Here is a 53,730-nt window from a genome sequence, read left to right as displayed (position 1 = left end):
ATTGCAGATTATAAAAACCGGTTCTAAACACTTGATAAAAAAAAAACATTTCAAATCTAAAGTATTTTTATGAATAATAATTTTTATTTCTAGATTCTTTGCATGAAGACTGGTTTTAATTGCCCTCTATTGCCAAGCAAGGTTTCATAGCCTTAACGCAGAGGTTTCCAAACTTTTGGATTGGCGGCGCACCTAGAATAATTTACCTATTTTGCATTGCACTACATTATATTTTTGATTTCTCTCATAGTTAATTGTCATTAGATTCTCACATAACATGTTAAATCACACTCGCAAATATAAGAGCTTAAATAGGAATTGAGACTTAATTTTCACATTCAAAAAGGTCGTTTACCCACTGCTGCGATTTGATTTCATCTTCTGGCAGGTAGTCTTCAGAATAACCCTGTAATACAGACACTGCTCAGTCAACATTTTTCTCAGTTCCATTTCAGGATTAAATTGTTTTCTTGTAGGAATTGGTTCAAAAATGAAAAGATCGAATAATCTCTAGTCTTCAAACTTTTTCCCAAAGCATGAATTTCTTTTTAAATGCTTCAATTTTACCAGTCATGAAAAATATCTGTATTGTTCCCCTGCAAAGATTTGTTAAGAATGTTCAAACGTTCCAAAATATCTGTATCTGTCGCCAATATCTGTATCGAGCACAAATGCAATTGATTACAACGACAAAAACGTATAATTGCAAAACTTTTAGTAGGCCTTTTTGGTAGACAACGGCAACGCCCCTGGCACAGTTTGGGAACTGCTGCCTTAACGTTTATTTTACTTTTTAAGCCAGTCCACTATACGGCAATAATATTTTTAAGCTTGGATTGAGCCTTTCCGTTGGATTTTTTTATTTTATATTATTCTCTATAAGTTCCCACGAGTTTGCAGATGATTATTTGGTGCAATTATTTGTTTGTTTATTCTTCGTAACAACTAAATTCGAACTTCAATAATTTAAAAAAAATCTTACATAGTATTGAATCCTGCTACTGTATGTTGAAAAGTTAACTTTATATTTCAAGCATGTAGTTTAAAAATAGAAAATCACGCGACTGATAGTACATTGAGACTAAGGTGATGATGAAAGATGCATTAAATGAAGGTAAACTGCAATTTCTGTTATTGACCCATACATATATATCATATAAATATACCATTAAGATAAAAATATCTGCTACATGTTTCCATTTTGATATAAATATTCAATTTATAGTCAAAATAATGAATTACTGCTCTTTATCAAGCAGGGTCAGATAATAGGAGATATTCAAATAATAAAATTAATTACAATTCTTAATTTACAATTTATTTATGAATGAAATTTTACATATACGATGGATATAAGGTAATCGAAGGTATTTATTTGATAAAAATTCCAATTTTTCCACTGTCTTATAATATAATTGTGAAATACTAATTCTGTTGTATCTGATGCGTATTATAAATAGTATTTATAAATATTTGTGAAATGTTTTTATTTCAACAATTAATACTAATTTTATTGATAATATTTATTCATTTGGAGATATAAAAAACCAATGACTCTTACAATAATTCTAATGAATTCTGACGGAATTTCTAATCTAGATTCTTGCAAAATATACATTATAAAATGAAAAGTTTCAATATTTGATTTGCGAACTGAATTCCAAAATTTCGGGAACATATAGAAACAGTGTAAATTATGTTTGGAGATCAAAAATGTGTGAAACCAGCCTTCCGTTCGGAGTTATGGGCATCTAGGAAGAACTTATGTTTAGCATATTATTTTCTGAAGTATATATAAGCTTAGTACAGTTTTTTAGGTATAATTAGCACTGCAGATCGAGAAGGTCCATGGATTTTTTTTATTTCGTCCTTAGCCGTCCTCATCCGAGACTATGATTATAATTATATTAATTATCCATCTTGATCTGTGTTTTTTTTTGTGGTGTTTTTGGTCCAAGTTTCACTTACAAATAATGCTTTAGGTCTCATAATTTGTATCTTTCTACCTCAGCACTTCTAGATAATAATTTCGTATCTGAAACATTATCCAGCTTAAACATACATTCATTTCCCTCCATTTCAAACACTTTGGCTTTTTCGATATGTCCTTATCAATAAGCGTATGATAAGTCCTTGCTTTAAAGTTTACATCGCCTTTTTATCTCATAGAATTTGTCAGCCATAGAGGAAGCAAACAGATATCTGTTTGGATTTTTTTGTCTTAAATAATGTGATTGCCGAGCTTCAAATGACTGGATATGGGTATTTATCAAATCGTTACAGGCTCCAGTATTTTCTCTTTTATCGTGTGGTGATTCACCTGTACACATTTTTTCCTCTTTTTCTGTCAATTTGTAACATTATTTTCATCACAAATATCGGTAGCACTCGTCATGCTTATTAATCAAGCAGACCGGGACAATGGTGCTTTTTGCAGGAATTCGGTTAGACTACGGCTGTTTTTGTAGAACTACTTCATCTTTTGTAAATTCGTACTATGGTTCTTTTTGTAGAATCTAATTTTACCGGTTAAGCAGGTGGCCCCTGATTTATAAGTGTCCGAGAAATCTGAATTTTAGGACTATGGTCGTTTTTGTAAGAAACGCCTCAATTGTTAACCGAGTCCAATTTATCCTCATAAAAGGAGCAGTTTGCATCAACACGAAGGTATATTGATTACAATATGAATTTAAATAAAAAACGTAGATTTAATTAACAAATGAGTTATCTATCAAGCGACACGGAGTAGTGCAGTGATTTATTACTATTTTATCACAATTTATCACCGCGAAAAAAAATTCATTAGTCTAGCCCCCAAACCTGCCTCGCTTAAACGTTGAGTTAGCGGGGTACGGATTCATCTTGCTCTATAAGCTCAAAACTGCCAACATCGTTCCCATTATCAAAGCTAATTAACAGCCATGCTATGTGGATAGTTACAGACTTATATCCCTGCTAAATAATATTGCAAAGGTGATAGATAAAGTAATTTTTAAATGATTAAAAAACTTTATAGAAAAACAAAAAATTATACCCCTCGAGCAATAAATATTTAGAGGTGGACATAGTACGACGGCTCAAATGATGAAAGTTTTCAATTTTATTAGAGAGAGCTTCCAAAATAGAAACAAGTCCATCATGGTCGCTATCGACATCCATTTAAACATACCAAATTATTTTATTAAAATTTTGCATTCCTATTTAACCAACAAGAAAATTCACGTTAAAAATAATGAAAGCATGGCGGGACCAAACCCATAAATGCTGGAGTTCCGCAAGGGTCCGTTTTATCACCTTTGTTGTATTTGACATATGACCTAACAACTTTCCACAAATCCTAGCAGTCATGTACGCTGACGACACTTGTTTTGTAGCATCCCGATCATCGCTAAACAAGTACAAAAAGCTAAGATTGCAATGGGCAGACTTTACCCTCTCATTTGTGAACACAGTAAACTCACCACACAAAAAAAAACTTTTATTATGTGAATCAATCATAAGACTCATTTTAACAAACGCAGCCCCAGTCTACTACATAGGTTCCAAACAAAATTTCCGCACTTTTCAGGTGGTACAAAACAAGTGCCTCCGTATGGATATCAAATACTCATGTTACCCAAAACTTCCTAAACACTCGTGGTTACATGACATAGCAGACATACCCAATGTCAAGATTTCTCATCAAAAATTACAATTACTGTAATTTGAGAAAAACTCAAAGCCGCAAATCGCACGGGAGACATCCACGACAGTGGGTGTAGGCTTCTGCATGGTTCACTAATCACATAGTTAGGTCGAAAAATTCTTTCAAATTTAATTAACCTAACCAAAATTATCGTAAATTAAAACTTAACCACAATTTAATACGAATTATAATATTTATAATTATAATATAACGTCAGCCATGTTGCCTTCTCGAAAACTAAAACCCCGATCGATATTTGAAACCCTATTTTTCCGCTGCTTTTCAGGTATATTTCAACTGTAAGATTCTGGGAGTCACAACTATATACCAGGGACATAGTAATTGTACCTACATCAAACTTGCGGATAACGCACCATTGCAAGGAATCACAACATTGCATTCTGACATACAGTGACATCTACGGATCGGCCAACATATAAACTCGTGGCCATAAATAACGCACCACCCTTCCAATATCAAAACCTAAAATGTAGGGTTCCCTTTTTTTCTTTAATAAAAAGTGTAGCAAAATTTCTTATCAGCAAATAACTGTTTTTGTGGTTTTTAAAAATTTCAATTTTATGAATATTTGAATGTTTCTTCCATTCTATTGTTGTACCAACTTGTGTTGTGTTGTGACGGCAGTATTTAAGTCAATCAAAGTTTGTTAAAGTCGAAACTAGTTAGACAAAAAATGAATAGAGTTGGACAGTTAAGTGAACGCGAAGCTGAAAGAATAGCGGATTTAATTGGGCAGGGACAAAGTAATCGTGAAGTGGCGTAATCTGTTTGGCGTACACCAAACAACCATTGGCAGATTGATGCAAATATTTGATGTATAAAATTTTTTTTTATGTTACAGCATTATTTTCACATCATCTACACAATCTCGATTTTTTTATCAAGACCTGGAACATCCTGTATTCTAAAGGGGATAGAAAAGCACAACCACAACAGCAGACCTCTGGTAATAGAGGAAAACTATCATTCAATGCTTTCCAAAGAACCAAGATATGTCAATTGCTTACTAAACTTTGAATGAAAAATATTGATTTATCTTGGAATATTTCTGTATCTCGGTAAGGAGGAATATTAATTTCTTACATTAAATCTTCGTATTTTGTTTTCCCTGTTACTATGTTGATAATCATTATTTTTTTATTCAAAATTGGATCCTAGACTGTTTTAACAGAAATCGTGGGCGTGATAGTCTCAAAATAAAACTCTACTCTTTAAATAAAAAACATCTGTAATTTGAAATTAATAGAAAATAAGAAAGAAATACAAGAAGCTTCAAAACAATTTTTCAATGGGAATAAAAAATTATTTTCGCTACTTTTTACTTTTCCATTCTGTTTTCTATTAATACTGTTAAAATTATCGAACGAAAATACATTACTACTAAAGGTCAACATATTGATAATGGTTTATTGAATTACATTGTTGAATGGTTCAAATAATTATCATTATTTTTAATTTCTTCATATATGCATATTTCATAATAAAACTCTTAGATATGGTATTACAAAAATTGGTATTTTATGACACCAAAACACAACGGCTCCTGGAGATTGTAGAGAGAGAGAGATCAATCAGAGTAACATGAACCTCTACTCCTCAATAGAAATATTTGTCTATCATGTCTATCATCTTCAAACTACAAAAGAGAGCTGTCAGATATTTACTCGGACTAAACAGCACCACTCACTGCCCGGACTTCTTTAAAAGATTGAAAATTCCGACCCTTCCTCTTTCATTTTTCAATCCGTTTTGAAGCACGCTTATTCAATTACAGAAAGATCGTTGCACGGCTGTCCACCTAGGAACGCGGAGCACGACCTTTACCTACCTACTCCATGTTCAGAATTACTTAAGGGCTCAATATTTTACAATAAAAAAAATGCATAATCACTTGCCAATTGAAATCAAATTGATATCATCTTCTTTTTTGCTATGGACTAATCTAGTATTACTATTACCTATAATTTTGTAACTCATTGTGGTTTTCTTCCGTATATTCAAATTTCATTTTATCCGTATCTTTATTTAGCTATTTTTATGTTTGTCTCTAGTTTTTAAAAGCTATTGTTTCTTTCTCTCTCTCTTATTCGAGCACATTACATTCATTAAAGCAGTGGAAGGCCGAGTGAACTGATAATTTTTTATATTGGTCTGAGATATCATCTTGTTTTCGTCTTAAGTCATTTTGAAGCGACAACAATATTTTGGGCTTATTTATCAATGTTTATTATTCTATATCATTACATAAAATAACAATCTCGCAAATATAAACTAATAATCTAAGTAATTACGTGAATTAAACAAACTAACAAATGAAATTTCAACAACCGCGATGTTATGAAATTATACTTATCAACGGAAAACACAAAAAATATTCTGAAAACATCGAGAATAAGGGTATCGCCGTTCGAATACCAAAAACCAGACTAATATTTTTTACCAACAGTTAAAGATAGCTGTTGGTGTAATGGTAATCATTTCTCCGTCACAAATATTTAATAACTGTGGATTCTAGTTTTAATAACTACTTATATAGTTCTTCCGATATCAATTGCAGAAGACAGTTATGCGAGGAACAATCAATATTTCATAAATACGTACGGCACTCATACCAAATTAAGAAATGGAAAATGTTTAGTCCCCGTATAAAATTCGGTAAACATCTAACAAACCGTCAGTCCACGTGGACTCATCATCTCCTTTGTTTACCAATGGAAACATCGAATCGTAAACATAAATGCATTTCTATTGGCCAAAACTGTCGGAAAGCGTATGTACACAATTTCTTTGAAATATTCCTGCTAGACAGTCTGCGATAAGCATCTACTTCGTTGACTACCCAAAGATTTTGATCTAATCTATTACCTGGAGCATTATTTGAAGCTTTAGGGAAGAATACTCATTTCAACTGATACTATGAGGGCTGCTAATTAAGTTTTGAGGTATGGCAACACTGGTGTGAATATCTCAAACCCGACATTGCAATCATAAAGTTTGACATTTTTAATAGTGAACGTACTTAAAACTTGAAACACTCATCTGAGCCAAAAATGGAGTAGAATCGCAAATATTTTCATTCAATTATTTTCTATGACTTTCGATGTGGATTAAACTAACAGCAACGTGCCGATCAACCCGCTTGATGAAGCACTATCTCGAACCATCGTGTTTCTCTGGTTTTCCGAATTCAATCCAATCGTGGTCGCACTTCACTAGCTGGTGAATTTTGTTAGGGTCGTCAAAAATACGCCAGAAAACATCGATACTGTGCCCAAACGGATATTGCAAGATAGTCATGTGACATACCGGAATATTGAGGTATACTTGGGCAATAGTTCCACTTGCATATATTCATTATTGCATGAATATTTGGCTTTCGCATAATTTAACAATCGCTCAAAAAAAGTTCGTGACGATTGGTGCAAAGACATTCTGAAAAAATCAATAGTGGTACTTCAAAAGACGTCTTTGAGATCATGATAGGTGACGAATCATGAATCAATGCATATGAACCCGGAACTAAACAACAATCGACTGTATGACGAACAATATTTGACAAGTTCGCGCACGAAGCACTTCAAAGCAAATGGTCACCTGTTTTTTCGGAACAACTAGACATGTTGCCACCGTTCTATTAGAGCTAGGTAGAACGGTTAATTCTGAATGGTAACAAGAATTTTTTGCCAGACACGATAATGCGAACTCTCACACATCAGTCCTTGTTTTCCACTCAATGATTCCTTCTCCGCAAATCCAGAATAAATTGCGAGGTCAACGTTTTTCTACAGCTGAAAAAGCGATTGATGCATTCAAATCACATGTTTGGAGATACATCTATCGGAAAGGAGAAAATACTTCGACAATTGGTTCAATTGGTGCAAATGTATTGATCTTGATGAAGAATATCTTGAAAAACGATAGAGTCATATTCGATTATAAATATTGGTTTTTACTTATCTACCTCAAAACTTAGTAGCAATCCTCTTATTATCTAGAAAAGTGCTTTTTAACAATATTATTTTAGTTGCTAATAACCAGTTTTGGTTTAGGCGAGTTTATTAATGAAATCAGAATCGACAATTCCCTAAAATTATTAGTTTAATTAATACCAATGATGACAAAGTGTATATTGTGAATATATGAATGTAAAAGAAAGTTGGTTTTCAAAAAAAAAATATTTAATTATTTTTGCACTTCATCTTTTGTAGTTTCACAAGACTATAAACCTATTTCCAAACTAAGAGGATCATTTTAGGAAACCTGACTCACACCACAAGGAATCAATAGAAAAGTTACTAGATTGGAAGCGATCACATAAAATACTAGTCATATTAAAATGATACAGTGTGGAAATAATGAACCACAAACTAAATTATAATTAACTTAATAAACACACGGTAAAAGCGAATGCATATTATTGAAAACTGAGAAAAAAATACTAAGAATTGTCAAATTGAATCTATTAAGATTCAAGGGCGATGACTACCTTTTGTGAGAAGGTTAATAACATTTAATGTTAATGAAAAAGTCGTTTTTTAATCACGTTATTATTTATTAGCGATAGGTGCAAAGAAGAAAGTCGAAATTTATCATTAAATCATTTTTGTTCTCCATTTTCTCTACAAATTAAATTGTTTGAAGCGTTTGGAATTATAACCTCTCAAAGAGTTTGTACCAACTCAAAATCATACCTAGCAATACTGTCGAGAAATATTTGATAGTGGCAGTTTGAGGTTATGATTTACACTTTAAACTGAAAGTGACACCATTCAACTTTCTGTTTAGTAAATTTTAAGTATATGCTTTTATTTATTAAGCAATTATGGATTCTAGAATATCGTTTTAACTTGTTACACCCGCGATAAAAATGATAAGAAAAAAAAACTTTATTCACAGAAATTAATGCCTAACATTCCAAAACTTTATAAAAGAGAGAATGAATCAAAGCTCAACTCAAAATAATTGCTTTTAAAAATGAAATGTTTGTTATGTTGAAATAAATGTTAATTAAAATTTGTTGCGCCTGCGATCTTAATGTTTGATCGCGGGTGCAGCTTTTTGTCACTTAACCTTTTTGTATAATTAATTACATATTTTGTTGCTTAAGCTTAATGCTATTGATGACATACAATTAATATGTGTTTTTATATCACATTCTGTATGTTTTACAGAATTATCGAGTAAAATGACGACAGAGCAATATGAGGCGACTGCTTCGCAGAAATATAGGCGAAATATAAGAGATAATCCTGAGCTCCATGCCGAACTGCTCCATCGCTATACTTCTTCCAATATCAATTGCAGATTATAAAAAACCTTGATGACAACTTTGTTTGATCTACCATATGCGTAGAAACCTCATTCCATAAATTTATTATTTTTATAAATACTTTTCAAAAGATGTATTGCTTATGGGAGAAAGTATTTATGCACCATTATTTAGATAGATGCCCTCAATTGTAGACCTACTTGGAACTTGGAAAAAAATGATTATTATACCTCATTAGCTTGCTGAATATTAAATTATAAAACGTAAATAAATTATCTTGGCACAGGACTACGAAAACTTAGAATATATGACAAGAAAGCTAGTAGAGTAATACAGGAAATGCGGTCTGGAAGTAAATTTGAGTAAAACGGAGTATATGTGTATTGGAGGAGAACAACAAAATTTAATGCTTGAAGAAACACAACAAAAAATAAGTCATTGTACAAAATACAAATACGTAGGCATGATCATCACTAATGATGGAAGATTAGATGAAGCAATCGCACAAAGAAATAACCAAGGAAGACAGGTAAATAGTGTATTGTGGGACAAACAAATATCCAAGGAAAACAAAAATCGAATATACAATAGCATAATAAAAAGTATAACAGCATATAGTAGCGAAGTCTGGCCGCTAGAAGAGAAAACAGTAAAAATGCTTGAAGCCACAGAAATGGATTATTGGAGATGCGTGGCAGAAATCTCAAGACGTGAAAAAATAAGAAACGAGAGAATCAGGAAGATCATGAAAGTGCAGCATACGATTACAGAAGACATTAGGGTGAATCAGCTAAGATTGTCCAAAGAATGCCTGAAGACCGCATTCCCAAACAAATTTTAAATTGGACACCACGAGGAAGAAGAAATAGAGGAAGACCAAGATTAAGTTCGAGGGAGGGTATCGAGAAGGATATTCGGAGAAAGAGGATTGGAAGAAGATCTTTGGAAAGATCGAGAAAGATGGAAACTGGGTGTCGGAAGACGGCGAAGAACGTTTTAACCCGATTTAAATTGACCTGTCCGTAAGAGAGCTTGGCTTAAACAGGGTACCAGACATAAACTGAGCCCTTTCAATACCTCATTCGTCTATTCGAACTTCGGTAGTCTTTTATCTTTTATTCAGTTTTTTGTGTAAAGTTTTTCTCTACATGTTTTTTTGATTCTGTGAATGATCCACGGCAACCCCTCGCAACTACTCAATAAATGGAAAATTTGTTTATTGTAGTTAATTCAGCAATTCTTATTATGATTGTATTATCAGATTGCTGAATATTTTTCTTTTTTATACATTAGAATATATTCAAAATAACTTGCTGTGTTTATATATAAATCTTTATTTTGAATTCATACTTGACTTTATTCTTACGACAGTGTGCAATTTCATTGTCTTCAATCGCCTATGATCTAAATAACACCATATTTCTATTTATTCGAAGAAATTTATGAATTAAATTAGTCCAACCAAACCACGCCAATTGTATACATACGCTTCGGCCCATAAAAATGCATTCATGTTTACGATTCGTTGTTTTCAACAATGGAGATGAGAGTTCACGTGGACTGACGGTTTGTTAAATGTTAAAAGGAAAAACTGTGTTGAACATGTTATCAAAGAGGAAGGTGAATATGTGGTTTTACCCTCTTTACAACTCATAATTCAATCAAATGATGACTCTAGTTTAGACGGTTTTGACTACCATTATTATTCATGAAGATAATTTGGAATTGAAATATTTTTTTCTTTTATTTTATTTGTAAAGAATTTATTTTCCTCTATGTTTTTTTTGCTTTGAAATTTCGTTTTCCAGAAAAAAAGAACGAATTGTACCCCAGCTCACGTCTGGTAATTGATTCAATATTCAGTTGTAGCAAGTTAACTAGGTATAATAATGATGGTAGATCAAACAAAATTGTCGGCAAGGGTTTTTATAATCTGCCGTTGATATTAAAAAAATTATAATCACAACATGTGTCTAAATGTTGCAACCGCGATAATGAAATGACCCAAAACCAATCAAAGAATGCTTTAAGGAAATAATACTTTCTCTAGAAAAAAGTGCATGTGATGACAATTTTTTTCAAAATACTTTCCGAAACTCAAGTGGAAGATTCATAGTTTCTTTGCCCTTAAAACAATCCCTTGGTGATTCTAATGATAATGCTCTAATAGGGTTCTGCACTTTAGAACATAATTTGAAGAAAAACAAGGATTTGAGAAGTTTGGTACATATAACACCTATTGATGACGATTCTTAAAGGTCCAAAATTATTGTGTCATATTACATACCACATCACGCAGTCTTCATAAGAGGCAAATAGCTTGACAACCAAGTTAAAGGTAGTTTTTGATGGCTCTGCCTCAACTAGCACAGCTGCCTCATTCAATGAAATTCAGCTAGTTGGCTCAACAATACCAGATGATTTAATTTACATAATTTGAAGCTTCTGATTTTTCAAATATATAATTTCGGTTGACGTCTGTGAAATGTACCGCCAATAGCTCGTTTACGAAAAACATCGCAATTTGTAAAGAATTTTATAGAGACCCACCACCATATCAGGTTTTAAGAAGATATGAACTCAATATTGGTTTGGTCAAACTTCAGTTGATGTTTAAAGATTGTAAATATCGTATAATACCTAAAATAATTCAAAAGGGTTTCTATGTTGACGATTTTTTATATAAAGCTGATGAATAGATAAACTCAAATCCTTTTGTTAAAATGTTAACAAGATGCTAAATAATGGTTGCTTCCCACTAAGAACATAGTTTTCTAATGTACAGTCTATCATAGAGAATATCAATTATTCTAATGTTTCTTACAAAGCTCTTCATTTTGGTGGAAATGAGAGAAGTGGGGGCTATTCATTTTAAACACAATAAAAGAATTCAACCGATACTTTACAAATATAATGGATAAAAGCCGATTCCATACCCATCATATCGCTTGGGCAATTGACATCAACTTAAATAATAATCTCAGTTGATTAGTGCAAAGAATGAAGCAGAAGTTTCTATGGATTAAAGGCTCAATCTTTGTACTCATTAGTCTTTAAATATGTAGAAAGTAGTGGATTTAGCAACAAATTCAATAAACTTAAGAAAATGGAGTGGAAGAACTGGATGTTTTGCAAGCATTTTTCTGAGAACAAGCTTTACAAGAGCTTCTGTTTTTAAAAAAGCTCAAATGAATCGTTTCTTAATTAGAACAAGAAGCGAATTTCGCCACATCAAATCCACAATTTTCAAAGAACCAAATAAAATTGGTGAAAAAACTGTAGTATCAAATGAAGAGGTCAATTTTCTGATGGCTATGGCTGACTACTGGAAAATACGTGCATTCTTATTTAATATATGTTTAAAATCAATGTGTACTCTCAATGTTGTGTTAATTTTTCAATATATTATTTGTTGAATATTAATCAATGAACTTTCATTGTTAGTACTCTTGTTCATTTTAATCCTACATCTAGAAGTTAAATTCGCTACAAGTTGAATAAATATGGAACATTTTTCGTTCACTTCTTTAATGATATTAAGAAAATATAATAATACACATTATTGTTGCTCTCAATTTAATGACTAACAAACACCAAATGCGAAACCTCAGATGTTCCCAGTTTCAAACATAATTATGAAAAACAATTATAAATTTATATATTGTGTCTTTTTTCAACTAGAGGAGTTGATACATTTACGACGATACACCTTCTTTCTGATAAGATACTAAGTTAAGGTCTGCCTATCTGAAACAGTAAAAATATATTAATTTTGTAAAATCATATCAATACAAAAAATATAAAACTTTGTCGACCTGAACTGACAATTGACATAACTAGACTTTAAATGTGCGTAACAAAATTGTCGACAGGGGTTTTTTATAATCTGCAATTGATATTGGAGGAACTATACCACTGCAGTCGAATCCATCTCATCACAATAAATTTGAAAAAAGGAATTAAGTTTATATAGAAATTCGAAAACGACTCCATACTAAAGATCTCAAAACTCCGATAAAAATAAAAACAATTAATGTAAGCTGTAGCGATTCTAAATTTTTATTCAAAACACTATTTTATTTTATCAAAGAAATAAAGTAATGAAAATTTATTTATGCGTGAATTGATACTTTTTTACAACGAATACGCAAAAGTACTTCACGCACGGGTATCATACAATATTTTGTCTACGACCACATTAAAGAATACTTTTCCTTAATTACATATTACATATCGCCGACTTACTTCTAGCACTTCGTAACTCGAACTCAAAAATAATATTTACAGTGAAATTTGGACAGTTGTTTATATTATTAATTATTTTTTCACTGTAACCTCGTTACTCAAAAATTGTGACGTTGTACCTAGTTACTATTTTTGAGGTTGATGGCGCCCCAGTAACGAGAAAATCGATAAGGGTCGATTTAGGATCTGGCTCCTGCAGTGCAGAAGTATCTGCTATCTTCAAATTCTTGGCTTTCAACATTAAAATTTTTTTGACCGTCTCTTTTTTATTGTAAAGAGAATTTTCGATGTCCTTTCCACCCGCCGCACAATAGGGCAGGAATGTCCTATACCTGGCCATAAATCCAAACAGTAATGAAAAAACAACGCCTACTTTTCATAATTTCTGGAAAAACCAATATCCCCTTCATTATAACAGAGGTGAATTTTATCATTAATCCCAAGCGTTTACTACCAATCCCTGTAATAACGTCAATTTTCTATGGATAGTGTACGTAATTGCGATATCAAAATATCAACTCGATTTTTGACGTCGTCAAGTTAACTTCACTACGGCAGGCTCCTAGTGGACCCCCGGATGCTTTAAAATCTCGCTAAACAACGCAGTTATTAGCATCTGAATCTTCAACCAATGAACAAGGTAAGCTGATGCAACTCGTAAAGAATTTGCGCTCCGATGACAACTATAAAAAAAGTAACCTAGCAGGGATGTTGCAGCCAAAATAAGTGGATTTGTCTGATATATCAATATGCAGTATCAGAAGAACTCGCTGAAATGCAGAATGATGAGTCAGTTGAAACTTTTAATATAAAAGGAGCGTTAGCATGGCTTTGTGAGGAACTAGATATTAAATACCGTCGTCACTATATTTATTCAACCAATGAATGACGCCCCATTTTAATGATAAATAGAAAAAATGAGCTCACTTTTCTACTAACCTCACTTCTTAGGGTCCTTCTCATCTTTTTGACGAACAGTACCAAACTTATTAATCAAGTTTTTTAAAAAAGATTCCAAACTATTTTTAGCTCTATCAATGGAATGCATATTGGATGGAGCATCGGACGTTATTTTATCGTCAAACAGACTCTGATTACTTCCTTTTTCCAAGCAGCTATACTCTGAGGACAAAACATAAAACTTAATAAATAAATACCAGATATCGTCTCTTAAATTCTAACACCGCGTAAGTTAAAGATGACAACTTCGCGAGAGCAAAAAAGTTGTGCTTTTTTATACATCGCGTTCATAATACATAAATTTTTTTCGAAAATTCATAAACACAATTATCTAGAGGTGTATCTTACGATTCTCTATAGAATAACATCAGAACTTAAGCGACGATATATCAGAATTGATGTCCGTCAGTCCTGAATTAAAATCAGATAACTATAACAAATTGAGTTACTGATCATGGTACAATCTTATAGAAAGAGATGATAGCTTGTGACAGATTTGCAATAGAAGGAACATGATTTCAGTCCCTTGAAGGATTGAAATAGAAAGTGGCATAAAAAAATTTCCATGGAGTATTTTAGGGTTATAGGAAGGTTAGGTTATTGAAGGTGATAATAGATAAAATTATCATTAATCTCGTTGTATAATAGCCACACCTCGTATATGATGAGTTTAGTCTGATTTTTGGTATTAATATAAAATTATATAGTGATTGATTCCATTGCATTGGAGCTAACTACAAGTCTACCAGTTGGATCGTCAGTTATTTTTCCAAATAGATCTTTTTTTGCCTTATCGTTATGTCTCTTTTGGCGTCAGACTGGATCTTCGTGTCTTTTTTCATTCATCCTTCCCAAGCTTTTCTATCCTTGTACAAATACTTCTAAGTACTTTCAATTCCTCCAAAGTTTTCCTTTTATTTAGTCCTATTGCTTTTATACGATCAATCCTTGTCTTCGTGATCTTACTCTTTCCAATTTACTTGGATTGCTCCTCTTCTAGCCTATGATTTACATAGTTTCAAATCTTGTTCCTGAATATCTGAAATAGATTACATGGAATTTGTATCAAACATATCTATCCAAAATATCAACAACTTTCTTGTCCTTTCTTCTTTGTATAAGGGTAGTATTATATTGCTTTTTTACATATTTTCCACGGCCATTCTTCTCCTTCTTTACCCAACCACTGTATATTTACCGTGTAATTTCATCCTCCATACAAAATGCTCCAGTTTTCATTTCAGCTATTGAGGTTTTAACTTCCTTTTTGGTAATCTTCCTCCTCTTCTACTTCTTTTCTTTCCTTTCTATGTTCTATTTAGGTGTAGTAATATCATACTTATTTATTGTATAAAATTGTTTCCATATTTCTAGAACATGACCTATATCTATCTTCATTTGCTTCATTCTTATGGTTCCTTTTAATCTGCTTATTATCATCCGAAATCCCTTTTTATCCAGTTTTTGAAATTCCTTTATCTATTCCCTTTATCCTTTCCAACTTTCAACTCCTTTTTCGTCTCATGTCGTGTCTTATGATATTTTTCTTGTATCTTTATTTTATATATTTTTTTTCTCCGTTAATAAGTAAGTTAATGTATTTATTATACGATGATTATTGAAAAATTCTTAGCCTACTATAGAACCAAAACAAAATTTTAATGTCAAAATATTTTATTACTTAACATATTCTCTTAATTGGATACATTTATTACAGCGAACTTGCAACGTCTCTAGAACTTCCAAAAAAAAAATGTTTCTGGGAGCAAGTTCACGACCTTTTAAACTTTTTTTCAGTTGAGGAAAGAGATGATAGTCAGACGGAGCCAAATCTGGTGAATAAGGGAGGTGTTCAGTAATTCAAACCCTAAATCACGAATTTTTTGCATGGCAACATGAGATTTGTGTGCAGAGGCGTTGTTCTGCAAAAACAAAGCACCTTTGGATAGCTTTCCGCGTCTTTTCTCTTTAATTTTTTTCCGTAGAGTGGTCAGTAATGTCGAATATTAATCTCCAGTTATTGTTGTACCCTTATCCAAAAAATCAATCATGATTATTCCATGGCAATCCCAAAAAACTGAAGCAAAAACTATTCCAGCAGATTTTTAGACAAGAAACTTCTTAGGTCTTGGAGAAGCAGAGTGTCGCCATTCCATCGATTGTTGCTTTGTTTCTAGATCGTAGAAATGTACCCAAGATATAGACCCAGATATAAAAACGAGATCACGTATCGAGCAAATAAGAAATGTCTTTCTAAAAATGAGACAATTGTTTACATCCCGAGCACTCGACTGGCTGGTGAAATGCTATGTAAACAGCACCTTATTGTATATATTATATATAGGCGCTTAGAGAGTTTCGAAATGAAGATCTTTCGGAGGAAGCTGTGAATTCCCTGGACCGCTCATATCAGTAACGAAGAGGTAAGGCAAAGAATAGGCAGCGACAGGGAACTTATAGAATTAATAAAAGCATATATACAAACGTAAATACAAACTTTTGCAGCTTCTGATCGAAGAAGAAATCGAGGGAAAACGTGGTCCTGGCAGACGACAGGCTTCATGGCTGAAGAATATTCGCGAGTGGACCGGCTTAGACTCACAGACTGATAAAAAGGGCCAGAGATAGAAATGACTTTGCTGGGGTTATCGCCAACCTTCGTTAGAAGAGGGCACCCAAAGAAAAAAGATAAAAGACAAAATACTTTCTCGTTAAATTTCACTAAAGAGTAACATAAAACACTCAGAAATACAAGAAGGAATATTATATCAACTATATTAGATTAAAGGTTAATAATTACGATAAAAAAGAATAAAAAATCAATAACAAATCATGAAAGATCCTAGAAACATACATTCAATTATGAAAAATCAAAAACTCTATCTCATAAATTTAAATGCATCTATGATCATTTCCCCATATTATAATAATATTCAAGAAAATCGGATAAGCTTGGAACTTTAAGTGAAAAAAGTTTGATAGAAGGAATATTAAATTTTAGAAGTATTTGAAGTGTCAAGTTTTTTTGTAAATAATCATTTTCTTTAATTCCTACCTGTGGTATGAGACGCGCCATCCTTGTAATTTTGAACATGACCTTCGGTTTCGTTCGAACTCACTTTTGTTTTGTTCATTTCCAAGATATCATTAAAAGATTGCTGTTTATTGAATTCATCTTGTAATTTTTTCAGAAGCTCGTATCTTACGGAGAGAGTACTTTGGGTAACAGTCTCATCCGACAAATTAGTATTTGTAGTAAGAGTCGAGAAATTTTCCAAAGGCGTATCTAAAATAGATACACATACAATTTAAAATAGAATTTGAATGTTCCCCATCATTTCCGTGTATGGAAAAAAAATTATTCAAGGTAAGAGGTCAAAAAAATGAGTTTTTCGCAATTTTCAGCAAAACGGTGAGTTTTACCATAAAAATACATTAGACAAAAATTGTAGATCATAAAATTATCTATCAAAAACATTTTAATTCTTTTTTCCTACAAGCCACTGTTTCTGAGATATAATGATTCAAAAAGTTGTAAAAGCTGTCGTATTCCATAGTTTCACCAAAATATTATCAGCAGTAAACTTTTCTTACAATATTGAAATGAACCGAGAGTTGTTGTGTTTGTAAAAAACTTTTGTTGACTGGTGGGAACTGTCACAACCTCATCAAATAATTGATAATTTTTAAAAGAAAGATAAATTTTGGCGTTTCGACTTTTCTTTAAATCTTTATCAAAATATGATATTGTCACTGACAATTTGCTTATTTATATTGATTTATAGATCACCTTCATCATGAATATCAAAATAAGGATAAAATCAACTTAGAACTTTGTTTTAATAAGAAAAATTAATTTTTCCTTGGCCCCTACATCTCAAATATATAGCAGTAATCAATTAAATTATTCGTAGTTTTATTAGTATTTACAAAATTTTAATTAAATTATTTAGATCTTCTTTATCATTTATAGCTTTTTCGTTCTTATGAATGTAACCCATTTCTAAAAATTTCCTTTTTATGTATTAGATTCTGTTTCAAGAATTTTAAAATCTTTATAATTGAATTTATGTTCTTTTGATATTTCATAGTTCGATAATGCAGTTCTATTTTTTTATCGTATTGATGATCTTTTAGTCTATTTTATAAATACTTAGATGTCTGTCCTATGCATACAAGGCACTTGATATATAATATTACTTACTGCAAAAAGCAAAAAGAGGGTAAACCCTATTACACTCGAAAAATTCTAGTAGTGCCTGCTGTGTAGATACCTGTAAATATTGATCAAACAAAACTGCTGCCAATAACTGAACAATCCAATCCTACGTCAAAAATTCTCGCCATTTCATTGATCTCCTCGAAGATTCCGATATTTCTTCCAAATATATCCTTGTTAGGCTTGATATTGTCTCTCTATTCGCCATTATTTCTTTGTCTATTCTAGACACCAAATACCACATTACCCTAGATTGCATTTCCATTATCAGACACTGCTTGCTCAATAGCCATTTCATATTTCAAAATTCTACAAACATCTGAAAGGTGCCCAAACAGGACACTCCCCTCTTTCTCTCCAGTCATTAACAATAATATTACGAACATTTCGAAATTCAGTAGTACCCTGCTCCCCTCTCCGACCTTAACTCTTGATTACGATGCTAATGTCACTTGGCCACTTCGAACTCTTTCCTATTTCATACGAATGGGATACATTCCTGTATACACTCCAAGGTATTGTTATGGGTGATAAAATATCTACCATTTCTTGACACCAAAATCGAAAAAATTTCTCCCAATCCATCTATTCCTAACCCACTCGCGACAACCATTTTATCAATGCCCAATCCCATTATAATTTCGCTGTCTGTTTCTTTTCAATTCATTCATCCACTTAATTATATCTGCCAGAAATAAAATTCCTAATGAACAGCATGAAATGTATGGAATCTTTTGTTTGGCTAAGTAATTCAACGCATCCCCATCAGTTCAAAGGAACTCTTAGTGACTATTACAAATTCCGTCAAGCATACCAGGCGCACAATCAATTTCTTCGAAACCATGGCCAAACTCCGTTTCTTAAGTCCATCCAAAATAATTCGAGAGGCTATCTAAATAGAAAAACGTCCAAACTGTTTAAACACAAAGGACGTCAGTTAGAGATTACCAAGAATATTAAAACATTTCCCCCTCACGGGACTTGCCCTAACTAGGACTATTAAGAGATTGTACTTGCGATGCTGCATTTATAATGCTTCCAAATGCTACAAAAATAATATATTATAACAAATGTATGAGAACTCAGTGTGAAAACTTCCAAACTAACAGTTGCGTAGCTTGTGAATGTTTCCAATCACATTCCTCAGTATCCCTTGGACGAAATTGTAAACTATTTGTCAATTATTAAACTTATTAAATCTTTAGATCCGGATATCCAATCTATCAACGGACTACCATGGCCTATCAATCGTTAATGTGTTTAATGTTTTCTCACCCTTTACCCCACATCTCTGGCGTAATGATTTGATCACCAATTCAACTGGAAAAGTATTATTCAAAATATCTGAAAAGTTGATATTTTCCGGTAAAACGACAAGACTAATAATTTCGTTCAATTAGTATCCTATACTAGGAGTATATATTTATATAAATGAGCATTTCTCTTTCTCATCTCGACCGATTTTATTATATCCTCTCTCTACTTTGCTCAGCACACCCTAGCTCATTCTAGAGCAATGCGTATCTGAAATTAAATATTCTACAAACCTCCCTGACATTTCTTTATTTATCTCCTAACGGATGTCTTATTTCAATTTCTCCCCTCATATTTCTTTTTTATAGTCGTAATACTGTAACGAAATCGTCCACGACATGGACCGTGAAGCCGGTATGTCAATATAATCTAAGATTTGGTGTAGGCGCCGGGTGCAAATTTCAAAGAAATAAAGCGGCAAACGTATTTACAGTTTTTTATGAAATAATTTTATAGAAAATCCTTTTTGTCAAGAATTGTCAAGAAATCCGTTATATATATGTATATATATATATAATGAAAAAATTAAAAAACACTGGTGTTCTAAGAAGTCAATCTGGTACCGAAAATGTATGCTACAATAATACGTACATGTAGATGGAGAATTGTTCTCTAATTTAAAATAATTCAAAATTACCTGAATCTCCTTTATTTGTTGCAACGTAGGTTATTTTAACCCGAGGATATTTTCCAAATTTTGATTTACGCACTGATATTATTTTATCAATTCTTTTTCTAGTCAATGTAGTATCGTTTTCATTTGGTAATGAATGGAAGAGTTGGAATAAACTTTTGGGGGGAATCCTGACGATTTCGCATTCCTTCTTAGCATTAACAAATGTCTCACGAACTTCAGTACTTCGTTTATTTCCAATATCTTTTTCAATTGTTATTTTTGTATGCATTAAATTCTGGATACTAGTTGAATTGTGTGTTGATTCTTTCGTTTCTACAGATTTTAGTTTTGTGGAGTTATTGGATACCAAACTTCTCGATTTAACACTCTGTGAGTCAATTTTGCTTTTGAAAGTGGAATGCAAATCCGTACAAGCACGTAATTTTTTGTTGAATTTTTGTAATTTCATGTCTTTATTATCCACAAATTCTTCCACTTTGGCTACTAACTTATCAGAATTCATATTTTTCTGGGGTCCTTTCCCGAATATATTTTCTAATTCATCGCTTAGTATTCCTCTGAAAGTTTTTAACTCGTCTTCATTTAAAGTGGCTTTTGGTGTTTCTTTATCGTCACTTTTGTTATTTTCAATTTCTTTATCGTTTGTACTTTTATTACCACTTTTCTCATTCTTGGAAGATGCTTTACGTTTAGAAAAAACTGAATGCTCGGAAGTTGATTTTTGGGAGATTGTGGATTTTAATACACTTGGTGTATTTAATATTTGTGGATTTTTATATTCAGCTGAATGTTTCTTATACAGTAAAGCCTGTCTTTCCAGTAAATATTTAGAAGATGAAACACTCTTATCGGTACTTTTCTCAAGTGAATGCACATCTTTATTTTGTAATATCTTATTTTCCTTGGTACCTCCAAGATTAATTTTGGTATTGACTTCTTTTTCGTGGCTGGACGGATCAGTAGATTTCTTATCGAAATCGTTTACAAAGGTTCTCACTGTTTTGGTTTTGGAATTGACTATATCGCTTCTGTAGACATTGTCTCTAGAACGTTTTTCTTTATATAATTCGGCATCAGCTATAGATACTGTATGAAAATCTAAATCATTGTCATGGGTAATATCAACTTTAAATTTATTTATTGTTTTCTCTATTTCTTCCTTGGGATTTGATACTTTATTTTTTGTTTCTAAATTTGATTTGTTCATTCTGTTATTGAATTGATTTTGTAATAGATATATAATGACATTCCTCCTTCCTTGATAGTTTGGTTTTACGGGCTTCTGAGAATCTTTGGTTTTATGTTTTTTTGCCTTCAATTTGACTGATTTTGTGTAGCGCCTACCACTTCGGTGGATATTCGGTGCTTTTACTATTCTGAATACAGCTTTTTTGGAAGCTTTATCAGATTTTTTATTATTATCACCTTCTTTGGGTGTTTTATTATCAGGAGATTTACTAGATTCGTCACCATCATCTTTACCTGATAATATTGGAACTATTTTATCCTCATTTCCCAACGTGCTTCTAAAGTTTTTTTTGGTGTCTTTATTTTCAAGCTTTTCTCTGTATAACACATGAATAAGTTTTTTCTCCGTATTTACATCGTTGAATGTTGAGATGTTATGTGATATAATTGCATTTGACGTAGCAGAATAATTTCTATTCAAATTCAAATTAGTGTCATTTAGACTAAATTTCCTCTCAATATCTCTTCTCCCTTGAATGTAGGGTGATCTGTCTTGGATTTTATTCAATCTGTTCTCTATGCTTGAAAAATATGCTCTGAAACAAATTTCATCACTATCTAGTTTACCACGTTTTTTTTCTAATTGTTTCTTCGCTTTCCTTTTCGCATAACTATAATCATATTCAGCGAAGCAATATCTAGTACATTCTTCTTTGTTGAGCTGTTCCAACGATTTAGCAGCTGTTTTAGAAAAGGTACTTCTAGAATTCTTTTTGCACGTTTCCATTATCTTGCTTTTCTCTAAATTGGAAATATTTTCGTGGAAAAAAGATTTAGCGTTTCTATGAATATCAGAAAGAGCGCCATCATCTTCTTTAGATTGTATTTTCAAATTATTGTGATTCGTGTTGTATGAAAGGCACATTTTAGTTTCATCGTGCTCCTCTAGTTTGGTCAAAGTGATGGTATTTTGTTGTAAAGATTGGAAGCTTTTATCTCTAAATGAATCTTTATTGGAAATATCTATATCTTCGACTTTGTTAACTAATTTTTTCATTGAATCGACGTCTTTGAATAGACTCTCCAATGATTTCATCTTATTATTTTCCATATCTTCTCCCGCGTCTTTGTTTAGTTTTTTTATCGCTACTTCTAAGTCAGGAGATCCCTTAGATTCCGATGCTTTGGTGTCAAACCCTCCATTATTAGTGATTACTATGTTTGCAGTCTGAGTTTGAACAATAATTTTAACAATGTTATTTTCAGTTAAAATTGAAGCACCCTTTTTAGTTTTATCTTTTTTACTGCTACTTTTCAAAGTTCTATTCTTCCCAGAACTATTTTGCACCTTCACAACTTTTACCTCATTCATTTCTACATCAGAATTAATTTCTTCGATATGTTGTGTTGTGGTGTTGTGGATTTTTTGTATCTTATTTTGCTGAATTACATCATCCATAATTTCTTTATTTCCAAAAGAAGCTAAATTAACCTCGATATCATCATTATGGGACAACGTATCCCCAATACTTTGAATGGTCTTATTATCTTGTTCTGAATAAAGTGAACCGATATCTTTTCTTATTTTTTTATTATTTAACGCTATTTTATACTGATTCATCATATTTTCTCTTACTTCCAATGTGTTTTTTGTCGAGCTATTCTCTGTACTATCTTTAAAACTGTATAAGTCCAAATTTTTGTTAGTTTCACTTGATCTCAACTTCCCGAAATTTTCAATTTCATCAGTATCTCGAACACTAGGTTTAGTTTCCTCTATAATTTCAACCAACTGTAAAGGAATTTCATTATTCTGCAACATAATATTGGTCTCTTTGTCGATATGGTCTCCTGGTTTCTTAAGCAAATCATCTGCTCGCAAGCTATTTTCTATTGCTGTCATTACATCCGTGTCTGAATTATCATTGACAGTTGCACTTTTTCTTGCATTCTCTTCACTTTCTATGTCGGACTCTTTTTCAAAAGTATTTTGTTCAATTTGTATAATATTTTGATTTTTATCTTCTTTGTTATCCAGTATCAACTCTTTACTACGCCGAACTTCTTGCTTCAGTTGAGAAGATAACTGATTTCTCTCAACCATTTCATCTTTAGGAAGAATTTGATTGGCGCTACATGTCTCAATTTTGAGTTTCTGGTTAGCTGGCAGTGCTGCTTGACTTTCATTATTTTCATTAATTTCGGAACCTGTTGTAGCTTTTTCTAGGACTTGTTTCTTATATTTGTCTTTATTTTGCTTATCTTGATTTTTTTTAAGTTCTATTTGTTCCTGATTATATGCCGCTTTCTTCTCTAGCAGCTCTTCCAAAAATTTGTTGGTGCACTTAGACACCATTCCATTTACATTCGACACACTTTTAACAAGTTGACCTTTCTCGTCCAGTTTTCTCAAATTTTCAACTATTCTTTTGAAACATTCTTCTAGTTTATGTATTGTATTATCGTATTTTCCTGTAGAATTGCTAAAAAAAGGTTTTTCGCTTGCTTTTTCGTTCTCATCCATAAGTTTGTTAGTTTCCTTGTCAATCACTTCGCATTTTTCTCTATCATCGATCATGGGCATAGTGTGACTTGCATTTATTGTATTCTTTTCATTAGTAACATGATTTTTAAGAACGAAAACTACACTTTCCCTTCCACATTCTGTTCCACCCGGAAACAAGTTCCCATCTTTTTCTTCCAACTTAATTTTGTCTCTGTCTTTTCTGTTTTGCTTAGAATCAAGTCTATCATCACTTATATTTTTTTGTTTTGATTTGGGATCCGGTTTTTCTGCGTTAAAAATCAAAAGCAAAGATTTTTTTTGCTTCATGTCAGAGAAGTCAACAACAATTTTTTCTGAAGAATTATCCTTTATAGTCACAGACATATTCTTTTTGGTTTCAACTGTTTTATCGTTCGAAGGACATGTTGTAGAGCACACATTAATTTCTCCATTTTCAACTGAATACTTATCTACATCTTCAACAGGAGTCTCGGTTTCGGAAGACCTCATCACTTGCTTAGAAGCTGATAGATCCGGTTTTTTTATCTCTGAAATTTCTGATTCTCCACCTTCCTTCTCAATTTCACTAACTTTCTTAGACGAATAAGGAGTTTCTTCAGTTTTAGAATCATCTTCTAATAAATAGATTTTCATCAAACTCGACTCTGAATGGTTTGGCTTCCAATCGGGTTTTTGAATCATTGTTTCTAGTGGATTTGTGACAACGTCGAAGAACTTCTCATATTCTGCAATACGATCATATTGTTTTCCTTTGTCCCTTTGTCGCTTTATTTTCATCAATTTTCTGACAATATGTATCGGCAATGGTTGTCTTCTATTATTATATTTATGGGGCGTTTCTTGTACCTGAAAAATAAACCATACTAATTTATAATTGGACTGATCCCTATTGTTAGCAACTATCCAATCATTGTCCCCAATAAAATAAGTTCGCTTTTAGTTAGAGAGATATTTTTCCTGAATGACCATTGGCTTTACATAACATCTAGATTTCATTATATCGTGAAAATACATAGTTCTTCCAATATCAATTGCGGGGGATAGTTATCCGAGGAACAATCAATATTTCATAAATACGCAAGGCACTCATACCAAATTTATAAATGAAAAATAATGTTTATTCCCCGTATAAAATTCGGTAAACATCTAACAAACTTCGAATGGTCAGAATAAACCCATTTCTATTGGCCGAAGCTGTCGAAAGTCGTATGTACACACTTTCTTCAAAATATTCCTGCTAGAAAGTCTGTGATAAGTATTGACGTGGTTTGGTAAGATTAATTTGATTCATAAATTTCTTTAAATAAATAGAAATATGGCGTTCTTTAGACATTGGTCGGATGTTATGTTTTCTGCTTTGAAATTTCGTTTTCTAGAAAAAAAAAACTAATGTGGTATAAAAACGGCTCAGTTCACATCGGTATCCTGTTTAAACCAAACTCCCTCACAGGCAGGTACATTTTACTCGTCTATTCACTTCTATTCACTCGTCTATTTTATAATTTAATATTCTGTTGTAGTTAAAGAGGTATAATAATGATTTTTCCAAGTAGGACTACAATTAAATGCATCTGTCTAAATAACGGCGTACAACGCCTTCCAATTTAAATGATTCGATTGCCTTTGAACGAATACATTCTGGCATAAGATATAAATATTTTTAAAAGTATTTGTAAAAATAGATCAAATCGAATAGTCGGTAAGTGTTTAGTACCGGTTTTTATAATCTGCAATTGATATTGGAAAAACTATAACCCAGAAAATAATAGTTAATTTTAAATTAACTATTATTGTCATTTAAATAAACAACTGGTGCATAGCCACCTATTGTTACCCAGTAATAGTGCAATAAATTATTGGAAAATGGATATTGAATGCTACCGAAAACTACAAAAATATAAGTTGTTGTATTAAAGATAAAGAAAATGTATTTCTGTGTATTGATTTCATTAAGTTATTATTAAGATTCAGATGACAATTCCCAAAATTAAGAAAATTGTCAAACTATGCTCAGAAATATCATACTGTGTGAATTAAAACAAATGAATTTATTGCATTTAGCTTTTTCAGCTAAATGCTAATCACAATTTGGGAAGAGATATATAGACTTTTCAAGATTTAACCCATTTCATGCAAGCAACTGCTTAAGGTAGTGCTTATATATTATACTAATTCACCATTATTTCATTATTTATATAGTAGTACAAAAATACAAACTTACCATAAACTCGTTCTGTTTGTTCAAAATGCGTTCTTGCTTTTTTCGTAATACAACATGACTTTTACTATTAATGAAATTCGAAGTGACATCGGATGATGCTTTTAATGGATAGTTTGCTTTTTGAGCAACAATTTCTAGCCTTGTTTTCTTGTTATCAATGTGGCTTACTCTTGCTTTTTTTATTAAATTCGGAACAGGGCTAACTTTAAAATTATTTTTTAGATCAACAATAGAGCCTTCCGCACACTTTAATTGGTCTCGCATATTCTCACTTTTCTTTATTAAAATATATTTCCGTACATCCTTGGTATTTTTAGGTAATAATTTATTTTTGAACCATTGTTCTTTGCCTTTATCCTCAATATTTATTTCTGATTTTGTTTTTGGCGTTTGTTTTGCCTTATAAATTTCATCATCTAGTTTGGATCCTTGTTGATTCTTTGGAGGAGGCAGCTTTATATCTGTTTTTGTCTTCGGAGGATCTCTCTTTGACTTATCATCTCGTTTGGGTGATGGTCGAGGAAGTTCTTTTCTTATAAACGGTTGTTCCACTGATATATCAGAACTTTTATCTTTCCCTGTTGTACTGCAAGATACATCATCATTATTTCTGATAAGTGATTTGATTTCCATTTCATTGGAATCTTTCATAAGATTCACTTGATTCGAAATCGTTGAATCCACATCTTTCTGTTTATATTCCGTATTATTCTGCAGGATATTCATTTTATTTTGTTTTTTGAGACCTTCCCTAGCTTTGTTAGAAATTTCTTTCAATAATTGAAAATGATCCACAATATCCATGGTTGCACTAATATCATTATTTGTTTCTTGTACATGCTCTGTTATATTCTCTTTAAATTGAAACCCCACAATTTTATCATGCCTCGGAGCTCGATTTCCTTTTTTTAAATTCACAAAATAAGAATCATCGAGAGTCTTAAAGGTATGGCATATAGTTTCATCGGCAGTTAGCAATTTTGTTTTATTATAATCTCCCATTACATTAGAACTAATTTTGGATTTGATTTCAGGTTTTGAGGCAGAAGTTGAGAATGTTTGACTTTCTTTTTTCAAAATGTCAGTACTTCCATCAACTTTTTTTATGTTAGGTTTACCCATATTCATCTCTTCATTTTTTACTGATTTATCAATACTTTTATCTCTTACAATATCAGATTTATTGCTCGTTACGCTATCTTCTGAAAGCTCTTTGTTATTCCTAAGTCGCCTATTTTCTTTAATATTTGTATTCTTTTGTTGTCGCTCACTCTGACCTATAGATCTATTTGGCATTAAAATCTGTTTGCTATCTTTTATTGCGAGTTTATCCTTTCTGGAAGCTACTTTTGATAAATGCAAATCATTGTACGTTCTATATCGTATTTTTTCTTTCTTCGACTCTCTACTTTCTTCCTTCCCAGGCATTATCTCGGTTGAGTCACGTATTTCCTCTTCAACTTTATCTTCATATTTCTCTTCCAATTTGATCTTTGCTTCAATTTCCTCAGAATTATTTTTGTTTTCATTTGCATCTCGTGTAATATTACCAAATCTTTTTCTTCTTAGATTTTTTGCTCTTAGGTTATCATATTTTTTAGTACGAAGTTGCATTTTTCCTCGTTTTTTTGGAGAGTCGGCTTTAGATTCCACCACTGATGTATCCGGTCTCGTAAGATTAATTTCATTCATAGGATCTACAAGTAAGTTCTCTAATTCTCTTGTTACGGTTTCATTTGCTTTAGATACGTCTAATGTTTTTTCCAATATCTGCTCTTTTTTTTCATTCATTTCTTGTAATTTATTCAAACTTTCTAATTCACTATTTGCAACTTCATTTTTCGAATTCACTATTGAAGGTATTCCACTCTCTATAGTTCTCTTGGTTTTTTCTTCCTGAGCTCCTTTCTCATTTTCTTGAGAATTATTAATATCTTGTTTTTCATCATAGGATGTTACTTTATTTTCCTTCAAATCGTTTTTTGGAGGAACCGTTTCATTATTTTGGAATGTTAATTTGTAACCATCGGTGTCAGAAATATACTTATCTATATTTTTATTTGTTTCTTCTTCACTTATATTCCTTGTTCTACTGTCCTTTTGAAATTCTCTATTTGCTGTTTCAAGGGTAGATTCCGCTCTGTAATTCGACATTCTAGATTTAATCTCTTCCGCAAGTTTCACTTTTTGATATAAAGTAGGTGCGACATCTTCAATAGGTTTTTGATTGACACATGGATTCAATTCTTCTTTGGCTACAGAAATATTGACATTTGAATGAATATCTGGCTTAGAAAATACAGTTGTGGTTGTATTTTGTTTTATAGAACTGTCATCTGACGTGAGTTTTGAACCTTTCAATTCACTGGCCTTTCTCACTTTTTCCAATAATGCCCTTGTTGAAATTGGTGAATCTATTTTACTTGTAGGCTCTTTCTTAGTTTTCATGGTGGTTTCCTTGATTTTTCTTATGTGCTTACTTACAGGTCTATTTGGCAAACCTGGTAAGGTTTTGTCAGCTCCATCTCCAATACTGGATTTTCGTTCGTTGGAATTATCAGAGTTCTGAGTAGGAGTTTTTTCAGATTTTTCATAGAGAACTTCTACAGATTGTTCTTTATTTTCACATTTATACTTAAAAAGTATCTTTTGCAATTTCTCTATTTTGCCATCAAATACTTGCGCTGATTTTGGAACATTTTTATTGAAATTTTCTAAAAGATTTTTTTTATTCATATTAGAATATCCCGTTGTTGAAGTTGTACGTTTTTCTACTAATACATCGTTATTAGTTTTAATGTCTTCGCACTTTTGTTTGATAGCCGATTTGTTCGAAATAGATTGAGAAAATTTGCTAGTATCAAGCGCATTTATAGGTTTATTACTTCCAAGCTCATTCTGTACATGCACCTTGTTTATGACCTCCTCATTTTTCTTATTATTATCAAACTTATCTAATTGAACCTGTTTTTTAATATTCAACTTTTCTATGTAATGTCTCGTATCTCTAGATACTTTATCTTCAAATTTGTCTATTTTGGTGTTTCCTTTTAACAATTCACCAATATTGCTTGCAATTTGATAAGTATCGAGTCCCTCTGACATCTCCTTCGGTTTTGTTGTTATCGTCTTTTTACTCGACTGATGATAATTCTCATCCTTTGTAGGCTTACACCCCGTGTCTTCTAATACATATTTGTTAGATTTCTGACTCAAGACATTATCTGAATTTTTAGTATTATTGTCTTGCACATCATTCCCATCAAGATTTTGACTTAATTTTTCGGTAAAAAGTATGGGATGGCCTTGTATAACATCCTTTTTCTTGAGAACTCTTTTCTCACTATCAGGTTCCAGTTCGTATTTTAGATTGTTTCCTATTCCTGGAAAAATGTGAAATTTGAGTCAGAGAAAGAAAAATGCTTTATTGTCAAAAAATTGTTACAATTTGTAGTCAAAAGCTTATAAAAACTACAAATAACTAAATAAAGATAAATAAATAAAATGAAATTTTTATATACAGAAAAAAACCACAATTAGTAACAAAATTATGGGTAATAGTAATAAGTAATATTAGTTTATAACTCCATAGCAAAAATTAAACCAGTATGCTGTATGCCCGGAATTAAATATTATTATTACAGTAAAAGACGTTTACAGAATAGGAGGCACTTTCCAGTAAATATGCCCTCCAATTATTGCGGTATGCGGGGAAAGATTATATCGATTTGATTTCAATTAACAAGTGATTATGCATTTTTTTTATTGTAAAATATTGAGCCCTTAACTAATTCTGAACGTGAAGTAGGTAGGTGAAGGTCGTGCTCCGAGTTCCTAAGTAGCTTTAAGTAGCTTTAAATCTTTCAAAGAAGTCCCTTTAATGAGCCCTGCTGTCTAGTACGAGTAAATATCTAACAGCTCTCTTATGTAGTTTGGGGATTCGCTCAAATAGAGTCGCACCACACGTACCCCAGAAGGGAAGAGCATATCGGAGATGAGACACAATAAGGGCGTTATAGACTGTTAAGGAGGTGGATAAGTTTAGTTCTTTGGAAACTGATCTCAGCGAAAAACAAATGACAAAACCCTCTTTTTGACCAATATTTCTATGATCTTAGATAACATGGGAAGAAGTGCAATTGGGTGATAATTTGATGCTTGATGGTAAATACTGATTTTAAATTGTTTGTTATAAAGCATTCAATAATACAGGAGATTATAAATCACATCGCAAAAATGTAAGTAAAATTGGGAGATGAGAAATAATCCCTAAATACAGGGTGGACCAACGAAAAGTTTGCACCTAGCTTCTTTCTTTTTTTTTTTGTAATTAAATTCAAAAATGCTCGGATACGTTGATTTTGCTTTTGAGAGGGGTCACATTTCAAACATATTATTCGATCTGCGCCTTTAACTCCCTAGTGGGGGTGAGTAACAGCCCTAAAATTTTAAATGGAAAGAGATATGTTATTTGAAAGGGCACAAAATTGTCTTTCTGATGATACACTATTTGTTGAATTTTACTAAAACAGTTTTTTTGTTTAAATAAAAACTGCAGATACATGTAGGAAAAGAATTTACACAGTTTATCTTTGTCTCTTCATTGATTCAGTTTGGTTGCTTTTCAAGTTATTTTAATTTCACTGTACAAAATGATTTATTCCATTCCAAAACGAGTTGAAATAGTTTTCCAATTTTTTTTATTTTCAAAATAATAGTTGTGCTAGTTTTTTATTTCTGGAAATTTAACTGGTGAAGTCTACCTAAACATGCTTGAAGATACAATTCATCCTTTAATAACACAAATAATTGAAGATGACCAAAATCATACTGCTGATTGGTTTAATTTTCAGCCAGATGGAGCACCTCCGCACTATGTGGCTTCTGTAAGACAGTTCTTAGATGGCCGGTTTCCTGGACGGTGGATTGGAAGGAGGGGCCCAATTGAATGGCCTGCCAGGTCACTGGATTTATCGCCTTTAGACTTTTTTTCTTTGGGGACACTTAAAAAATAAAGCCCGAGTCCATAGAAGATCTTCGCTAACGGATTACAGCAGAGTGCAGAAACATAACACCTGATATGCTACAAAATGTTAGATTTGAACAAAATCTGTATTATTGTATGAAATCAAATGGGTCACATTATCAACATTTGTTAATGTAAGGTTTTGAGAAATTAATTTAACGGCTAGTTTACTTTTTTGTACAAAGCATGTTAAAAATAATAAATATTGGAATGTACTAACGATTGCAGTTATTTTCACTCGTCAAAATTAAAACTTATTTGTATTTTTCATTAATACCAAACCAAATTTTCGGTTTAATGTCTTTAATGCCGTTTTCGCATTAACTGTTTTAGTAGAATTCAACAAATAGGGTATCACTAGAAAGACAATTTTGTGCCCTTTCAAATGATATATCAGTCGACCCCTATTTCCATTTAAAATTTTAGGGTTAGGCTAGAGGGTTAAGGCGCAGATCGAATAATATGTTTAAAATGTGGCCCCTCTCAAAAGTAAAATCGACGTGTTCGAGCATTTTTGAATTTAATTACAAAAAAAAAAGAGAAAAGCTAGGAGCAAACTTTTCGTTGGACCACCCTGTATATTCTTTACCACAACAGTAATTCCTTAAAGAATACAAAACAATCAATATTAATTCAAATACTCAAAGCAGATTTCCTGAATTTATTACAGAAAAAAGCATCTTATTCACTAAATAATAATTGACAAACAACGCGAGGTAAACGTCAAAACTAAAAATTTTGATGATTACAACAATTGGTGATATAACGAAGTCAGCATTTTCTTGAATTGTAAAACAAAAAAAAACAAGAATGCTGATAAAATATATGATGAGATGATATTTTTAGATGGTAATTATTGTTTTAACTGGACGTCTACACACATGTCTGCTGATAATATTAACATTGTGATCAAAAGCAAGTTAAGAAGGAACTGTTCTGTCAACACTCACAATAATATTATTTTATAGTTATGTAATCATCACCATATCACTTGCGTGACCTTGACAACTGGAGTAAGATATAATGCACAGTTTAATATTTGTTTAGATTCATCATGCAGTTGAGTATTAAATTTTAAAGACCGGACAACAATGTCCGCAGTGTGATGTAACAGCCGATTACTTCAAATAAAGCTCAAATTTCTGAAACCATTTATGAATTCATACAGAACACACTGTTAAAACTACCAATAAACCAATACTCACATTGACCGACCTAACCAACAATACATTAAATAGAATGTTGGGTAATCCCAAAGACAAAGTACTATATTTGGAAAAGAGTAGTATAAGAGGGCTGCTACTTAAGTTTTGAGATATGGCAGCACTGATGTGAATATGTCATATCTAACATTGCCATTATAAAGTTTGATATTTTCGATGGTAAACCTTCTCAGAACGTGTTGTCATACGAATGCTATTTGAGTTTTTTACAGATACTCGAAACATTAATCTTGGTCAAAAACGGAATCAATTCTTCATGACTTTCGACTTTGATTACACCAACAGCAGTGTGCCGATCAACTTGCTCTACTTGTAGTGATGAAACACCATCTCGGGCCACTGTGCTTCGCTGATTTTCCGACTTCAATCGTGGTCGCCACAGGATGAATTTGCTCGTTGCTATGCGTGCGTGAACTGATATTGCAAGATTGACACGTGATAACCGATTGAGGCTTCCTAAGCATTTGATCCACTCGCATACATCTAATATTGTGTGAACATTTGGTTTTCAAAAGATTTGTTCAAGCTGAATGAAACATAATTTGACAATCGCACAAAAAAAGCTCATGTCGATTGGTGCAAAGAAATGCAACCGTAGCGCCTCAATTCATGGATCTATGCATATGAATCCGAAAATAAATTGAGGCCCAGTATGAAAACTTTTCAAAAGAAATATTTTCGCTGAGAAGTAAACATCTATAAAATGTATTTTAATAGAAAGCGATATTGTAGTATCGTAGTTGGAAGTGAGAATGGCGCCAGTTCGGGTCTCTACTCCTAACGAGAGTTTGTTATACCATTCTGATGAGACGTAATAACGTCGAAATTAGTTTGAGATTACGAGCCTCTCCTTGGAATTACGAACCATTGGAGATTTTATGAGACTACTGAATGCTTATACTATATAATGAAAAATCAATAATAACCCTACAAATTCGTATTGAAAACATTATAATGCTTTTTCATTCCATGTAAAACGTCATACTTACCAAGCTGACCGGATGAAATTCTTTCCAATTTACTCTCATCTTTAACCTGTGCTTGACGTTTAATGGCATAACGATTCAATATAATTTTTGGGTTGGTTACATTTTGATTTTGTTTTTCTTGTTCGGTTACCATATCTTTTTTGTTGTCTGTCTTAGAGGGTACTGATAAAGCAATTGAGATCTTTTCCTTACTATAAATCTAAAATTATAACAACAAATTCATACAAAATTTTTTCATATATTTTATTCCAGATGTGAATAATTTTGAATTTTAAACATTTTTTACAAGCGATTTTTGATGACAGAAAATAGGATGAGGTTTAGCTTGTACACATGTTCAATCTAATCTGATAAACTAATGTATTATCTTCTTCATAATCTCCAAATTTCTTACATTATCACATTCTGAAATCCTTGTCGCATATCTGGATGATTCTTGTTTCATGGGAGAGTTATTATATCGATTTAACCACATCACCATATCCCTTACTTTGATAATATCGATCCAACACTGAATCGAAGAAATTTTGTACATACAGCTTCGGCCAATAGAAATGCATTTATATTTACGATTCGATGTTTTAATTGGTAAACAGAGTCCACGTGGACTGACGGTTAGATATTTACTGAATTTTAATGATAAATCCTCCATACATAAAAAAATATAGAAGCGACCAAAAATTACAGAGATATTAGTGTCATCCCCTCAATTGCAGGGTTCTTTACAATAATAAAAATAAAAAGATTATACAGGATTGATTAGTGTGATACAGTTCAGTGTCTCCTTTGTCCTTTGAGATATCAATTTGAAACTTTGAGAGGCTATAGCCATGATAAGACTCCACATTTTAAAATTTTTCACAATCTTACAGGGTGTTTCAGAATGCTGTACCATATCATTTTTTAAAAATAAAACACCCTATATTTTATTGCATATTTGGAATCAGCTCGACTTTTAAAAGTGTTTAAAAAGTTATATACGTTTTTCTATAAAAATGGTAACAAGTTCAATACCGTGCACAATGTAATAGAAATTCAAAAATGATCAGTTGCGGTCAAAGCATTCAAATAGTAGTAAAAATTCTGGAAAATTATTTATTTCGTTGGTATTCATTATATCGGATAGAGGGTGAAAATACTGATACATTATTTTATCTGCCGGCGACTGGAACGCCAAACACACTTCCCGAGGAACAAGATTAATCACTCCAAAAGGAATAAACTTAATATGTACCATACAGCTATTGAACCTAAAAACCTTATCAACTGGAGAACCAACATACTGGCCGATAGATCTAAACAAAATATCGAACCTAATAGATTTTGCAGTAACTAAGGGCTTATCAGATACACACTCTCATATTGAAAGCAAATTAGGCTTAGATTTAGATCACACAGCTATTTCAATAACACTAATTGCAAACGTTATCTGAAGAGCACCGCTTTCAAAATTATATGACAAGGGAACAAACTGATATAATAAATACCAATATAAACCTAAACCACAGAATACAAGAGCCACAATAAATCAACGAAGCTGTGGAATATTTTTCTAATATTACACAAGAAGTAGCAGGGAAATCAACGCCAATAATTCAAAAGGAAACAGCTAAAATACACAATATGCCCCAGTACATAAGGAAAGGAAAGGAAATTAGTGAGAAAAGAAAAGCCAGAAAAAAATTACTGGAGATTCCTGATTGCGTGCAATTCTGAACAGATTAACTCACCATATCAAGAACGCCTTAAGTCGAAACAGAAACGACTACATCTCTAACTTATCACCACAAGATTATACACTATAGAAAGATACCAGAAAATTCAAGAGGCCCACTGTGTCAATCATCCATTTAAGAAAACCCGATGGAAGCTGGGCTCGCATAAATGATGAAAAAAGTAACACGTTTGCAGAACACTTAACTAAAGTTTTCACCTCACTTCCATCAAATAATCCAATAAAAGATATAGAAACCTACTTAGATCTGCCAACCAACAATCAATTCCTCTAAGAGCAATCACCCCATCAGAAGTGTACGGAGAAATTCAGTTGTTAAGCCTACAAAAAGATCCAGGGTATGATCTCATCACCGGAAAAGTATTGAAATATCTTCCAAGGAAAGCCATCCTACTAACCACCATAATATTCAAAAGAATACTACAAACGTTCAGGATATTGAGTGTGAGCCTCACACATGCGGTGAGGATTTTCTCTGCTCCAATATCTACAGTTCTGTTTGTTAACCGTTCTGTTTAAAAGAAACGTCGCTTCGTCAGAAAAAGCTATTTTGTTTATGAACCGCAAATCTGCACTCATTCTGATCATCATCAATTCACATAATTCTTGTCTTGTATCAGATTCATCTTCATTTAACTCCTGAACCAACTGTACTTTGTTGGGGGGTATTTTTCTTTATGCAAAATAAATTATTCACTTACATCATTGTCGACGGTAAGTTTTCGAGCTGTCTTATGCGGATTTTCCTCAATCTCTAGAGGTACATCTAACTTTTTTCATCAGTAAATTGAATATTTCTACTTGGTTTTTCAATATTTTTCACATGTCCAGTTTCCAGTTTCACGAAAATTTCACAAACTTCCTTTTCCAAAATCGCCTCGGTTATTGTCAAGATGTGAATGTTAGTTATTTTGAACATTTGATTAAAATGTAAAGTTAACCTCTAAGATTGTTAATAATTTTATAATATCCCTGGAACTTTCAAATTGATATCTCAAAGGACACTGGACAGGAGGCACTGAACTGTATCACACTATAATCAATCAGCTGTATATCTTAAATAGGTCATCAACTGGTTACGGAGTGAAGTTGAATCGTTCGGTGGTGAACTCAACACGTTCTGAAGCAGACGCCATATTCCGAAGCGCTTTTAATTTATGCTAGGTAGCGGTAGCAGAAATGAAACGTGAGAAAAATAAGCATAACTGAGACAGAGCCAGACTAGAAATTTGTTAAATTAACTGTGTTCTGTGTTCAAACGTTAAGTTATAGCCTTTTTAGAAAACAAATGATTGAATTCGGTCATGAGAATGAGGAAAAAAAATTGTTCATTGAATTGTCCACCATAATTTCATTCTGCATTACAAAGTCTGTTTTTAATATGATAGTGTATGAGTAAGTGTTGGATACATATCGTAATTTTCTTAAAATAAACTTGACAAAGTATCACTAATAATGTAACACTCGTTAATCTTAATAATTACGTTTCAATTAACTAAACAAAAAATAACCAATATAGCCTTTATATATTTTCATTTGTTTTCAAGTTATAGGATATCAACAAATAAATAAATGATTACATAAAAATTTTCTTTATCATAGAGTCCTTTCAATAAATGTTTAAAAATACCGCCATTGACTTCTAAACATTTTCTGCTTCGTCTACGAAGATCGTTTGTTGCTCTCCCAATTGATTCATTTCTTTCTTCTTTAATATGGGCTGCAGTATTCTCAATTCGTCTAATTAGTGCATCCCGTGTATCCACTTTTATTTTGTAGATTTTATTTCTCATCCAGCCCCACAAACAAAAATCTAGTGGTATGAGGTCTGGAGATCTTGCAGGCCAATTAATGGGACCTCCACGACCAATCCAATGCACTGGTAAACGTTCGTCCAAATGTTGCTTGACCTGACGAGCGACATGTGCAGGAGCTCCATCGTGCTGATAGTACATCTGCATTCTAATATTTACAGGAACATCCTCTAGTAGGCTTTGTAATTCATTTTGTAAAAAATTTAGGTAGTTGTCTCCCTCCTGTGAGACGATTCTCCAAAATGAAAGGGCCAATTAAATTACTGTCAACCATACCACACCACACGTTTACAGAAAATCGATGTTGAAAATTGCTTTCGACTGTTGCGTGGGGATTTTCGTCCGACCATACATGATAGTTACGAGTATTATTAATGCCATCACGGGTGAAAGTAGCTTCATCCGTAAAGAGTATACTCGATACAACACGATGATTATTATTTATCCATCGATAAAACTCCATACGATTAGCGTAATCCCCGAGCTAGTAGTTGCCTCTTCTTCTACTATAGATGCAAAATATTTTCTACTTCTACCAAACCTTGTCGAGTAGCGCGTTCAGATAATATGTTAGCACTGGGAAGCTTACCAGTGTCGCACAATTTGTTAAAAACTCTAATAAATACGTTTTTATCAGGATATCTTTGGTGTGGAAAACGTTGACGATATTCTTCAGTAGCAGCTGAAGCATTTCCATTACAAAAGCCATAAACAAACACCATATTTGCATATTCTAAATTTGAATAAGTAACTGGTATTTTGCAAAACTAACAATCACATAAATTCGAAATCAAACGTTTAGTTACTATTCACTGGACACTGACAGTTCATCAAAACGTCAGAATTATCAAATGCCTTTGAGATTCGAACATGGCATACTTTGATAATGTTAAAATTCAGATATAAGTGGAAAGCTAGATGAACATTTTTAATTACTCCATAACTTGAAAACAAATGAAAAGCGGATAAGAACATATGAGTTTTTTTATATTATTTTCACGTGTATAATACACGCCTAGAGTTTGGTGCGCTCCTCCCGACTCATCCTGTATAAAAAATATACCTGGCAAAAATTGAAATTTGACAGGAATCAAAGACAGCTGCGAATATTATTTCTGTTGGTTCAAACCAACTTAAGTCAGAGTAAATGTGAAATGGTAATAGTCATATGTGCCCGGAAATCACACAAACTTGCATACATGGATTATGCCTGTTGATTCGTCTATTTTCCTGTAAGTTGGAATTTCTGGAACCGTTGGCGATATTCACTGTTTACACTACCACTACACCGACACTCACAATTACACTGTCTGACGCGCGTTTCAGAGACTGAAGGTAAATTGTACCTTCAGTGTCTGAAGACGATAACTTGGTTATCAAAACGCGCGTCAGACAGATTAATTATTAGTCTTGGTGTAGTTGTGGTGTAAACTGTGTATTTAGTATCTTTTCCTGTAAACAAAATATTCTTATTTGAATAGTCTATTAGTACCTTTGGTTGAAGTTTGTGAGAAATAGAAGTTTCATGTTTGTCCAACGAATCAACTTTCACATTCTTGGCTCTGCTATCTGGTTTAACAGAGAATCCTATTTTATCCTTAATATTCCTTATAGGATATACTATCTTAAAAGGCTCCTTAAGTTTCGGATGTGCGATATCAATGGTTTTTTTATATCTTGTCATATCTTGAATAGTTTGTTTGGAGTTTACAGCTTGCCTCTTCTTCGGAAAATTTGCATTCGATTCTATTTTCGCGGTGTTTTTCATAACTTCATGTACCATCCTTCCAACTTTAAGTGGTTTCGGATACAGACTTTCGTTGATAAATGGATGATCCATTCGCTTCTTTTGCTTTTTTATTTTCAAACATTGTTCCATAGCCTAGAATCGACAAAATATATTTCTATACAAATTTTACAGGAACTTACATAGGGTGTCTCATAAGTGATGTCTTCCATATTTGACAATTCCTACATAATATTTTAACCATGTGGCAACCTTTTAAGACTAGTTTTTAATTCTATGAAAAGTAGGTACAATGAGTTCACTTTCTAATAATCATTCTCTCTTAGTTTATCGACATTTTATAATAAATAGTATGATAAATATGAAATTCGTAAAGACATTATTGGAAACAAAAACTTGAAGCAACCGTTTAAACGATAAAACCACAGTGTTGGTTTTATCATTTAATAATGGAAATTTGACACTTGAAGAATGTTTAGGCTCAGGTCGTCCACTTGTGTGGGATATTGAGATTACAAGAGAAGCGATAGAAAACTAATCCTCTACTAGCACTTGCCGATTATCGGACTCCCAAGATTCAAGCAAAACGCAAGTAAAGGTGCGTAAAAAACTCCTTGCTCTACCGAAAGATGATCGCATTGTAATTACAATCAGAAATAGATTTATCTAAACAATTCGAACGTGGAAAATCGGTGGGTGGCCAAAGGAAAATTACTAGAGCCCGCAGCAAAGATAGTTCGTTACGTGTCTAGTGGAATTATGAATCCAAATCATCAGATATATAGTGGACAGCTGATGTGAATGTTTAAGTTGTCATTGGAAAGATATTCAGTTAACCGAAATCAGGCTCTCTTACACAAAAACAATGCTAAACCATATACTGCAAAAGTTATGCGTTATAAGATCGAATAACTTTTGCAGTGGTATGAACTTTTATCATATCCAGCATTTATCCTAGATTTTGCACCGTCAGATTACTATTTATTAAGATCCATGGCGAAATTCATGCGTGAGAAAAATTTTAATCCGAAGAAAATGTTGAAAATGCATTGCGAAAACTTTTTGAATCCAAGACCAGAGGTCTTGAAGACTTTTCTGAATATTGGATTGAAATAGTAGAACTCGATAGGTCGTACTTCGAATAATGAGGCGCTTTTTTCCATAATTATTCGATAAACACAGTGAACATTGAAACCTGATATTATTTAAAATATCATATATCTCATGTCTATATGTGAACATAAATAATTAAGTGAGGTTATTAGTATAGGTTGCCTCAATTATATCTATATCACGTAATTAATTCGAATAGTAATAGCTATTACTCGCCAATAGAATATGAGGTCTGGCTATTAAATAACAAGAATGGTCACGAAAAAGGGTTTTATCATGAAAATTATTCTTAATTCGAATGCTCCCATTCAATATACTCCCCTTCCCTCGGTGCACATCTTTCCATACTATTTTTTTCATTGATCGAAGCACTACTGGAAGTCTTCTTTGGTGAGAGCCTTTAGGAGCTTTACCGTTTTGTGCTTCACCGCTTCCATCGACTCAAATCAGGTTCCTTTCAAAGCAGATCTATTTTTAACCTTTCAAGGAAATCTGAGCAGACCCGCTGACGCAAGAGCTTTTGGTGAGGAGACAGATTTTTTGGCACAGATATTTGTAATGTGTAATTCCTCGTGTAAATTTTCTTAACCGTTTCTTTATCGGCGTTTACAGCCTCGGCACGCACAATTTGGTTGATTTTGGTCACTGTTTCCGGAGTTAAAACACTCACAAGGCGACCAGGGTGCTGGTCATCTTCAGCACTCTCAGCTATCACTAAAGCGCTTACACCACTCAAAAACAAGCACACGAGATAGAGAATTGTTCCCATAGGCCTCTTGCAACAATTTATAGCACTCAGTCGGACTTCAATTTAACTCAACGCACTACTCATCAGTCTCGTTATCTAATAGCCAGACCTCGTAATATACTTTTTTATCTACTTAATAATAATCATTGAAAGTCATACGTGGGCTGCTACTGAAGTTTCGAGACATTTCACTGAAGTGAATATGTCAAATCTGACATTGCCACCATAAAGTTTGACATTTTTAATGGTGAGTATACTTAGAACATGCTGTCATACGAGTGGTATTTGAGTTTTTTACACATACTTGAAACATTTATCTTTGTCAAGAAATGGAATTAAATCGCGAATATTTTCGTCCGATGATTTTCTATGACTTTCGACGTGGATTAAACCAACAGCAGTGTGCAGATCAACTAGCTTTGACTTTTGGTGATGAATCACCATCTCTTGCCATCGTGTTTCACTGGTTTTCCAAATTCAATCGTGCTCACACTTCGCTACAGGATGAATTTTGTGAATGTCGTCGTATTGAATGAGCATTTGACTGCCAAAAAGATTTTTTCGTGTTGTATACCACATAATTTGATAATCGCTCAAAACAAAGCTCGTGACGATTGGTGCAAATAAATGTTCATTTGCGGTGCTTCAAAAGTCGTCTATAAGATCAAGACAGGCGAAGAATCATGGATTTAAACGACAATCGACTGTATGGGTATTTCAAGACGACCCAAATCCAACAAAAGTTATTCACGCACAAAGTACTTGTCCGTCGCGGTTAGTGCGAGCTCTCACACATCTGTTCAAACAAAAACGTCAAAACAGTCAAAACATCAAATTGATGGATCATCCGCCGTACAGTCCTTGTTTTGCACCCAATGATTTCTTCTTATTCCTGCAGATCAATATTAAATTTCGAGGTCAACGTTTTTCTCCATCTGAGATATGTTTAAATCACATGCTTTGGAGGTACCTTAATCGGAATGGAAAAATTGCTAGACAATTATGAAGAATACTTTGAAAAATAATAAAAACTTGAGTAGCAATCCTCGTATCACTGCATTTATTAAAAGTTGATTTCCTTTACCCGTCATATTATAACTAGTACTTTATGTTATAGTTGTACTTGTTATATTGTTAACACTTCCACAATTTTTCTTCTTCGTTCAAACTTGTTGCAGATTATCACCGAAATGAAGAGTGAAAAGGTCATTCAGTTTTAGAAAAATACCAATTTGTTTGCCCATAACTGCCAACTTAGTTACACTAAGTTTTTGTATAATGAATTCACGATGCAAATAATTCAAAAATGAAAAGTTTAATGTGACTTGAGATAGTAGCAGTTAAAGATATTTTCTACAAATTTCTTAAAATTCGTCTGACAAAATATTTTGGTTTTGATTACAGGTTTATTGACTATAAAAGTTTCTGCTTTTAATAAATCCATGATTAATGCACTGAAATATTTCAAAATTTCATATTTGAGGAGTTGTTTTGGTCATCAGATATTGTTAATTCGGATTTATTCAGTTCCTCCGATGTGAAAGTCTTGGTTTTTGTGGACAATAGCTTTCAAACTGGCGTTTTAGGAACGCTTGTAGATTCATATGATTGTTAAAAAGATTACGGTGAATGTTCAGGGTCCTTTTTAACATTTAGTAAAAATAGTAAGGACTTCTACTTCTTGTTCTATTCAGAAAAATACAAATACTCGTAAAACGAGTGTTCCATAAACATCTTATATGGGGCATTACATTTTCCCTTTTTTTTTGTAGAGAGGAGTACTGATACGTATTACGACATCATCAAAAACACTCGTACTAGTCATAAATTAATATTAGACGCAGAACAAACTAAACTCACGATAGAAACTCAAAAAATGTATAAAACGCCACGATTAATTTTTTTTTTAAACAAATGTATACACAATAACAGTCGCGCGGCAATTGCTTGCGCCGAAATACCTTATGATATAATTTTATATGATGATTGAATGTCATCGAATTATCAATCTGATTTAATTAAAAAGAAAAATACCGTCATTGTTTATCAATATTGCTTCAGTAATCCATATATTATGTAATAGTTATAAATAAATTATGTTATTGAATTTTAAATAGTTTTCATGTAGTTATCAATATTTTGTTGCTAAATTATCTAAATTTCATTTAAATGCATATAATATCGAAGTTTCGACTACTTATTATAGCACAAATAACCATGGAAGATCTAAAGGATTCAATAGTTGTTGTTAAAGTCCTCGTAGCTACATATGATAAGGAATAATGTTTTATGTTTTGACATTAGCTTCTGATTTGTTTCTCAATTGATTAAAGTATCTTTAATTCTTGAAATGAAGTTCAAATATCTTGAGTACCAAAATGGTCTCGTACACTATTCTGTTCTTATATTATTGTTAATTTTATATAATGTGACATCCAGAAAATTGATTGTATTATTTTATTCGATTTCTATTGTGATTGAAGTTTTTTATGATAAGAATTGAATTTTTAATTTATGTTTTCAATTTGATTCTTTGGGACGGCAGTAATGCCTCTACATATCGGAAAAAGAAGGGAATATTAATATCAAGTTTACTTGAGACAGTTTCCTCAAGATCTTCCATTAGAAATTGTGCTAAACACTTGAAATGGAAGCCCCCATAGCACAACCATCAATTTGTTTGTATATTTCATTTTCATATTTAAAGTACGTACGTTGTTGTAAATGTGAGTTAGCTTTTATAAATTCGTTTTGAGATATTTCTGTATATGCTCTAATTTTGTACCATTTTTATATTAATATATTCTTCACAATGGAAATTGGAATATTTGTATATAAAGAAACTACATCAAACAAAATAAATACATATCCGTTAGGACTTTTTATATTTTCGATTTTTTCTTTGGACTTCCATGTGTTTTTGATATAGTATTTGTTTTGGTATAGAATTATTTTCAAAATATTTCATGTCAAGGTCCTCCGAACATCAAAACTTCCTCCTTCCAACCTGACCTCCATGGAACGACAGAGTCTCATATTTATAACAATCCTAATATTGCAGGGCAATGCCGCGGTCGTCCTCAATACCTCTTCTTATCTTCATAAGATGAATAATTTCCCAATATTACCGATTATAAAATTGTTCCCAATGACCCCGTCACATATCTAGAAAAGATAACAAACGCTCCTATCCAAAAATCCAAACTTTCTTCCGACATTAAAACTCATACCTCGAGAAAAATAATCCCGCATTCCTCGTATAATCGGTCTTTAGAAAATTCACAAGTCCGATCTTTCACTACATCCCATTTTTAGTGCATTTAAGGGTCCTATCCAACTCCTAGTCCGACATCTTGCCGAAATTCTTCAGCGAATTGTTTTTGTATATCTTAGAAACTAGTCACCACATCGCCCCAGATTGTTCCATATTCTAAGGCAATTCTACCGACAACTCAAAGTTGCCCCCATAGGATCTCCTCTCTCTCTCTCTCTCCCGTCATTGCCAACATTTTCTAGGACCATTTGAAAATAAAGCACTATACTCCTCTCAGACCAAGTTGTTGGCTACGATATGTTGATAACACTTTTGTCATTTGGCCCCATGAAAGAGATACTTTAGATCCCTTCCCGCTTCATCTTAATGGCGTACATCCTTGTATACAGTTCACGATGGATGTGGAGGAGGAATCATCTCTTCCGTTCTTGACGTCACGATTAGAAAACTGACGAATTCAGTCGACCATCTGAAATCAATTTTTAGAGACAAACATTGATTCGGGCTGGTTACAACAAATTCCAAATTTCTAGGAGCATCCACAAATTTTCATTTCCAACTCCTCCATCCTTCTCCACTGTTTTGAAAGATCAACTGAGGGTATCCCTTCCTTACATCAAAGGTGTAACAGACAAAATTTGCAGAATCTTCCCTAAGGTATTTGCACAATCCTCAAACCAAATCAAAAACTCTCCCACCTAATCTGATCCGTCAAAGACAAAATAACACCAAAATGAACACCATGGATTGTATGAATTCCCCTGCTCAGATTGCATCGGTTCCTCTATTGCCCAACATCGTATCAATACCGGAAACACAATCGATTTCAATAGAACGTCCAGAATTATTCGAGGAGCTATCGAAATAGAAAAACGTTAAAACTGTCTGAACACAAGGGACGAAAGCCAAAGATTGCCGGCAACTTCGAAACACCTTCTACATCGACTTCGCTCCAATACCACTCCAGCCAACAACATTTCCTCTAAAGCCCCCCAGGAAGCCGATCTCCACACATTTATTATTCCTTCCACCTATAATATACTTTCCACGTGCGCCAAAACCCCAATAGGTCCTCTATATTTACAAGGTCCAGGCGACTAGCTCCCCAGTTAGCTCAAGCCCAGCAGTAAGTGTCAACAGTGTTTTTGATAGTAAGCATATTATTTTTATTCTCTATTTCAATCATTGTATATTTTTGTTTCAGCTTTCCATTTTCTCGGTGAAATTGCAAGTACATAGTAGACAGATTGAGGTCTTGGAATCAACCAAGAAAAAGGGGTGATTTGTTGCGTGAAGTAGGCAGATTGATACCAGGGAATCGGATCAATTCTTACCAACGAAATCAGTGTTTCAGTATTGTAGTAAATTTTAATGATACGCATATTCTAATTAATCTTTGGAGGAACCGTGAGGACAAAAAGTATGATATAGTTGTAATGTGTACCTTTTTAAAATTTGTATTGGGAAATTCTCTCTTGGAAGGTTTCTTGCTTAAATTTATTCCAGACGAGAAAAAACTTGTGACTGAAGATGTACGAAATTTCCTGGTTTGAATTAAATCTCTTGATCTTCCAGCAAAAATAGATTTTTTCATTATTTGATAATTTGTTTCAAAGATTGAAGTTGAACGCGAATCTGAAATGAAATATTATTTTAAAAAATTAAATAAATCAGAATTTGCTTTTTTTCATTACATAAGCATTAGTCTAGATATAAATGTTATACTGATATATGAAAAATATATGAAATATAAACTTTAATGTGAGTTTGAAACCAATAATATTGCCTTTATGATTGCGCTCTTAAAAATTATTAGTAAAACTTATTTTGACATCTTTTGAAAACCATTAATGGAACCGTCGTTTCAAAAATTTATAACAGGCTAAGAATCGACGTAAAAATGAAGAGGAGAGTGAGTGGAATGTCTTCGAATTTTATGATTGGTTAATGTCAGTTTGCTGTCAATATTCTCAAAACTTGTTATCAATATGGTAGAATCTACCTTTAGTAATATACGGCTTCAAATCAAGGAGGCTCAAAATGCCTCCATACAAAAACAATAAATATGACGTTTTCACAAAATAATGGCAGTTTTAAATGACAGTTAAGGCGGCCGTGTAAATCATGTAATTAGTCGTAGTTTTAATTTTTGTTTAGAGAGTAAAGTAATAAGATTTAATTTAAAATACAAGCTATAATGGTTTTAGAGAGATATACAGAAGAAGAAAGATTCAATCTTTATGATTGCCGTATTGCAAATAATAAAAGTTCATCCCTTGCCCTAGGAGAATATGAAAGACGTTTTCCCAACAGCAGAATTCCAGCCAAAAAAAATTTTACACGCAATATGAAAGACTTAACTGAACATGTAGTCTTGAAAAATAACAAACGCAACAGACCAAATATTAAATTGACTGAAAACCAACAATTGAATATTTTGTTATATATCCAGGAAAATTCTGGGAATTATTTAAGAGATGCCAAATGTGACCTAGGTAGCATACATCGTGCCTTGAAAATTAATTAGTCCTTTAAGTTTCTCCTGACGCAGTTTCTATTGGATGCTGATTATCAAGAATTACGGGAGTTTTGTGAAACAATAATGGACTTATAATTTGAGAGAAAAATTTTTGAAAGTGTATTTTGGATGGACGAAGCTGAAATGCACGACAGAAAAAATTGCCATACCTGGTCTCGAACAAGCAATCATTCAATGAGAAAAATTAAGAGGCGAGGGCATCAAATCAAATAGAATAAACAGATTGCCGCAAAATTATCGTTATCGCGAAAACATGTTCAACCTGTAATAAATTATCTACACCAGCATTACAATATAACTATCTGTAGAAATGGGACATATGCGTGGTCCTGATTTAACGTCGATGAACTTTTTTTGTGAAGCTCTTCAAAAAATAGGGTATACAAAAATAGAAATAATTATAGAGTGACAGAACTGAAAGAAAAAATTATTTATCTCAATCAAATTGGTGCAGTACGAGAGACAATCAAGCATTGAGGTAAGGTATACTACCTGCAATGCACAAAATGGGGGATACACAGAAAACAAGTTGTAAAATGCCGGTTTTTATATATGAATCGTGTATTTTAATCGAGTATATTTTTTTTATTTTCGGTATATTCATACTTTAAATCTCTCGAGATGTAGATAAAATTTTTCTTTGAATTATTCCTATTGAAAATATTTGTTTAAGGGTACGATATTTTGTAAGCTTTTTGTTTTTGATGATCATTTTTCTATTTAGTTTTTTCCAAAAAAGCAATTCTCAACGAGTTACATTATTTTCAATATGGTATGGGCAAAAAAAGTCCAATAATTCCACATAATACCGGCAGTATCAGAAAACTTTGCGCACAAAAATTTATAAAAATTGTGAAAGCCGTTTCCGAGATTATTGAGGCGTTCCATACATAAAGCTCACTGTGTATAATGATTTTTCAATAAAATTTAAATAATCTTAAATATTTCCTAAGCCGTGCTGAAAATAATAGGTCGATCTTGTGAAAGTTTCTTCTGTTTTTACCACTAAAATAAAAAACGCAATAATATATAGGTTGTTCCATTTAAAATTCCAAAGTTGATGTGGATACTTAAGAATTAGGACACCCTGTATAATCCAAAAGTCAATAATCAAAAATTCCTCAAAATACAAAGAACTTTTGTGATTAAAGTTTTCTGATAACACTAACAGGTTTGGAGAAAAGTGTATGGGTCACCTTATGTTTGACACCTTGTAGCCTAAAACATTTATTATTCTATTATTCAATTATTGTTTATTCTCTACTCCACTTCCTAGCTGCGATCGTGCATTTTCATAACATTCTAAATCACTTTTCATACAGGCTTCACTATTTATTTAACGCGCGCATACTTATTTATAGATTATTTAATATTGGGGATGCATAATTATAATGCATTGAATTTTCCAAAATTTGACATTTGAGCGTCTACTAGATTGAATTAAATTATGTATTTAAAAATGGTTTTCTCCTTTTTTTCTATATTTAACGAAACATACTCGTGAGGAAGATAAAACGATAATATATTATTTTTCTTTGAATCAAATTATCTATAAATTACATGTTCATCGAAATACCTCCAATTATTAAATCAGGTTTCTTCATCAAACTATCAGTTATGTGGTAGCAGCGAAATACGTGAAAATATCTATAGTTTCTCTTATGAGACATTTTCCTTAGTTTCTGAGATTACCTCTATTAATCAGACACTAACTCCTCATAATTTCATTCATTTCTTATCGCTTCAAAAGTAATTTATTTCACGTATGCCAGCTTCAGGACCGGTTTATCATTTGCAATGTTTATTCTATAGTTGAGTATCTGTCGAATGATACCAGACTTGATTGGCTGCGTATTTATTCCATACACCAATATACATATTGTACGCTATGAAATTTTATTTAAATTCTGGTTTATTGATCATCATTTAATTTCTATTTTGATATGATTGATTTTGTTCATTACTTATTGGATAGTGATGAGGATATTGATATTGTGGAATTCCTTCAACACGAAAGATGCCCTTATGTGATAAGGGAAATTTTGAGAAGTGGCATGAACATGATTTTCATGCTAGATCCGATCAATTCTTTTATTTTCTATTATATGTAAATTTCTCTCTTCGAGAGTGAAATTGCTGTCTCGATTCTTAGTGTTAATATTTTCCATTTCTTCAAAATAAATTTCGCTCACAATAAATCAGTTAAAATTGTTAAAGCTCACACTTATCAAAAAGCAAATATATTCCAAAAAACAATATTTAGATTCAGACTGGCCTATCTGACAGTTGGAAGTAAGACGTATAGTTCTTCCAATATCAATTGCAGAAGATAGCCTATGGTAGATCAAACAACATTGTAGGTAAGTTTTTATAATCTGCTATTAATATTGGAAGAACTATAACTAATTCACAATTTAAGCAACAGTTAAAGTGTAATTGATAAACTGGGCCTGAGTCTACTACGTACATCTATCCTTTTACGGTAGAGTTCTACGTGTAAAATTCCCCACATATTTTCATCGTTTTCTGAACGCTTTCAGACTAATATTATTTTGCTTCACTCTTGTGTACAACACTGATCTTTAGTTGACGTTGTACTTATCTGACAGGTTTGTTGTTCCAAATTCCTCCCAAAATTTCCACAAAAACGCATAAATCCAACATTTCTAAAACGCTGAATGGTCTGTTTCCATTATTTTGTCCGTATGTACAATTGTAATTTATGCTGCCTGCCTATTGTTATGAAATAGTTCTATTGAACAGAAAACACACATTCTGGCAACATCGAGGACAAGGGTATCGCCGTTCGATCACAAAAACTCTTCTAGCTTTTTATGTTTACATCAGCTCCTGCATTTATAATGGTTTTCAGCATATCAATACCCGCATCAGCTACCCAATGAATTAAGTATAACCCCTCACTGACAAAATCTGATTTGTTTGTTTCGAGCTTTTACTTGTTTTATATAATTTTTTCTGATGTGATCAATAAAGTACGATCGTAGTATATCATTATCAACAAGCGTTGAAGAAACTTTAATCCAATGTTCAGATGGTGCTTCTTCAATATCTTCATCAAAAGTGGAATCTACAGTTTTGACAGTTTCTATTTCAAGCTTCCTATTTTGAGTGAGCAATAGTTGATTATCCAAAGTGGTTACTAATTTTTGCACTTGACAGGCGACCTTTTTAAATGATGGGGTTAAAGTATCAACATCACTTATATCTATTCCTAGTTCTTGTAAATCGATAAATTTATCTACTGATTCTGCAATTTTTATTGATTGGAGCTATTCAATGGCTGCAATTTTTTTTGGTTGCGGCTTCTAATCCTTCACGTGTACTAAAAGTTACAAACCCGTAATTCTTTGATAAGCATGTTTTTTTATCAAATACTACTGAAGCTTGTTATGTGTGTCCAAATTTCTAAAATACGTTTTCAATTCTCTGTGACTTACAGTCCAAGGTATGTTACTCACATATATCTAAGTCTAAACTAAAAGTCTAAAAGTCTAGCACCATTTGAGGCCATAACTCAAGCTTTTCTAAAAATTTCTATCAAATGAATGCTGTGATCACCAATTAAATCGTATATATATATATTCAGTCCTATACTGTTACCCAAGTTATCGGTGTCATGTAGGTACTATGCACTCCAATTCCCACTTTTACAACAAATGTTCAATAGACCAATCAGAACTTCTTTCTTGATAAGTACAGAAAAACTTTTTATAGAGATATTAACAGAATAATGTCGTTGTTAAGTTTAAAATCATTTTAAGAAAACACATATTTATCAACTCAATAACAATGAAATTAAAATCACGGATCCCGTGGAATTTTATGATAAAATAAAGTATTTGACAATTTTCCATGAATGCTGTGCTGCGTAAGGATGTTTAGTGCTCACTAACACTGCAGGATCATGACAGAAATCAAGAATCGTGACACTATTCTTTATTTTGAACCTTCAGATTCATACTAAAACAAACAATTAGTCCGCAAAATGAAGGAGGAAATTAAAATAGTTATAACTATTACCTAAACTTCCTTAAATAAGACTTACCTGTTATTTCCTCAATTATTTGTTCGCTCTTAGCTTCTTCTGCTGCATTTTCTGATTTAAGGCTTATGTTTGACACGGACCTTTTAAGGACCGAACACGATTTATTATTAGCTTCAGACACTTTTCTACAAATATTAGTAAAGTTAAGGGTGCCACTGTGATATTTTGATACACCACGCGATAATAATTTATACATTATGAATCTGTTTGTACTTTAATTTTGAAGTATGATTATATATGATGTGCAACTTGACAGACAACCACAATGATTGTTTCTAGAATGTCTTTCAATGTCAATAGAATCAATATGATTCGATTACTTGGATCGTCTTCGAATGCCTTTTTACCATAAATAACCGCCTCAAGAATTAAATAACTGTTAGTAGTGTATCAAATAGTTTATACTAGAAGATTCGAGACCTATAAAAAGTGAAAATACGGTACATAAAATACGAAGTAAAACCGATTAAATTAAAGTACATCAAACTCGTATTTAATAGTTGATTGTAAATGAATTTTGTTATACAGGGTGTTTTGAAAAAATGTGATACCGTCTCTAGGATAGATAGAAAACTCAGAAATATTTGGGGTTTGCTTAGTAAAATAGTTATTTATGCAACAATTGAGTAAATTTATACTTTATATAATATACTTTATATAACAAATATTTAGATGTTTGTGTCCTGTTAGAAGACGATCCACACTTGAGGACTAGACAAATATCAAGGGAACTTGATATTTTACGTGATAATAAATTCCGTCCAAACAAAGTAACTTTGATTCAAGAGTTGTCAGACGACAATTTTGATTAACGTGAAGAGTTTACAGAACTAATGATGGAAAAATGTTACAAATTTTTCAAGTAATATTATGTTTTCGGATGAGGCCACTTTTTCTATTAATGGAAACGTAAATCGGTATAATTGTAGATACTGATCACGTAACAATCCTCGTTGGATGCGTGAATCCTACACCAATATCCCGAAAAACTTAATGTATGGGCTGGAATAATAGGCGACAAAATAATTGGTCTCTTTTTCATTATCGGTAACTTAAATGATTCAGATTTATTGCAAAATAGTATTATACCTGAGTTAGCTCGGAGATTTCTAAATCCAAGTAAGTATTTTCAATAACCTTAAGAAAATTCATTATCAGAAATTTCCAGACAATAACAATATATCAAACGACAAAATTTGGCTACAACAAGACGGTGCCCCACCTCCCTATGCGTGTATGGTGAAGCAATACCTAAATAATGTGTTTCCCAGAAGATGGATTGGAAGGCGTGATTTTATCGAATGGTCCCTAAAATCACCCGACATAATTCCTTTACTATTTCCTGTAGGGTCACTTAAGAAAACCTGCTAATATTCAGGAATTAAAAGATAGGATTACCACAGAAATATGAAGAATTGAGCAATCAGGGATGTTGCAAAATTTATTGCAAAGTTATAAAAAGCGTATGGCTTGTTGTATTGAAGTAAATGGACAACATTTTGAGCATCTGCTGTAATCGCTTTCACTGTATATTTTCTGAAATTCGTAATTTTTCAGCTTCACAAATGTGGATCTACTTCTGACATATCACAAACATTTAAAGATTTGTCTTAAGTTGTGGTAGGTTTTCTGCGTCATTATTTGGATAAAAATTTTACTGCACCAGTTTGGTTAAACTTACTGACACTAGACCTTGTTACGAGATTTGTATTAGTATCTAAATTATTAGAGAATATTCAAATTAACCGAGTTTATTCAATCGTCGCCATCTAAATGTAAAATATTCATTGTAACTTGGGTGTAAATGTAACTATAACTCTGAAATTATGGCATTTTGGTATAGTGAATATTGTAATATCCATTTGAAATAATTTCACTATTTTTCCGGAAAGGAAAAAAAATGTCAACAATGTAGATACCACCATAGTACCGGCCGTATCACAAGATACCACACACTAAACGTCAAAACTCTGACTTTATAGTTAAATATTGGATAATTTACCCTGTAACTCAAGTCTTCTATAGAGATCATAATCGCGTGGATAAAAATCTAATTGCAAAAGACCATTTAAAGTATTTTCGACGCCATTTTCGGTAATAACCAAAAAAAATTTTCAAAAGAACCATTTACATATTGTTTTTAAATGAAATTACGAACAATATTCAAAATACCATTCGAAAAACTATTATATTCATTTATGAAACACGGTAATTTAGTTTTAACTAAATATGGAACAGCTTGATGAGTCATCTTCCGACTATCTATTTTCGAAACACTCTGTAACACCAAAGAAAAATTATATTTCAAGTGCGTTTTTTAATAAGTTAGAGCTTTATAAGTAAAAAATAAATAAAATTTTAATTGCACGTATAAAAACAGTTACCTGCAATTGGAAGCATACCACAAATTGAGGCGTTACATACATAAAATTCACTCTGTATATATTTATCCGTACGAATTTGATTACGTTACGTATTCTAGGAACAACAACACAAGTTATTTGGAATCCTAAATTCACTGTGTATTTAATGTAATACATATCTATGAAACTTCTCAATCACTAAATAATTTTGAAAATATCATGATCCATTGCAGGATATATCTTTCTCCACCTCTATAATTTTCAAAACATGAAAAAAATATATTTTTCTGGGTATTCAACTTAATAATCTCTAAAAAATCACTCATTTACCAGATAAAGAACTGAGTTTAAAAATCTTTTTTATTGTGGGAATGGCTTATATTTTTTGAGATGTATTTTTTTATTGACTATTAACTCTAAAGATAAATTATCGACAGATTTCAAATAATGGAATTTTGAAAGTTCACTTTTTTTTGTATTAAAATTCTGCCAAGGATATTGTCTATCCCATGATATCAAAGGATCTTTTAATTCAATTGAAAGTGGAAGACGCATTACTGCTTCTTTTATAACAGGATCAATTGCAATAATTTGATTAATCCGTTTTGCTGTAGGAGTCGCTGAACCATTTTCGGAATTTGTTTCTGATGTAGGCGGAGAAACTTCTGATTCATCCTTTACGTCAAAATGGTAAGGAAAAAGTTCAGTGTCCTGTCGAATTGACGACGCAAGTGATTTTTGGCTATGAATTTTTTGTACATACATGGAGTAGGTTCTTAACTTTATAAGTAACTGGTTGCAAATGTA

The 53,730-nt window shown here is 32.4% G+C and overlaps 1 protein-coding gene across 3 annotated transcripts; it reads right to left on the bottom strand.

The window, feature by feature from the left end:
* Positions 1 to 12,486: 12,486 nt before the first annotated feature.
* LOC130894053 (uncharacterized) lies at positions 12,487 to 50,853 on the bottom strand. 3 transcript variants are annotated; one of them, XM_057800593.1, is made up of 9 exons: positions 50,561 to 50,853; positions 45,400 to 45,590; positions 38,566 to 38,955; positions 33,525 to 33,723; positions 26,287 to 29,669; positions 20,351 to 24,911; positions 17,236 to 17,466; positions 14,160 to 14,342; positions 12,487 to 12,722 (listed from the first exon to the last, which is right to left on the bottom strand). In XM_057800593.1, exons 1-8 carry the CDS (start codon positions 50,754 to 50,756, stop codon positions 14,161 to 14,163), a joined length of 9,333 nt encoding a protein of 3,110 aa, XP_057656576.1. In that variant the 5' UTR covers positions 50,757 to 50,853; the 3' UTR covers positions 12,487 to 12,722; position 14,160. The 3 variants fall into 3 exon arrangements, with proteins under 3 accessions (XP_057656576.1, XP_057656577.1, XP_057656578.1); XM_057800594.1 differs by having other exon boundaries at positions 14,148 to 14,342; positions 50,561 to 50,825; XM_057800595.1 differs by having other exon boundaries at positions 12,487 to 12,718; positions 50,561 to 50,825.
* Positions 50,854 to 53,730: the final 2,877 nt, after the last annotated feature.

This window comes from Diorhabda carinulata, chromosome 5, assembly GCF_026250575.1.
Source record: "Diorhabda carinulata isolate Delta chromosome 5, icDioCari1.1, whole genome shotgun sequence".
Lineage (NCBI taxonomy): Eukaryota > Metazoa > Arthropoda > Insecta > Coleoptera > Chrysomelidae > Diorhabda > Diorhabda carinulata.
Note: the sequence above shows the minus strand (reverse complement) of the source record. Positions and strands in the feature narration are given on the sequence as shown.

Excerpts from the sequence above, each read along its gene's own strand:
- LOC130894053 (XM_057800593.1), bottom strand. The coding sequence starts at position 50,756 with ATGTATAAATTATTATCGCGTGGTGTATCAAAATATCACAGTGGCACC. Across the intron at positions 33,724-38,565 it reads CTCACAAACTTCAACCAAAG|ATTTATAGTAAGGAAAAGAT; the intron begins GTACTAATAGAC and ends TTATAATTTTAG. Across the intron at positions 24,912-26,286 it reads ACAAACAGAACGAGTTTATG|GTACAAGAAACGCCCCATAA; the intron begins GTAAGTTTGTAT and ends TTTATTTTTCAG.